The sequence below is a fragment of the Pinus tabuliformis genome, chromosome Q, assembly GCF_031772625.1.
Source record: "Pinus tabuliformis cultivar Carrire ecotype Pingquan chromosome Q, CPIR1, whole genome shotgun sequence".
NCBI classification, from domain to species: Eukaryota; Viridiplantae; Streptophyta; class Pinopsida; order Pinales; family Pinaceae; genus Pinus; species Pinus tabuliformis.
Genome location: NC_142296.1, coordinates 303,679,789 through 303,751,877, shown reverse-complemented (window position 1 = coordinate 303,751,877; position 72,089 = coordinate 303,679,789).

The window sequence follows — 72,089 nt, the reverse complement described above, 5'->3', positions numbered from 1 at the left end:
TAAGTTTTCCATCGAAATGGTTCCCTTAATAAAAGCGGCTTTGAATTATTATGTGATGGATTGGGAAACCATTCTATCAGATAAAATGGATGTCCAAATACTCGATTATAGGAAGAATAGGTTGTTACTACTCGAGTGGTTCCCCGATTTTATATGAGCGAATATATAGTTGACATCGTTTGTTTTAAATTTGATTTTCCCATCATGGGATGGAAATAGACTATGCAAGACCCAACCCTTATCCATATTTACCATAAAGACCTATGGCAAAAGCAATATAAGAAACATTTTTACAAAATTTTCCATGGCTTCATCCTACCTATTCATTAGGCCATCTTTAATAGACCAACCCCTTGGCTGTCTAAGGAAGCCAACGTCGATCTAACTTCAATTGGCAGTTGGTTTGGGGAAGAATTGTTTACATACATTAGGGTTTATGATAGTATCACTGATCCGCATGTCCTTCCTCTATATGTCCCAAATAAACTACTGGCTAGGGAAATAACTTGTTAGACGACTGAAAAGGGCCTTACAAAAAATATCAAAGACGCCAAGAAATAGTTATGGCCTGCCTTTCCGATCCGATGCGGTATCTATTCGTTGCATGACTACAAACATGCATAAGCTGAAGCTAAGAAAATAAGGGGTCTGAACCTAGCTGTTATTCCCAGAAGACAATATGACCCAAATAAAGTGGCTTATAATTTTACTACTCAAGTAAAGGTTAAGCAATTCATCCATGAAAAAGATGAATTTGATGACTTCTTCAGATCAGCAGAGACATTTGCGCAAGTGAGCCATCTCGCAAAGATCAAGCTGGAACCGAGAAAAATGGACCAATTCATTCAGTACAGGGTACAAAGACTTCAGTCAGTACCACTAGACTTATTGAACACTACACCGGTCATACATCAAACAGAGAAAATCACAGAGCAGGACAAAGAGAAAACTTCTGGTGAAGCCGAGACAAGCAAGAAAGCCAATGAACAGTTGGACATAGATGTTCATATTTATCCAATGTTGATCAAGGAATGGGAACGGTTTGACCTTCAGATTAAGGGTCAAAGCGATACTCAAACTGTTATCACATTGCAATCTCCCTTAAGACAACAACCCATAGTTCATGATCCTGTGGTTGAAAAGGCATCCAACAAGGATTCAATTGTGAGGGAAGTCGAGATAATCCCTGAGAATCCTTCATCAGAGATTATATTGAGTATTGAGGAGATCCCATTGTTGGATGTATTTTATATCCCTAAACACAAGGTTGTAGTCAAAAGGCAGAGGTAGAAGACAAAAGTAGACCAAGTATTGACAACCATCTCTTAAGATGAATACACGAATGTTATTTGGAAAGATTCAGAAGCTGATCCCTCCGAAGACTTGACTAAATTATCTCAATTTGCAGGTGCATACACAACTGCCATGATTGATAAAACAAATGGAGTTAATCTATTGATCAATGAAAAAGATAAAAATATTAAACAACTTGAAGATCAGCTAAAGGTCAAGAAACAGAGGATTGATAAACAGGAAATTAAAAGACAACAAAAGATATCCCAAGAATATGAACAGCTAAAACTGGCACATCATGAAGAGATTAAAGCTAAGGATGAAAAAATAATGCAGCTTCAACTCTCATTAGAGAAATTCAAAGAAAATCCTAAAGTTGGAGAATTTATAAAAGAAGCCTTAGCAATAAATAACTTCTTATCTCAACAACTAACCCAACTCTGCCAAAAGATATCCCTCATTCATCCATTATGCATCAAAACCAACATACTAGTAGATCAAGTGGTCAATTCCAGATTGGAATTTGAGGACGCGGATGACAAAATTACAGATTATATATCTTGGCAAAGCACAGAAAAGGGAAGGTCTACCAAATTGCCAGTGATTGAAGAATCTCATAAAGAGATATTATTCTCAGAATGGGAGACACAGATGATTAAAGCAAAAAGGGCAACTTCAAGGGCTAGGGCAATAAGGAATAATATCATTGAATTGATAAATGATATTTTACACAGCACTAACTTCATTTTTGAGTGTACTCCTGAAAATCTTCCTAAGGAAAAAATATTGGAAAAACAATGGAAGCAGGATTCAACCACCAGAGAAGAAAAACTCAAAAAATTGAAGAGCCTCAATTGGGATACACATTGGATCTTTTTGGTTAAACCGCATAGCCAACAAATGACGGTCAAATGTCTCATAGATGCAGTCCACCACAGGGTGCCCGAATTATCTGATGCGGTGTACACAAGTCAACTGCATGCCAGGATGAGTCATCCATTGGAAGTCCAAACTATGCTCGAGATTTGTCAACTAAAGCCACAGGAGGAATGATAGATGTAATGCATCTTTTGAAGTTATTTGCAATTCTATTTTTGTCATGAAATCCCATATTTTGAGAGGATGTTCCAACCACTCCAAGCATCTTTTACGAACAATTTGTTTTTATTTGTCCTATAAAGACCATTTTAGGTCATTTTGGAAAGGGTCCTGAATTTGTATTGAAATTAGATTGAATAAGAGAGCATTTTTGCACTTCTTAGTTGATTTTTATAGAAAGCAAGGATCAACGTTCTACTTTTTGTTAGCAGATTTCAAAAGGACTCGCATTTTTGTATCTTTTTTTGGAGTTTTTGACAATAAGAAGAACGAACTAGGTTGTTACTTCAATAGCACGTTTTAGATACATATGTTACTTATATCTATGTCATTTTGGTTCATGTTAGGCAATTTAACAGTCTTTTGATTCAATATTGTTGTATATGTGAATGTCTAATCAATTTTGCATCTATATCACTTTTGAATAAATCTGGAATTGATATCCTAAACATGTATACTAGCAATTAATGTTATTATGATATTCGATTTGTATTCTATTACTTTGTTTGAAGTAATCATCTTTCATGCTTAACTTATGTAATAATTTGTTTAATCTTTAGTAGCATTTGATTATAAGAAGTCATCATAAATCGCATAGATAGTGAGTTACCCAGGTTATATACATACATATATATATATATATATATATATATATATATATATATATATATATATATATATATGTAGATATGTTTGTATATTTTCATAAGTATTACAATCCAAAATATCTATCATCTTGTTACATAATTTAAACACCCACTCATCAAATCACACCTTTACTAGGAAACTGGTCCCATATTATCCAATCAGAGCCACCATATCAAATGGAAAAGGAATTGTATTAAGGGCCGGACTGGGTGGTTATCCCCCAATGTTGTTGCCACGATTTTAGAGGCATCAACATTTTTGGCGCTAGAAGGAGGGCCTAGACTGTGAATGGCAAGTAAATCTAAACCTTTAGTCCATTCTAAGAGTAATTCTCCCTCACCATCACCTCCAACTTCTCGTTCACATTTTGAATCTCCTATTCCTAAGCGAGAAGTTGAAAAGAAAAATGCAAAAACCACTGCTAAAATCCTAAACAAGCCAAATACCTCTTTTCCAAACCCCCTGAAGTACAATCTTTAATCCACAAATCACAGGGGATTTCAATATCTCAAGAGGAGTCTGAGGTATCCCAAGGTAGTATTACTTCTCAATATAGTCCATCGCAACCACTTACTATGGCAAAGAGTGAAAATTTTGGTATTCCACCAGTTGAATTCCATCTACCAAGTCGAGAAAAGATCTAGAAATACACCATCATAATCTAGCAGCGTGTCTCTATCCTCATCATCATCCATTCCATCCATATCATTACAAGGTCATACACTTGTCTCTCAACTCCAGTTCGTAGTTCACACAGGTGCAAGAGGTTCATCCTCCTCGACTCACAACCCAACAATGGCACATAATCAACCACAACCTAGGCCATGGACCAACCCAGGAGTGGTTAGAATGCCTGCGCCTTTAACCCAATTGCCTGATCATCTAGAAAAATGGTTACCAAAATTTAACCCTGACAATTGCCAGTTAGTAGAAGAACATATAAATAATTTCATGATGTCCATTAATTTGAATGGGGTAACAGAGGAAGATGTTGTTGTAAGACTGTTCCCATATACCCTACAAGGAGCAATAGGTTCATGGTACATTTCCTTACCATCAGGCTTGATTAATAGCTAGGATGCTTTTCAAGAGCAGTTTTTGACTAAGTTTGGAGATGATAGGTCCACTGCTACTTTGATAAATGACATCTCCAACTTGAAAGTTGAATCTAAAGAACCCATTAAGGACTTTAACTCACGTTTCAATAAGTTATTGAACAAGATTCCTATGGCATCCAAGCCTAGTGAAGAGGTCCAAAATGAATGATATATTTATGCTTTACCCTCAAATACAACTATCATTGTTGATAGAGCTGCTAAACCTACATTAGCAGAAAACATGAAAGAGGCAATAGCCATTGAGAGACGTATCCTGGCTTTGGAAAATAAAAACACTCTAGAAGAAAGGAAATCCAAGAAAGTTACCTTTAGAGATGATTCAAAGAAGAAAGAAACCAAGGATCGATATGACATGGAAGGCTTACAAAAAGTTCTTAAAACTATGTCTAATGAAATGGTTGAAATAAAAAAGCAAGTAGCTGAAACTTCTACAAAAAGACCATTTAGGAATTTTAAAAGAAATTAGCCAATTGATCCTAAACCACCTAATGCTATATTTAATGTAGAATATGATCTGGATGATGATAAAGAAGAAGATACAGTTTTATTAGCTCAAGAAATAGAAGAAGATGAAATAGTTGAATGTCATGGAATGTGGGACTTTATACTACCCAACTCTAATAATGAAAGTGAACAGGAAGCTCTGCTAGTAAACACCAGAAGTAAGAGTATAGTAGAGCCTAATGAATCAAATCAAAAGAATAAAAACTCAAATCCTATTACTAAAGAGAAAATTCCTGCAAAGAAAGCTCCAGTTGTGTCTCCCCACAATCAACCATCTTTGTCCAACCCTCCCTCATCATCTAAAATGCTAGTAGTTTCATATTCCATGAATTATAACATAGTGGAAGATATGAAGAAGACTCGAGCAAATATTTCTCTGCACAAACTTAGCAAGCTCAAGCATCAACAAAAGTTGTTGCTTAATGAATTAAATGCAGTACCTTCTTCTCCTCTTCTAACTAGTGTATTATCAAAGGCTGATAGAGGATCAGGTAAGCCACTATCTGATAAGGTGGATGCTACCGATGCTATTTTAATTGGGGATACATCAAATTATCATACTCCTCCTTTTGTCTTGACTTATGAGATCTACAATAGAAATTTGCATAACTACTTGATTAATTCACGGGCTTCATCAAACATAATGCCAGCATCAGTTTGCTCCAAGTTAAATATTGGACCCCAAAAGTCTGTAGTTCATATTTTCCAATTAGATCAAACTAAGGTTCAAGTTTTAGGAGAAATAAATTCAGTTACTATCAGATTATCTGCTGATCCTAGGGTTGTCCAAAGAATTGATATATTAATTGCTAACATCCCTGAGTTTTATGGTTTGATTCTTAGCTGAGATTGGTCTGAAAAACTTCATGGTTATATTTCAACTGATTGGTCCCACATGTGGCTTCCCTATAATGGGAAACCAAATCAAATCATAATTGATCGTGAAAAACATTTGACTCACACAGTAACTAAGTTTGAAGAAGAAAATCAACCTGTAGCCTTCAATAATAACATTCTTGGAAACTATTCGGCTGAATCATTTTTTGGGAATTTCAATGCTCAACAATCTCCTTTTTTTGTTAATAATGTTTTATCACAAGTTGAGAATTTTTCCCATACCGATACTTCTAAGTGTGTTAATGTTGTAGATGAACATGTAAATAAACTTGTAAATGAGCCTTTATTTTGGTCTTTGTATTTTGATGGATCTAAATCTAATAACGATGCAGGAGCAAGATGTATTTTAGTCAGTCCTGAAGGAGAAAAAACGATGTTATCATGTAGATTAGAATTTGAGTGTACCAACAATACTGCAGAATATGAAGCATTGAGTCAAGGTCTCTATAAAGCAATAGCCCTGAATATCCAATATCTTAAAGTATTTGGTGATTCCGAAATTGTCATTAAACAAGTGATAAATACTATCCATTGTCTTTCGGGGCATCTAAAACATTATCAATCACTTGTTCAAGATCTCATAACTCATTTTATGGCATTTGACACTTCTCCTATTCCCAGATCACAGAATGCAGCAGCAGATCTCCTGCCTAATGTTGCTTCTAAACTCCTTTCATTTGAAGATTATAGTCCAGATAGATTTTATATTGAATTAATTTTTCGGCCATCTTTCCCAGATAACGTCACCAAATGGCGTGTGTTATTCATGATGAAGATATATTAAATTTTTTGACATCTGATGGATCTTATGATGATCAAATTATCGATGAAAGTGATCATGATCTTCAATTAAAATAGAGACTCAATGAAAATCCTATTCCTAATTCTGTGGTCAAACTGGAAGATATTTATGATATTACGGATAGGTTCAAAAAGGCCACTAATTCCAAACTTCAAGGTTCAACATTAAGGTTTGAATTAGTAAATCTCGGCACTGATGCCAAACCATAAAATGTTAATCTAGGACTTGGACTTTCACCAGATGAAAGATTTTCTTTCATCAATTTATTGAATAAATACAAAAATGTTTTTTCTTGGAATTATGAAGATTTGAAAACTTATGATACCTCTATCTTTCAACACACAATTCCAATGATTTCCGATGAGAAACCTATACAACAAAAACTAAAGAAAATTCACCCAAATCTTGAAAGTCAAATGAGAGCAAAGTTTAATAAACTCCTTAAAGCCAAAATAATCTTTCTGTCAGACATTCTAAATGGGTCTCAAATTTAATACATGTGAGGAAAAAGAATGGTGATATTAGGATTTGCATAGATTTTAGGAATCTCAACATAGCATGTCAAAAACATAATTTCCCATTTCCAACAATGGAGGAGATACTTCAATCAGTAGCTAGCTTAGAGTTAATGTCTTTTCTTGATGGTTTTTCAGGATACATTTAGATCCTGGTACATCCAGATGATAGAATAAAGACTACATTCAGAACCAAATGGGGAACATATGCTTATTAGAAAATGCCTTTTGGTTTGATAAATGTTGGAGCTACTTTCCAACACGCCATGGATATAGCCTTCAAAGGCTTTATCAATAGGATGGTTATTTGCTTAGATGACACAATTGTCTATTCTAAGAAAAAGAGCAACCATTTGCATGATTTAAAACAAATCTTTGAATGCTGCAAAAATATGGGATTTACTTAAATCCCAAGAAATCATTCTTTGCTCTTAATGAAGGTAAACTTTTAGGGTTTATTGTATCCAAAAATGGCACATACATTGATCCTGACAGGATAAAAGAGATTTCTGATATCCCTTTGCCACATAATAAGAAATCTATGCAATCGTTTTTGGGACAGATAAATTTTGTGAAAAGATTTGTTCCTTATTTTTCTCATATTCTTTTACCTTTGCAATCCATGATTAAGAAAAATTCAATCTTCAAATGGGGACATAACGAAAGAGAGGCTTTTGACTTGATCAAACAAGCAATCATTAATGCTCCTCCATTGAATACTCTGAATTTTTCTGGTCATTTTATTTTGTATACTTTGGCCACTAAAACATATTATGTTGTTGTTTTAACACAAATCAACAATCAACATGTAGAAGCACCCATATCTTTCTTTATTTCTAATTTGCAGGGTGTTGAGCTTAACTATTCTGAAGTTGAGAAACAAGCCTTCACCGTGTTTAAGTCTATTAAAAATTTTAGACCTTTCCTCTTAAAGGCACATACAAAAGTGATAGTCCCATTTTCTGGAGTGAGACAATTGCTAATTCAAAGAGAAGTAGGAGATAAAGGAGCTAATTGGGTAACAACTTTACAAGAATATGACATTGATATTAAACCAACGAAAATTGTGAGAGGGCAAGGTTTTTGCAGGTTATTGGCAAGAGCTTCCAATATACCAGATCATGAAGATTCAGGTAGTACAGCACAAGTGAATGAGATAAGTATGATTAATTCTGAATCTCAATATGCTGATTTGATTTTTTACTTGAAAAATGGATATGCTCCTCCTGAATTCAGGTACAAAAACAAACGTGCTCCAAGGTTAAAATCCAAACACTATGAAATTGTTGATGATGTGTTATTCAGAAGAAATTATGATTTTGTTATATTAAGATGCCTGGAGAAATATGAAGCACAAATGATTTTATAGGAATTGCATGATGGCACAGCTGGTGGACACTTTGGAGGAGACACTATAGCACATAAAATATTGCATGTTGGGTATTATTGGCCAAATTTGTTCAAAGATACCCATGACTATGTGAGAAAATGTAAGATATGTCAAACTGTTAGTGGGAGGCAAAGGAAACCAGCCTTTCCTTTACAACTAGTTAATATTGAGCAACCATTTGAGCAGTGGGGGCTTGATATAATAGGAGAAATTGTTCCTCATTCTTCCAAGCAGCACAGATATACCCTTATAGCCACTGACTACTTCACAAAGTGGGTAGAAGCAATTCCACAAAAGGTAGCAAATTCTGATGTGATTATTGAATTTATTGATCATTTCATCATCACCAAGTTTGGTTTACCTAATTCACTTATTTTTTATAATGCAACTTATTTTTCTGGAAATAACATAGTCGAATTTGCTCTTAAGAGAGGTTTTAAGATAAAATACTCTGCAAATTACTATCCACAAGGAAATGGCTTAGCATAGTCAACTAACAAAAATCTCATTAGGATTATTAAAAGCAATGTTGATCAAAACCAAAAGAATTGGCATAAATATTAATATTTTCACTATGGGCAAATCGTATAACCTAAAAGGCCTCAACTAGTACTTCTCCTTTTAATTTAGTGTACGGGAAAGAAGCTGTTATTCCACCAAATCTAGCCCTCCCATCACTAGCCGTAGTATAATTCATTGAAGAAACTCCTCCTTCCTCTATTCAATTAAGGTTTGATCAAATTCTTAAATTAGATAAGGAAAGAGAAAAATCCAAGATTACTCATGCTACACATCAGCAAGTCATTAAATATTCTTTTGATGCAAGTTCAGCCAGCTCAAAAACATTATAGATTGGTGATCTCATTTTGAAATGGGACAAAGCACATGAAGACAAAGGTAAAGATACCAAAATTCAGAAAATGTGGCTTAGGCCATTTCAGATCATCAAAAAGGTAGGCTCATCAATGTTTTTACTGCAAGACTTATCAGGAAAGAGAGATTCTCTTCCTGTGAATGGACTTATCTGAAAGAAATTATTTCCCTAAGGACGTAACCCCTTCTTATTTGTACATATTCTTTTTATGCAAATTTTGATTCCTTTCAATAATGTTGTAAATAGTCTACCATTGTCTTTCTACTATTAAAATCTCTTTGAAAACATATTGTGAATATCCACTTTTAGAAAGTAGAAACTTTTAAGGAAGTGATTATAGTTTTGGGAAATTAGATAAAAATCATAAAACTCTGAGATGTTATTTGAAATTGTGAAATCTTTCAAACCAAGAAAGCATAGTGAATCATTTTAAGTTGAATCAGTTGAGAGAGGTTATTTTGTAAAAAGTAAATACTTTCTATTACTAAGCGTCTACATCTCTACAATTGTCATCCAATAACTCTTAAGGAGTCAAAGATTCACCCCATCCATTATGATTATGGTTTTTCAGAGTGTAATTCTAAAATATATCTGATTTAAAAGATAATAGGTCTCATTACGAGCCTGCTTACCATGATCATAGGGAACATAAGACAAGGGGCCTCATTACGAGCCAACTTGTCCATTTCAATTACAACCAGTGAATGGCATTGTCATCTTCTGGCTCCCAAACCAGGACAATGGCTTTTATCCAGAAAAGAAAAAAGAAAAAGTAAAAAATGAAAAATGAAAAATGAAAAAATATATAGATATATCTTTCTGAATTTATCTTTAAAAGATTATTTTCTTAAATGGATGGGATAATGAGTAATTGATGGTTAAAAGGTAACCCTATCGCGACTATAGACTTTTGCTGGAAGCAGTGGCTCTACCTATGACAAAAGAGTAAATGAAAAATTTAAGTTGTAGAAGCCCCCTACTTTATCTTTAACTACCAATCAAGGCTTGAAGAAACTATAAATTTTTTCATTAATGATAAGGGTTTGTAAAAGAAATTGCAAAATTGATCAATTTTTCTTATTCATAGTAATTTTGTTTTTCTAACACATTTCAAAATAGTTTCCTTCTCCTCAATTGTTTGTACTAAAGAAAGTGTTAGAAATTTCATCTTTTTAATCAGAGATAACTGGTTCTTTCAGTGAATCGCCAATTGTTGTGCTATACAACACCCCCCGGCATTTCAAATTTTTCTTAATTTTATTCTTAGATGCTAAATAAGAAATAGGGCCCCTTTAATTTATAAAAAACAATAAAATTTTTATATATAAATCAATTTCTTTGTTTCTCGTTTTTTAAATAAAAGTGCTTCAAAAAACCCTCTAAAAACAACACACATCACATATGCTTCAGGCCAAAAGCACTCAATCTAAATAATAGTGTAGAAATGCGAAGTTACTGCACAATCCTAAACGTTACATTTCTTAAAACAATTCATCGGTGAACATGCGATTGCGATAAAACTATCGCATACCGCATCTCGCCAATTCTGACAAATAAGCTGTAAAGGGCCATTGAAACTTTACAATGTGATAAGGTTCTCTCATCTCGCATATTGCTAAAAACCATATGAAGCCACACTTGAAAACTTGCAATGCGATATGTATTGATCGCATATCGCAATCCCAACAGAAATAGATAAGACTCACTTCGGGGGAATGTGATGCGATGTTAAAAAATAAATAAAGTGATAATAAAAAGAAAATATTATGCGAGCGGGAAAATAAGGATTTCCCCAACTCTTTGTGCCAAGTCATCATGCATCGCAATCGCATAAATTCTAAAGGCTTTTAGAACATGATGCTTACACCTCCCGATTTTTGATATGCGATGGCTCTCAAAATATTAAAATAATATATATTGAAATCGCTCATCGCAAAATCGACAGATTGATGGCACGCATTCTAATTAGACCTTGGGAAGAATGCGATGTGATCTATTTATTGAAGCATTTAAGTTTAACGTCTTTCAATATGGTGAGGCATTAAGAATAGTAATGACTTCATTCCTTCAAAGATTTCATCCTGTGTGTTAATATCAATTCATAATACGAAATATTTCACACCAAATGCTCCTACCCTGATCTTCGACTGTACTATTATCACCACTATCTGTTCAAGCATTAACCTCTCTAAAGGTTTAATTTTATCGCTCTTTGTTGTTTCATATAATTGCAGTTTGAATAAGGAAGTATGCAGCCAGCCAAAATGACAAAGAAGGCCCGAAAGACGAAAGCTTCCCCTGCAGTAGCCGAAGGAACGGAAAAGGTTGTGTTAATCTCAGATACGACATGCCAGGACTGTGGGAAGATTTCATGGGAAGGAATATATGATATGTTGGAAAAGGAAAACCCAAAGGTAACATAAGGATAGGCAATGACTGACGGACCTGCAGAGTCAGAGAATACACTTATTGATTTAGCCAATTCTTTCCTTCATCAAATACTGGCCCGCGCAAAGATTTTTCCATATAATGACATGGTAAAATGGGTAGCTGAAGGTATCAACATAACAGATAGAACACTCTTCACATCTAATGGGAGAATATTTGGGTCCTTCAAGCCTGAGGATTTGAAGAAAATGTATCATCTGCCAGAGCCTCAGAAGTGCTACAACAAATCATTCCTTGAAGCTTTCGCGAAGGAAAATGAAGTAGAGTCCGACCCCATCAAACAATGGAGGCATTTCCCTAACAAACACAAGCATGAGTCATCCGGTATGTATTATGTGGACTCTCTAGCGTCTCCATATTGTTATGTTGCCGCAATGATGTGTAGATTATTTGGAAGCCCCAATTCTACTAAGTTTTCCATCGAAATGGTTCCCTTAATAGAAGTGGCTTTGAATTATTATGCGATGGATTGGGCAACCATTTTATCAGATAAAATGGTTGTCCAAATACTTGCTTATAGGAAGAACATGTTTGTTATCGCCCGAGTGGTTCCCCGATTTTATATGAGCACATATATAGTTGACACCATTTGTTTTAACTCTGATTTTCCCATCATTGGATGGAAATGGACTGTGCAAGACCCAACTCCTATCCATATTTACCATAAAGACCTATGCAAAAGCAATATAAGAAACATCTTTACAAAATTTGCCATGGTTTCATCCTACCCATTCATTAGGCCATCTTTAATAGACCAACCACTCAGCTACCTGAGGAAGCCAACATCGATCTAACTTCAATTGGAAGTTGGTTTGGGGAAGAATTGTTTACATACGTTAGGGTTTATGACAATATCATTGATCTGCATGTCCTTCCTCTATATGTCCCAGATAAACTACTGGCTAGGGAAATAACCTGTCAGACGGTTGAAAAGGGCCTTACAAAAAATCTCAAAGATGCCAAGAAATAGTTATGGCTTGCCTTTCCGATCCAATGCGATATCTATTTGTTGCATGACTACAAACATGCACAAGCTAAAGCTGAGAAAGTAAGGGGTTTGAACCTAGCTGTTATTCCCAGAAGACAATATGACCGAAATAAAGTGGCTTATAATTTTACTACTTATGTAAAGGTTAAGCAATTCATCCATGAAAAGGATGAATTTAATGACTTCTTCAGATTAGCAGAGACATTTGCACAAATCAGCTATCTCACAAAGATCAAGCTGGAACCGGGGAAAATGGACCAATTCATTCAATATAGGGAATAAAGACTTCATTCAGTACCACTAGACTTATTGAACACTACACCGGTCATACATCAAACAGAGCAAATCATAGAGTAGGACAAAGAGAAAACTTCTAGTGAAGCCAAGACAAGCGAGAAAGCCAGTGAAAAGTTGAATACAGATGTTCATATTGATCCGATGTTGATCAAAGAACGGGAACAATTTGACCTTCAAATTAAGGGTCAAAGCGATACTCAAACTATTATCACACCACAATCTCCCTTAAGAAAATAGCCCATAGTTCATGATCCTGTGGTTGAAAAGGCATCCAGCAAGGATTCAACTGTGAGGGAAGTTGAGATAATCCTTAAGAATCCTTCATCAGAGATTATATTGAGTATTGAGGAGATCCCACCGTTGGATGTATTTTATAGCCCTAAACACATGGATGTAGTCAAAATGCAGAGGAAGAAGAGGAAAATAGACCAAGTATCGGCAACCGTCTCTCAAGATGAATACATGAATGTTATTTGGAAAGATTCAAAAGCTAATCCCTCCGAAGACTTGACTAAATTATCTCAGTTCGTAGGTGCATACACAATAGCCACGATTGATAAAGCAACTAGACTTAATCTATTTATGAAGGAAAAAGATCAAAAGATTAAACAACTTGAAGATCAGCTAAAGGTCGAGAAACAGAGGATTGATCAATAGGCAATTGAAAGACAACAATAGCTATCCCAAGAATTTGAACAGTTGAAACTGGTGCATCATGAAGAGATTAAATCTAAGGATGAACAAATAATGGAGCTTCAACTCTCATTAGAGAAATTCAAAGAAAATCCTAAAGTTGGAGAATTTATAAAAGAAGCCTTAGCAATAAATAACTTCTTATCTCAACAGCTAACCCAACTCTGCCAAAAGATATCCCTTATTCATCCATTATGTGTCAGAACCAACACACTGGTAGATCAAGTGGTCAATTCCAGATTGGAATTCGAGGATGTAGATGACAAAATTACAGATTATATCTCTTGGCAAAGCACAGAAAAGGGAAGGGCTACCAAATTGCCAGTGATTGAAGAATCTCATAAAGAGATATTATTCTCAGAATGGGAGACACAACTAATTGAAGCAGAAAGGGTAACTTCAAGGGCCAGGGCAATAAGGAATAATATCATTGAATTGATAAATGATAATTTACATAGCGCCAACTTAATTTTTGAGTGTACTCCTGAAAATCTTCCTAAGGCAAAAATATTGGAAAAACAATGGAAGTAGGATTTGGCCACCAGAGAAGAAAAACTCAAAAAATTGAAAAGCCTTAATTTAGATACACATTGGATCTTTTTGGCTAAACCGCATAGCCAACAAATGACGGTCAAATGTCTCATAGATGCAGACGATCGCATGGTGCCCGAATTCTCTGATGTGGTGTACACAGGTCAACTGCATGCCAGGATGAGTCATCCATCGAAAATCCAAACTATGCTCGAGATTTGTCAACTAAAGCTACAAGAGGAATGATAGATGCAATGCATTTTTTGAATTTATTTGAAATTCTATATTTTTCATGAAATCCCATATTTTGAGAGGATGTTCCAACCACTCCAAGCATCTTTTACGAACAGTTTGTTTTTATTTGTACTATAAAGACCCTTTTAGGTCATTTTGGAAAGGGTTCTGAATTTGTATTAAATTTGGATTGAAGAAGAGAGCACTTTTTCACTTCTTAGTTGATTTTTATAGAAATCAAGGATCAAGGTTCTACTTTTTGTTAGCACATTTCAAAAGGACTTGCATTTCTGTATCTTTTTTTGGAGTTTTTGAGAATATTAAGAATGAACTAGGATGTTACTTCAATAGCATATTTCAAATACATATGGTACTTATATCTGTGTCATTTTGTTTCATGTTAGGCAATTTAACAGTCTTTTTATTCAATATTGTTGTATACATGAATGTCTAATCAATTCTACATCTATATCACTTCTGAATAAATCTGGAATTTATATCCTAAACATGTATACTAGCAATTAATGTTATTATGATATTCGATCTGTATTCTATTACTTTGTTTGAAGTAATCATCTTTGATGCTTAACTTCTGTAATTATTTGTTTAATCTTTATCAGCGTTTGATTAGCAGAAGTCATCATAAATCGCATAGATAGTGAGTTAACCAGGTTATATACATACATACACACACACACACACACACACACACACACACACACACACACACACACACATATATATATATGTATCTATATATATATGTATATGTATGTATGTTTGTATATTTTCATAAGTATTACAATCCAAACTATCTATCATCTTGTTACATAATTTAAACACCCACTCATCAAATTACACCTCTACTGGGAAACTGGTTCCATATTATCCAACCGGAGCCACCATATCAAACGGAAAAGGAACTGTATTAAGGGCCAGACCGGGTGGTTATCCCCCAATGTTGTTTCCATGATTTTATAGGCATCAACAATTTGATATGAATCTTTTTAAATTAGCACTGCCCCAAGAATCAACTCAACAAATAAGTCAATATCCATTATGGGTGGAAATTTTGGTATCTCTTCTGGAAACACATCATTGAATTGCTCTAAAACAGAGTGATAATTTATTCTAGGCTCATTTATCTCTTCCAAATTGGTCACATGAACCACATACAAGGAACATATAGTTTGGGTTCACTTCTTTACTTGTAGTCCTAAGATATTCTTAACAAAGACAAGCTTCCTCACTCCCTAAAGTATTATTTCATCGCCTACATTGTTGTGACATTTTAGTGACTTACTATAGAAATCCACCTTAGAACGATGGATTTATAGCCAATCTATGGCTATTACCATGTCATATGAACCAATCAATAGAAAATGGAGGGTTGTTATTGTGGGAATGCCACTCAGCTCTAGGTGGCACAACTCTAACCAATTCATCACATTCTTTTTTACTCTAGTATCTAGTTGGACTAGCTATGAATTTAATTTCGGCTTGCTTTGAAAATTGCACATATCTATAATTGTTGGATTCATATAACTAAAATTCGAACCTGGATAAATTAAAATTGAAATAGGTTGGATGGATACAATACCTTTGATTTTAATCATTGAGGCTTGATTATCTACTTTCGCGTCGTCTAATGTTGCATAAATTCAAGGCCCACTTTGATCCACATCAATGATTGTTTCCACCTCTTGGACATTGTATAACTCATTACAATTCTGCTATTTGTGAGGGAAATCCTTCCACATGTGGTTCTCCCCACATCCCCAACATTGTAATGGCCTTCTCATGGGACCCTTGGCCTCTTCTCTAGCTAATTTAGAAAGTTGTTCTCTACTAGAAGTAGTGAAATTCCATTGGAATTCACCCTTGGAAGGAGTATTGAACTTATCAATTTTCCCTCATTTATTATGTTCTAAGAATATTGGTCCTTTTCCTTTAAAATCATTTCCTCCTTTCTTCTTCTAGTCTAATCAGAATTCAACTCTATGATTGGATTGATCATAACAATACTTATATTTTTGGATAGTGTCCTCTAATGTCCTTGGCTCATCAAATTCAATCCTAACTCCGTAGGACAGTGGTAACCCAATGACATATCTCTAGATCTTCACCCCATCATCTCTAACATGTGGCATGTACCTCAATAGCTCCAACAATATGCTATGATAAACATCCAAGGTAAGATGCCCCATCTTATGTTTGTTTTCATAACACTAATCAAACATGTACTTCTCATGGAAATGTTTTTAATTTTTCTCCATGACAGTTCCTTCTGTCTAATTCCTTCTATATTTCTCAAATATTCCCACCATACATAAAAATTTTCTTTCAAACTAAAAATGGATAACTTGGAATTCATGTTTTCAGAGTAGTCATGGACTCTAAAGTATTTATTTAATCCCAATAGCTAGTTTTTTACCACTTCAATATTCTCAATTTACCCATTAAATATCAGGAGCTTTGACTTCTTGAACGACTTTGGCATTGATATCTTCTCACTTCTCTTTTGTTGGTGGTTTGCTTTGGTTGCAACACTAGATAATCAATCATGACTGCTTAACTCCCTTTCTAAATTACTAAGTGGGGTTTCTCCCAATGTGTCTTCACTTAATTGCTTGTTCCTTTTTCTTCACTTGTTTCCTTCTACCCTATTGGTTTCCAAACCTTTCTTCTAGATATTAGATAGGATTTTCTTGGATTTATTCCTTCCTAGATAGCTAGCACCAAGCTCATGTTTATTTTTCCTTTGCACATCTTATAAGCTCTACAAAATCATTGCATTCATCTCTTTTTTCCTTTCTTATGCTCTGGCAATCCTTTAATTTTCTACTATGAAACTTCTCAATTCATCTCACAAACTCAATAGGGTCTCTATCCAATAAGGGGAATTTTTATCTAACCTTTTTCCCACTAAGTCATGCTCCTGATGATGACAAGATTTTGGCATGTTGTACTCTACCATTTTTCTACTCATTCCTTTATTTCTTATTGGAGTTTGTGTTTTCTTATGTGCTATTACACACACATGACTGTTAGGTAAGTCAGACATAAATAAATATATTCACTTATCACCTTGGCATATCTACACTAAGAATGTTGGTTCGAAGTCAGTTGTGAAATCAAATTCCATGTCAGTGTGCACGTTATAAAACAAAATAACATATGATAAATCTATTAGGCTAGAAATAACATCAACTGTAAGTCTAAAATCATTATATATATAGAAATTAAACCATCAGATTAAATTTTATCCCTTGTGTCTGAGCCTCTTTAGGTCCAACATTGAACCTTTTCTCTGATACCATTCTATAACAATCCTTCCAGGCCCCCTTACCCCTTAGGATTTTCTTGGGTTATGGGAGTTGTTATCTAGTTTTTTTTAACCCAGCCTACATGGTTTGTTATGAAGATGGTGTTACCAAAAATCTCACTTTTCTAACTTTGTGATAATTAATTTTGACATCACCATTGCAATCATCTCAACAAGAGCTTCCAAATGACATAAATCTTACCTCATTCTATGTTTGAGACCAAAATTTATGCTCGCTCAAAGCTTTGCTTATAAAAATAGGAATTTCATCACATCACCCCGTGGACTTCCAAGATAGCATTACAACACCTAAACCACATTATGCTAGCATGACGTTTCTTCCACATTCTCTCCCACAACAAATAACAAGTGATAATAAATTGGCAGTGGGTGGCCCCTTAGTGGGCATGGTTCCCACTCCATAAACTCCATCAGATCGACTCCTCAACATCGAGGGTTTCCTTGTCACCTTTCTCTAGATTCAACTGCAAAGTTGTGGTCCAAGGTCTAAGATCTAAGATCCGAGACATAAATTTTTGACATCATAAGACGAAACAAGAAAAACTCACAACTAATCGATGTAGGTCACATTCGACTTGGATACTTCGTGAATAAAATTATTTAAGGGAAGAGGAAAGTTTCAAGATCCGAAAATGAGAAATCTTGCATGAGTTTTCATGCACTATTGTAACAAATATTTAAACCAATCTCGGGCATCAAAGCTTAGGGCACAAATATCTAGTGATTAGATTTATGGCCAAGGTCTGAGGTCTAAAAATTGTTTTTAACACAACCTCCAATGTTTGTTATGAAAATGCTGTTACCAAAAATCTCACTTTTGAAAGTTTGCTTAAATTAAATTTCACATCACCATTACAACAAGTTTGTCAAGGGCTTCCCGATGATATAAATTTATCTTAGTTCAAGTTATGAATAAAAATTTATTCTTCATTTAAGTTCGACATGTTAAAAGAGGCCATGTCGTCACATCGTGCACATGGAAAAGATTGTGCACATGAAAAACTTCCAAGGTAGCATGACATTGACGTGTCATCCCTACAGGGCTCGCAATACTTGAACCACATTGTGTTGACAATACTACTCTTTTGTGTTCTCACCTGCAACACAAAAATGTGACAAGAAATGGGCAGTGGGTGATCCCCTAGTGGGTAGGGTTCCCACACTGGAAGTCGCATCTAATCAAATCCTCAACATCGAGGACTTCCTCCTCACCCCTCTCCATCTTCAACTACAAAGTTGTGGTCCTAGGTCCAAGATTGGAAACCATAGACAAAAAAATTTGACATCAAAAGATGAAACAACAAAAAACTCACAATTATTTGATGGAGGTCATGTTGGGGTTTGAGACTTAACAAGTCCAAGTTATTTAAGGAAGAATCAAGAGTCAAGGTCTAAAGATGGGAAATCTTGCATGAGCTTCTGTGAACTGTTGTAGTAGATATCTCAACCCATTAGAGGAAATTTCAACCTAAAAGTACCCATGGAATTTTCATGTACATAATATGTAAACCAATCAAAACACTTTAAATTTAAAAAGAGATACATGTAAATATTTTGGAGGGAAAAGAATAAAACTACATTTTTTAATTGTATTTTTGGCTTATCTCCTTATAGGTTTTCTAGAATTTCAAGTGTAGACACTCATTGGACGCATAATTAAATTCTGCATCCAATGAGTACTAGTTATGCATACTTACGAGAAGACCCACATTGATAAAAAGTGAAGATACATTAAAAAAGTGTGTTCAATATACATTAGAAAAGCATGTTGAACACATTTTTTTAATGTGTCTTCAATTTTAATTAATATGGGCCTTCTTAGAAGTATGCCTAATGGGTAGTCATTGGATGTGTAATTTAATTCCACATCCAACAAGTGTCTACACTTGAAATTTGAGTAAACCTATAAGGAGATAAGCCAAAAATACAATTAAAAAAAATAAATTTCTTCTTTACCCTCCAAAATTCATAACACTTTTTTTTTTAACTATTATTTTGTTATTTTTCCTTAAGAGGCCACTTTTAGGTTGACATTTCCTCTAATGAATTTTGAGCATTGGATCTCAGGCCAAAAAGATGTAGAGATTATATTTATGGTAGAGGTATAACGTTCAATGACCCAATGGGGCACACAAGTCACATTTCCAATGGGGAAAGGTTCCAACTCATTCCCATTATGTTGGCTTCTCCCATAGACTTGAATGTTTATGTATATGAGGATCACTTGACTTTGTGAGCCCTGATGACCAAATAAGCATCATGCTTCAGCCATACTGCAAAAACAAGGGGACATATTCCTGAATTTCATTATCAATCAATCTAACTCTACCACCTTTTGTAGGTTGGTCAAGCTCATTCAGATAATTATAAATCATCAATTAGCTAAAAACATACATGCTTGCATAAACACGATAGAGGAATTTCAATCCATCTACCAAACTATTCAAATCCTTTGTAAAGGTTTAGCTATACATGCATAATCCATAACCGTCAAATGAGTGAATGTAAAGACACAATTTATGCCATCTATCATGAGCATAAAATTAGACAAAACCATAGAGGAATGCATTAGAATCATGGGCATACAATATATCATTCTAGCCATGAACATAACTATGACTTTAAGATCCCAAGCACTTGTTTACATTCATAAACACATAAGATCTTGTACTAGACATGATCCATAATTCACATACGCAAAGGTAAATTTACATTTATCTACGTATATAATGGATGGTTGGAAACTAAAGGAGGGACTTCAACTCTCAACCCAACCATAGGCCAGCTACACTGAAACCTTTCTTGCAGTTGATGATGCCCAAGCCAGATCCAAATTCTGATGGGATGCTTGCTCAAGGGGAAAATTCACAACAATGGCTTAATATGAACTCAGACATGGAGTTCACTATCCAAGTATTTTATCAACTATTCTTTGATAGTAAGCACCATAATAACTCACTTACTCTCCTGAATCCATTCAGGAGGCTTCACCTAGGGTTTAGATGGGGTATTTCATATTTGAAGAGATTGAATCCACTTATCGTTCTATATTCCATTGTCTATGTGGTTAACACCTCCCTAGCAAGCACCACAATGGATTAGAATGCCATGTCCAGGTGGTTTATCAATTATATAACAAGCACCAAAGTGATTCAATCATCCACGAAGCCTCCCTATGACCACTTAACCATGGAAATACATTCTAATGGCCTCAACACAAAGGAATACATGGAATAACACCCATGGTTTATGAGCACCAACTCAATGAAAACTCTAATAGCTCATTTCTCTTCCACTATGATGCTTCTTAACTCGTTTCTCTGCTTGCGCTCCCTCCACCCTAACAACCCCTATTTCTTCCATGGTTTGTCTACTTTTTTTTAGGCCATCATCTAACCTCAATCTATGATGGAATTAGGTATGGGTCTTGTCTTACACCCACATTGTCCAATTCATCTCATAATTCCTACCAATTTTGGTCATTGGGTTGGTCATCTAGCTATTAAAGAATTCAACGAGGCCAGTTCGGCTTATTCACCACACACAATAGGTTCCTCCCCCTTAGGCTGATTTGGATCCGTGTTTCACTTCATTCACTCAACCGCCAATTTATTTTATATTAATTTCATGTTTTCAAAATCAATCATGTTGTTCATTTGTTGATCCCACACTGGTTCTTATAGAGTTATATATACATATATGAAGTGAAATTAAAAGAGTTGTTAGAACCATCACAATATTATATGTATTAGATACATACAAAGTATTCCTCAAGAAAGGATGGTATTTCCCATTAAGAGGGTCAATTATGGATGATGGAAATTGCATGATGTTGTTTATGAAGAATGGTGGTTTCACTGGTAATCCTCAAGAACCAAATATTTTTTTTCCCTAGAAGGAAGTAGGTCGAAGAATTGGAAAATTATGTTGTACCATGATTATGAAGCTATGTGATTCTCATTAAGGAATGCATCCACATAGAGGAAGCCTCGTAGATGTATCCCTATCTCAAAGGGGTTTGGAAAATTACTTATGATGGAACCTATGTAAATTGAGATTAGGTGGAAGTGTAGTGTGAGAAGCCCCAATACAAGAAGTGTACCATTACACATTTATATTCTAGTTTAGATTTACAAATAATGTGGTGGGATAAAAACCATTAGTGCAAGTAATGTTATTAGCTAAGAGATCAAATTTCTAGGCCTCATTGTGATAGGATATTATTATCTAATTATCAACAAGGTTAGAAAGAAATATGTGACCAAAATGGGGTGCTTAAAGGCATATGACCAATGGGTGTGTGAGTTAAAGAAAAGTTTCAATCAATTTAACATAAGGTTTTCTTTTAGAGATGAAAATTATTAGGATGTCTCTTTATTGTTATCAAATTATTTTTTAATCCTCACATTTACTTACTATATTATTATGATTCCTTCATCATTGATTTTGTTTATCTCCTTTCTATCACAAACAATGAAGGTTCTGGCAAGTTTCCATGATGATGAGAATATCCTCAACCTCTCAATGGTTAAATAATGAGTGGAAGAGGATAGGATAAATAGTTTTAGTCTGAAGCCTTTTGTTGGCATTATGTTTTCTGGTATGACTGTATGTTACAGATGTTGTACTTGATGGCAACTCCAGTGGCAAGGCTCTCAGTTTGTTGAAAATTAAGAAGGACGCAGGAAACCAGTTCAGAAGGTGCGTACCCGCAGGTACACCATGCAGGGTCCGCGTCCAGCGACGCTGGCCAGCCGTTCACGGGGTGCGTCCACCCAGTGCACACATTTCAAGGCAGAGAAAAAGCATGTGGGGGTTTCTTGTGTGGTATCTAGCCGACGGTTTTATGTTTCTATGGTGTCGGCTCGTGGTATTGTTCCATGTTTTGGGGAGGAGCTTGCCTATATAAAGCAAAGGAGTTCATTTGGATTGGGCAATTGTCTTGGGTTGAATATCTTATTTGGTGAGATCTAGTCCAGATCTAAGAGGGCGAATCTTCTAATGGATTGTGATCTCTATGGCGCATGATCAGATCTGTAGATCTGACTGTTTGGGTTTGTCCTGAAGCCTTCATATCATTTATATCTAAAGGGTCGCAGGTTCAGTGAAGGGAAAGTGCGCCGGGACGCAGGTACTGTAAAGGGCAAGTGCGCTGAGACGCAGCACAGTAGAGAGAGACCTGCGTGGGGACGCAGGGCGATCAAGGTTCAGGTGCGTCTCTAAAGCAGAAGGACGCGGCGCGATAGTGTTTTCAGGTGCGTCTCTGTAGCGAAAGACGCGGTGCGATAGTATCTTTGGGTGCGTCCCTGAAGCAACAGAACACAGAGCAGTGAAAGGAACAGTGCGTGGGCACGCAGCGGAGCAGAAGGATATCTGCGTGTGGACGCAGAGTAGCAGAAGGTTAACGGCGTCTGGTCGCAGGCCACAGAAAGAAAAACTGCGTCTCTGTTTTAAGATGTTCTGTTGATTGAATTTCTCTATTGATAAGGTGTTCTGGGTTAGTTCTGTTGTTGCTGATCTGATATCTGTAGTGATCTATTATGTACTTGTTGATTATCTGATGCTTTATGAAAAGAAGTAGGGGGTTGTAGCTCCCTTCCAGGAGTAGACTGGAAAACGAGAGAGAGAGAGAGTTGTAGCTCTCTGCAGGTTGCAGCCTGCGTACTGGTAAAGGACTGCACAAGTACAAAATCATTGTAAAAGAAGTTTCTAAATTGAAAGAAGATAGAGACATATTGCAGCAGGTGGTTTTCACCCACATTGGGTTTCCACCTTACATCTTGTGTTCTTTGGTGTGACTATCTGTTTTTCATGCTCATTATTTTATGGTACTGACATGCTAAAATAATTCAAAGATCAAATAAGGAAGATTTATTAAATTGCTAGATAATACTGATTCACCCCCCCTCTCAGTATTATTTCCAACAATTGGTATCAGAGCAGGTCCTTCAGAGAAGCTTGATCGCTTGAAGGTAGATCGTTCATCATGAGCAACTACGAGAGAGAAGCATCAATCAGGCCACCGATTTTTGATGGGACAAACTTCAATTATTGGAAGGTAAGAGTTACTGCATATCTTCAATCTCTTGGTACAGAAGTTTGGGACATTGTAGAAACAGGCTATGCTTTTCCTTCAGCTACTCCTACAGATCCAGCTGAGAAAAAGAAGTATGAAACAAATGCAAAAGCAGTCAGTACTCTATTAGGAAGTATATCCCAAACAGAATTCATGAAGGTAATGCACTTCAAATCAGCAAAAGAGATATGGGACAAAATGGTCACGAGCTATGAAGGAGATGAACAGGTAAAACAAGCTAAACTTCAAACTCTCAGGATTCAATATGAGACTCTCAAGATGTATAATGATGAAAGTGTTGCTAATTATTTTCTTCGAGTAGATGAGATTGTTAATTGTATGAAAAATTTGGGTGAAGAAATAAAAGAGGCTATAGTAGTTCAAAAGATTCTAAGGTCATTATCCCCCAAGTTTGAATCTAAAGTATCTGCAATAGAAGAAAAGGAAAATCTCTGTGTTCTCACTATGTCTCAGCTACATGGAATTCTAACTGCTTATGAAATGAGAAAGGGAGGTCCATCAGACAGAAGGGAAGCTGCTTTTAAGGCATCAGGCAAAGAAGATTACTATGAAGCAAGCCATGTTCCAGAAGAAGAGGAAGAAGAATCAAATTTTGTCAGAAATCTTCAAAGGGGTTCTGGAAGGTTCAGAGGTAAGCTACCTTTCAAATGCTTTGCTTGTGGAAGAGTAGGTCATTATGCTGCAAAATGTCCTTATAAGGATAAAGGAAAGGAACCTGCTAGATGGAACAAGAAACAAAGTGCAAATAAGAAAAGCTACTACACCCATGAAGATAGTGATGGTTTATCAAACAGTGATGAAGATGAACAAGGTAATAAATATAAGTTGTTAATGGCATTTGAAGATGATGATTATGAGGATGCTGTAGATGTGAATAACCTCTATGATGAAATTACTAGACTCAAGAGATGTATAGAAGAAAAGAATGTGATCATTGATACTCTACAATTTCAAATTGATGAAAAAGAAAAACATCTTGAAAAACTAGAAGGTGAAATTGTTGGTCTCAGAAAAGAAATTGAGAAAACAAAAGCTATTAATCTTAAGTTTGTCAAAGGATCTGAAACTTTGGATAAGATTATCAATGTGCAGCGGTCTCCTCTAAACAAGACAGGTTTGGGTTACAATGGAGAAACCTCTCAAGCATCCACCTCAAAAAGTTATCTTGATGCGGCAAGAAGAAATGAGCAGAAGAACAATGAAGATAATCAGGAAAAGCAGGGACAAAATACAAACAGAAACTATCAGGGGCAATCCATCTTAAGGGTGAACAAAAGCTACAACCAGCCACAGGTAAAATCTTCTCAGTTTGGTTCAAGAATAGATGAAAATAGAAATTACAATCAGTTGGCAGGTAGATTCAATAACCGCAGAAGCTTCTTCAATGGACAATGCTTTTCTTGCCATAATTTTGGTCACAAAGCAGCTCAATGTGTTGCATATAAAACAATCATGACTAGGGAAGCTCAAAAACAAAGAAGTATGATAGGGATGACAAAAAGGACCTATAACAACTTTTCGGTTCTTGAAAATGAAGTCGAATGTTCTATTTGCAATAACTTTGGTCATGAAGAATCTGAATGCAGGAGCAGGTTTCAGCAGAAAAAGGAGCAAGCCTCAAGCACCAAAACATGGAGAATAAAGGAACCTCAAACAGAAAGATGTGGAATAGCATTTTATGCAGAGGGACAGGAAAATCTATGGTACATTGACAGTGGATGTTCGAAGCATATGACAGGTGATAAAGAAAAACTTGAATCTTATTCTGTTCTAGAAAAAGGAAAGAAAGTCTCTTTTGGAAACGATACTCCTGCAACTATAAAAGGAAAAGGCATTGCTCAGTTAAAAGGAAAGGTCAAAGCTGGAAATGTTTTGTATGTTGATGGATTGAAGCATAATCTTCTAAGTGTCAGCCAGATGTGTGATCAAAGAACCGAGGTTATTTTCAGATCGAATGGATGTCTTGTTCGTGATCTTGATACAGGTAAAACAGTACTCAAAGGCAAAAGAACTCCAAATAATCTGTACATATTTGAAGAAGGACAACAACAATGCTATCTGAGCAAGGATGAAGAGCACTGGTTATGGCATCGAAGGTTGGGACATCTAAGCTTCTCACAAATAAGGAAAGCATGCAAATATCAGGCAGTTCGCGATCTTCCAGATATCAAAATTCCTGACAACACCATATGCAGATCATGTCAGTTTGGAAAACAAACCAGGACTAACTTTCCAGAGAAAGAAGGATCAGCTAGCATGCCTCTTGAGCTAGTACATACAGATACATGTGGTCCATTCAGGAAAAGAACACCTAGAGGAGAGGAATACTTGATATTATTTATTGACGATTTCTCCAGGTTTGTCTGGTTAGGACTTATGAAGCAAAAAGATGAAGCTTTCGAAAAATTCAAATCCTTCAAAGCCTTGGTTGAAAATGAATCAGGTCACAAAATTAAGTGCCTCAGATCCGACAGAGGTGGGGAATTTACTTCAAATGAATTTTTCGATTTCTGTGATGAACATGGCATAAGGAGAGAATTCTCTACAGCTAGAACTCCTCAGCAAAATAGAGTTGTTGAAAGAATGAACAGAACAATCCAACAAATGGCTCGTGCTATGCTTGATGAATCAGGAACTCCCGCAACTTTCTGGGGTGAAGCTGCACATGCTGCGGTTATTATTCTCAACAAGACAAATGTCCGGGTGAACAGCACTCAAACTCCTCATGAGCTCTGGAGTGGTAAAACTCCTTCGGTAAAGCACTTCAAAATCTTTGGGAGCAAATGCTATATCAAGAATACTGATGAGCAGCTTGGCAAACTTGAACCTAGAGCAGATGAAGGCATTCTTCTTGGTTACTCTCCACATAGCAAAGCATACAAGTGCTACAATAAAAGACTTGGCAGAATTGTTGACAGCATTGATGTGGTGGTTGATGAGAAGGGATACATTCCTAGGCAAGTACATTGGGAAGATATCGAAGAAGATGAAGGCTACCCTCAAAGACAGAATGATGAAGAAGAAGAACCTCAAGAAGAACCAGAGGAGCAGACAAGAATAGAAGAGAAAACTCCATCCAGATATGTTCAGAAGAATCATCCAGAATCTCAGATTGTGGGGCAGAAAGAAGCAGGTGTACAAACAAGAAGAACAGTTGCAGAAGCCTCAAGCTATTTGGCATTACTATCCTCTACTGAACCACAAAATGTGAAAGAAGCATGCAAAGATGAATGTTGGGTAAAAGCAATGGATGAAGAACTTGAGCAAATCGAAAAGAACAACACTTGGGCGCTGGTTCCTAGACCAAAGGATAAGAATGTTATCGGAACAAAATGGGTCTTCAAAAATAAATTGAATGAAAATGGAGAAGTAATTAGAAACAAAGCCAGACTTGTTTGTAAAGGGTATGCGCAGCAAGAAGGAATAGACTTTGAAGAAACTTTTGCTCCTGTTGCAAGACTTGAGGCCATCCGAATGTTCCTTGCTCTCTCAAGTTTTCAAAACTTCAAAGTATTTCAAATGGACGTGAAATCAGCCTTTCTGAATGGAGACTTGGAAGAAGAAGTGTACGTTGAACAGCCAGATGGGTTCATTCTTGGAAATGATCCAAATCTTGTATGCCGATTGAAAAAGGCTCTCTATGGTCTCAAACAAGCTCCAAGGGCTTGGTACTACCGGTTGGACAAATATCTTCATCAACAAGGTTTTTCAAAAGGTTCAGCAGATAGCAATCTGTATATAAAAGTTGAAAATGACAAATTGCTAATACTCGTTGTGTATGTAGATGACATTATTTTTGGCAGCAATGAAGAAGCTATGAGTCAAAGTTTTGCCTCGGTCATGCAGAAAGAATTTGAAATGTCCTTGCTAGTAGAACTGACATATTTCCTTGGTTTGCAAATCCAACAAAAGGAAGGAGGAATCTTTTTATCTCAAACCAAGTATCTCAAACAGATTTTGAAGAAATATGGCATGGAAGATGCAAAACCAGTATGTACACCCATGGTCACAGGATGTAGTCTCAGTGCAAATGATGAATCTGCAGCAGTACATCAACCAACCTACAGATCTATGATTGGAAGTTTACTATATTTGACAGGTACCCGACCGGACATCATGCATGCAGTTGGAATAGTTGGAAGATTTCAGGCAAATCCGAAGGAGACTCATCTTCATGCAGTAAAGAGAATCTTCAAATATCTTCAAGGGACTCAAAATTATGGCTTATGGTATCCTAGAGATACAGATCTTACTCTTCATGCTTATACAGATGCAGATTGGGCCGGAAGCATGGATGACAGGAAAAGCACAAGTGGTGGTGCGTTCTTTATGGGTTCCAGACTGGTATCTTGGTTCAGCAAGAAACAGAGTTCGATCGCCTTGTCTACAGCTGAAGCGGAATATGTTGCTGCTGCATCTTGTTGCACCCAACTTCTTTGGATGATGCAGACTTTGCAGGATTTTCAAATCACTTGTACACCACCAATCCCCATCTTATGTGATAATACAAGTGCAATCAGCATCTCAAAGAACCCTGTTATGCATTCAAAAACCAAGCACATACCAATCAAGTACCATTTTCTCCGGGAACAAGTGCTTGAACAGAAAGTCAAGTTGGAGTATGTTCCTTCCAAGGAACAAGTTGCTGATATTCTCACCAAACCATTGCCCAGGGACACGTTTGAATACCTCAGGCAAAAGCTGGGGGTTGTTGATGCATCATCTTATTGTTGAACATCTTCTTATTGGTGGTACAGGCTCAGGGGGAGCACATAATGCATTGTTGGCATTATGGAGAAGGAGATCTTGGAAATAGCTGCAATATGTCTCTATCTCTTTCATGGTGGATCTCTGGTTATTTGTTGCAGATCTGGAGGAGCATGAGCTTAGGGGGAGCATACTCTTTGCCCTTGATGTCAAAGGGGGAGAATGAAGCTGAAGTTTGTAAGGATGCCATTAAGTCCAAAGGGGGAGATTGTTGGCATTATGTTTTCTGGTATGACTGTATGTTACAGATGTTGTACTTGATGGCAACTCCAGTGGCAAGGCTCTCAGTTTGTTGAAAATTAAGAAGGACGCAGGAAACCAGTTCAGAAGGTGCGTACCCGTAGGTACACCATGCAGGGTCCGCGTCCAGCGACGCTGGCCAGCCGTTCACGGGGTGCGTCCACCCAGTGCACACATTTCAAGGCAGAGAAAAAGCATGTGGGGGTTTCTTGTGTGGTATCTAGCCGACGGTTTTATGTTTCTATGGTGTCGGCTTGTGGTATTGTTCCATGTTTTGGGGAGGAGCTTGCCTATATAAAGCAAAGGAGTTCATTTGGATTGGGCAATTGTCTTGGGTTGAATATCTTATTTGGTGAGATCTAGTCCAGATCTAAGAGGGCGAATCTTCTAATGGATTGTGATCTCTATGGCGCATGATCAGATCTGTAGATCTGACTGTTTGGGTTTATCCTGAAGCCTTCATATCATTTATATCTAAAGGGTCGCAGGTTCAGTGAAGGGAAAGTGCGCCGGGACGCAGGTACTGTAAAGGGCAAGTGCGCCGAGACGCAGCACAGTAGAGAGAGACCTGCGTGGGGATGCAGGGCGATCAAGGTTCAGGTGCGTCTCTAAAGCAGAAGGACGCGGCGCGATAGTGTTTTCAGGTGCGTCTCTGTAGCGAAAGACGCGGCGCGATAGTATCTTTGGGTGCGTCCCTGAAGCAACAGAACGCAGAGCAGTCAAAGGAACAGTGCGTGGGCACGCAGCAGAGCAGAAGGATATCTGCGTGTGGACGCAGAGTAGCAGAAGGTTAACGGCGTCTGGTCGCAGGCCACAGAAAGAAAAACTGCGTCTCTGTTTTAAGATGTTCTGTTGATTGAATTTCTCTATTGATAAGGTGTTCTGGGTTAGTTCTGTTGTTGCTAATCTGATATCTGTAGTGATCTATTATGTACTTGTTGATTATCTGATGCTTTATGAAAAGAAGTAGGGGGTTGTAGCTCCCTTCCAGGAGTAGACTGGAAAACGAGAGAGAGAGAGAGTTGTAGCTCTCTGCAGGTTGCAGCCTGCGTACTGGTAAAGGACTGCACCAGTACAAAATCATTGTAAAAGAAGTTTCTAAATTGAAAGAAGATAGAGACATATTGCAGCAGGTGGTTTTCACCCACATTGGGTTTCCACCTTACATCTTGTGTTCTTTGGTGTGACTATCTGTTTTTCATGCTCATTATTTTATGGTACTGACATGCTAAAATAATTCAAAGATCAAATAAGGAAGATTTATTAAATTGCTAGATAATACTGATTCACCCCCCCTCTCAGTATTATTTCCAACACCTTTATCAAGGTATACCAAATAGGTTGATTATGTCAATTAGGGAGAATTGAACCTCAAAGGAAATAACCTCATAAGGGATTTTATTATGCTAGAAACATTAATCACCATGGAAGATAATTGCTAATAGGGAAAACTAGGCAAGCATCATCCCTTAGGAAGGTCAACATATGAGGAAGGATAACATTGATACTTCCAAGGATAAAAAATTACTAAATTATAATCATTATTATACCTAAACATTACAATTCATTAATCTTTTATAGAGTTAAAATATGTATTGAGATGGGTATGAACTAATATGAGGGAGTACAACCAAGCCATTATGCAACTAACCATCCCATTGAAATGTGGGAATTATCTATGATACATGATCTAGAAGTAATCATTATTAAATGTTTAATCTATCACAGTGCATTATGAGTAGAAGTTGGGGGAATAAACTTGTAGGGTCGTTTTAATGGTAGGACCTAGTTTGGGGAATTTGGTTTTGAAACTTTTCAAAGCCATTTTCTTGCATCAAACAACATTTTTGGGGTAAAAACTTTCATCATTTGTCCTACAACCTTGGGTTTTTGATATATACCTACAAACATTTCCACTGGTGTGAGAATCATGTCAACTAGATTTTGTATAATGTTATGTCTCTTGTAACTTGACCCACTGTGTTGACCAAATGGTAGAAGAGGATGTCACATCAACACTCATTACTTATGAAAATTAATCTATGAACTTCTATAATTTTCTATAAGGTCCAAAAATTGAAACTTTATTTGAGGGTTGAGGGAGTCAAACCTTAACCCTAGTTGGCTACTAAGCTATGTTAAATACAATGGTGCTAAGAGGAGTATGGCCTCCATTCTATGATATTTTGTTTCGTTCCATATTTTAGTAGAGAAACTAGGAGTGGGAAGTTAGGGTTTAGAATAGAGGAGTTAAATTTATGTAGTAGACTAATAGGTCACATGTCTTGGGTAACTCCATAGAGAGTACCTCTTCCTTTATACTTTCTTACTTCCATACTATAAAAAGAGGGTAGAGCGACCTCACTTTCTAGATGGGTTTTTTATTGTAAGGGTTTCCATGAGTAAAACTTCTACCTATTGTGGATATTGTTTGTTTATTTATATTATTTATTTCTCATATTTTAGTTGTTTCACTAATTTAAGAATAAAAAAAGTAGTTAAATAAATTGTGATCCAAAGGAACTTAAATTTTATAGAAAATATTTCAGTTATTTATTAGACTTATTGTGATGAACTATTCTAATGGGATATCCATGGAAGCTTACATATAATCTTCAAACTTCATAAAATCGTAGGATTATGGATCATAACATTCGTCAAGCTAGAACATATTTTTATTTACTAGTAATAGGAAAGAAAAACAGTGAAATTCAAATCTATGTTGAATTTCAGTACTTGAACCAAGTCTCCCTGTTATAGACATTTTTGGGCACTGCAACCCCAATCATAAATGTCCATAAGCCAAGGGCTCCTAAGTCCATAAAGGTGTTGTTCCAACCACTAAAAGAAAAAAGGTCAACTGATTACAGCATCTCCCAGAAGTTCTCCATGAAAAAGTACTCAGAACTAGTCAAAACTGAACCATTTCACCTGCTCCATGGTCAAAGTGCATTGCATCCCACCTGCCTACACACAGTAGGTGCGATGCATGTTGAAAAGCCCTTCTATGGGGTGCGATGGGCGAGAGTGGACAAATGGCAGGGTCAATCCGCAAGGTGGAGGATCATGGAATCTTCCAGAAACTTCTCCTGTGACACTTGCCTCTCTGCATTTGCCCAGCGATGAGTAAGAGATCATCAATCTCCAAGTGGAATCAAGAACTATCAGAGAGAGGACACTAATCAAATCTCAAAAGCTGACTCACCCCCCTTGCAAACATCTATATATGGATCCCTCATCCCAGAGATCCAGAGGCTGGAATTTTGTATCTTGTAAGGAAGTGCTGTTAGTTTCTTGGTGCAATATCATATTGTTGGGTGATCTAAGCTTTTCATGAGGTGAAGAAGGGCTTTCTTGCTGAGAGGATGATGATGGGTCAGAACAATTGGTTGTAATCCTCTTTGCTCTTTCTTGATTATCAATAAAGCTATTCAAGTTTTCCTCCACATTCTTGTATGATTGATGATCTATGCATTTGTGTGGTCAATATACATCTAGTCCTATATTGTTTATGATAATACATCTATGTTTGTGGATAGTGTTATGCTGCTTTGATTCCACAGGTACTCTTTGAATCTGGGTAGACAAGGAAGCGAGTGGAGAAGACCTACCAGAAGAGAGAGGAATCGAGCAAGGAACCAAGCGCAAGACAGAGGTTGGTCTCCTTATTCTTCTCTTATATATTTCTCATAAAGGAAAACGAAAGTAGTTTTTAGTTTTTTTGTTTCTAAGGTAGCTACCAGCCTTAGTGGGACTAGCAGCTCTGCATAGACACTAGTTTTCCTGGTAAAAAAATGGTGACTCCCATGGGGAGCGAATAGATTGTTTGTTTATCTACATTTGTTTACTTTATAAACTTACAGACAGAGCCTGAAGTCAAGCCAGCTAGCCTTCGAAATGCATTTTCTATGCAAGTGCAAAGTAGATCAATGCTACTTCAGTCAATCTCCGAGTTTTGTTTATGAATTAAACGATTGATTTACAAGCTCTCTAATTGCCCTCGTGGTGGCTCTAGTAACCTCTTTAGATCTACCCCTGTGATTGATTTACTGATTACCACTCACTCGACCTAAATCCCTGAACTAAGCTGCAAACTGTGACACGGAACCCAGCTAAAGTCTCGTCCTTGGTCCATCGCACTGTGTCTTCTCTGAAACCTGAATGCATCGCACTTCCTGAGTGTAGTAGGTGCGTTGAATTTTAGTTTCCCTGTGCTACAGGTGCGCTGATCAGACCTCCTCTACTCTTAGATTTTGGCTTCTGTGTTCATACTTTTAAGCTCTATTCAGGAGTTTTTCTGCCTGTAGTCAGTACACCTCTATTTGAAACCCCTTTCCTTGCTATTATTCCGCCTCCATTGTGCAAAGAACTGTAAATGTTTTTATGTATTTTTGAGTCATTTTCAGTTCTCCTTTACAAAGAAGTAGCATAATTGTACTGTCGTTTCTTGATTTGAAAGTGTCGCAAGTGTCGTTTTCAGTCATAGAAGAGAATCTTATTGTTCTTGATAGTCGATTACACTGTTTCTCTTGTATTTGATTTGAATTAGTAGTTTTCCAAGTGTCGAAAGCAAGTTTTCAATTCCAAATAACAAAGTGTCGTCATTGTCCTCATTTTGTTTTGAATAGAAGCTTGTTAGTAATTGTCGTTTTGAAAAATAATTCAAATTTGTGCTTAGCTTTCTTTTTATCAATCACACATTAAGAAGGCTAAAAACAAATACATGCATGTGCATTTGCATTTAGACTGTTTGTTGGTTTGATTTAGGACAGTGCATATAGTGTGTGCTCTCTGCTCTTTTTTGAAAGAACGCCATCTCTCTTTCCTTAGTAGCTAGGATTTTCATTGCAAAAAGAAGATTAAATGATTGTTTATCATCTTAGATTGAATTTTAGGAATTGTACATCTACATCACGCGGTGAACCTGAAAGGCAAATTTCTTAAGCAAGATCAACTGTAAAATAAATTTAATGAATCTAAAAACGCTTCGGAACCTAACGCACAACATCTAGAAGTCTAGGCTAGAGACGTATTCCGGCGTCATAAAGCCTGTTAACTATTGTTTTCACTGTTGGTTCGGTGATTCCTCCACTTTGAGACGATAAGTGCCAGTACGGACTTGTGCTCCCACGTACCGTCGAGTATATTTTGGGAGACCACAATAGGCTTTATCCTTTATCCATAGGAAGCCGTGTCTGCCGCCCTATCGATCGCAATGCACTGAACACAGCATTCGGGAAGATTGACTGCCATACCGTAAAAAGTATTCTGCAGTTTTGTGATTGGTTTGGTAATCCCTCTGCCTAGATTTCCAGAGAAGTTCCTTTCATTCCTTTTCAGACTCCTTAACGGAAAAGGTCCATCTGAGCAATTGTCACTTCAAGCTCATTAAAAATCGAAGGAGACTAGAGTCATCTTTTTTTTTTTCTCGACTCTTAAAAATTGAAAAAACAAGTTGTGTCAAAGCGTCTAAAAGTCATCTAATTCGGAAACATACTTCCCCTTGATTTTTAGTTGATCGAGTAATCCACAATCGTGGAAGAAAGTCAATTAAAACCCCGTCGTTCGCAGAGGCTTACGAGTCAACCGTATTTGTCTCCATAGTCGAAACTGATATGGACAAAGCGGACTCGTTTAACCGGTTCCATATCCCCTGGTAAAGTTAGAACAAGTGTTCCAACACCATCGGAGACTCTGGTTACTCCAAACATTTCTGGTATCCCTGCCTTTACAGAAGAAGTTCAGCAGCCACCAAAGGACAGTAGAACTGATCCTAGTGTGAAGGTAAACACTTGTGTTACTGAGCCAACTCCATCTACAGTTGATTCGGAAGGTGTTATTCCCAAAACATCTGTCGTTGCAGATTTTATACCTTCTTCGGCACCAGAAATATTCTACGGACCTGACGGTCTACCTCTTCCACCTGGTCTGATTGCTATAGAAGAGATTGTGGAAGATCCTCCATCTAGTACTCCATCGCGATTTGGAGTTGGGATCACTCTATATCCTTCTTTGTTATAAATTAGTCTACCGTCATCGGAAGCTCTTGTAGAATCGCTAGGCAATATTTTGGATAGATTAGAAATGTCTGAACAACCATCAATTGTGTCATCCGACACAGCGACGGCAGAACTTCCTGCTGTCACTCCAATAATGTTCGCCGGCATACCATCTGTCCCAAATAGCTCTCAATTGCTAGAAGGGGCCCACTCAGGGGCTATTTCGACAGTATGGTTTGTTCCTGTTTGTTCATCCAGATTAGTATCCGGGAACTCTTATGTTGAGTCTCAGCAAATTGATCCTTCAGGGTGTCAATTTGGGTAGTCCGGTCCTCAAAGGCAAACAATTCCTTTAAGTACCAGATTACCATCGTATGGGGGGCAGTATACCCTTTCATTGTCTCCTCTGGGAGGACAACCATATGAGAGTTCACAAAAAAATTCAGGTTATGCTGGAATTACATCTAGCGATTGGGTGCCAATACTGCCTCAACAACCAAGAGTTGTATATTCGTTGCAACAATGTTTACCTATGTCAAATATAACAACTACGCCAGCTATTATGACGGTGTCGCAAGTACAAGCGTTGCCTGTTGTATGCCAACCTCAGGTTTCTCAGGTGGTAATGCAACAACCTCTTGTCCCTGCGACTCAACCACAATCGCCAACTATTGGAATGACATAGGCCCAAATAGATACAATTACCCCTCATCTTGGTCAAACAGTTAGTATTGGACAACAACACATGGCTTCACAACCATGGCTGATGCAATACCAACAACCGAAATTCCAACAAGTATACCAAGGATCTGAACAACAAATCTTTGCAAATAGTGGGCAGCTGTATATTCAAAATGGTTAAAATCAACCATTCTACAATGGTTATGCCCATCAACCTTACCAAAGTTACTAGCTTCAAATGCATTATGCTGGTATGCAAAGACCAACTGCTTAGGCAAAACCATCTTATCCTGGGTATGCTTCACCAAAACTGAATCAACAGTTACCCTTCGAGGCAACTTTGGAGTTACCGGATCTAAACAGGTTAACGAATGATCCAATTGCTTATGCCCCTTGGTGGCCAGCGATTCTGCATAAACTTCCGTTAGATATTCCTAAATTTAATGGAAATCCGGGTGAAGACCCGTCGAATCATGTGATGACATTTCATCTGTGGTGTTCATCAAACACCCTAAACGATGATTCGATTAGGCTTCGCCTTTTCCAGAGGACGTTAACTGGTCCGGCAGCAAAATGGTATATCGAGTTACCCAGAGCTTCATTTGACAACTTCAGTACCCTAGCCACAACCTTTTTAACCCATTTTTAGTTACCGATAAGGTACGAAATGGGAACAGAAATTCTTACCAATTTCAAGAAAACAATAGCCACTCACATATCCAATCATATTCATGAGTGGCGACATCGTCGTAGAATGGTAAAAATGTATGTTCCTGATCAAATTTTAGCTGAATGGTTTATTAAGTCATTATTACCTTCCATTACAGAAGATTTGGCAAAAGGAGGAGTCATCATTGAAGAGCAAGTAATTGCTCATGCACAATATTTAGACTTTATTTCTACTCAATCTGGTACGCTCTACGATAAAATCCCTGACGCTCCCAAACCGGAATTTTTCGTCCCTCCTCCTCCTAAATCGAACAATCACTCTCATGCCGGCGATGGCATTATTGGTACGACAGACATGAAATCGACAAAGGCTACATCTAAAAAGGCCCGTAAGATTTCTAGTCAAAATGCAAAAGAAGAACTTCTCGCCTCGAAAGTAAATGCCGTCTCGATTGATAAAGGCAAAGAAACCAAGCAACCAGGAGGCAAGAAGAAAAACAAAGGGAAGAAGAAGAAACAGGAAGAATCATCACCTGAAAATTATTCTGCAAACCCTCCTGAAGATAGGAAACTAAAAAATCCATGCTTAATATGCGATGAGGATCATTGGACAAAAAATTGTCCACATAAAACTGAGCTTAAAAGATTCTTCGAGAATTCAAACACCTCAGCAGTATTGACTGATCCGTTTCGTAATCCAGGAACAAATCTGGTTGCTAGTGAAAATGCTTCCCCGTCCCAGGTACTAATGTTGTCGGTTTCGAAACAGCAAAATGATGCTTTGATATCGACAAGGAATAAAGATTACGGGAATCCACAACTGTCGAACAACAAGGATAAAGATCAACCTAGTAGTTCGACAACAACTTCAACAGAAGTTGCGTCACCCATCATTCCAAAGCTAACAATAAAACTACCAAAGGGAGTAGTACACAAGCTGACATTTAATCCTCGTGCCAGAGTAGCACAGCATTATAATATAGTGGAAGATCTGGCCCAATCACCATCCGCTATGTCGACACTTGAGGTACTGCAAAATTGTCCATCCCAAAAGCAGGCTTTATTATCAGCTATAGGTGGGATAGACCCAAAGGATTCTAATCTTGTGTCCTTTAATCATAAAGGATACGATCCTTAGTTACCAGCTCAACTAGCTTTCCTCATTCAAGTGAAAGCCCTCAACAAAACTGTTCATCGAACAATTATTGATGAGGGGGAATCTACATGTATTATGTCGATAAGTTGCTGGAAAACTTTAGGATCTCCAACCTTGTCACGATCTTCGACAACATTAAAAGAATTTGACGGACAAACGTATACCCCATATAGTATTCTAAGTAACTTGCAAGTTGAACTAGGGGGGAAAACATTAGAAATAGATGTTGAAGTAATTGACAGAAACCTCGATTACAACATCCTACTAGGAATACCATGGATATATGCTATGGCTGCAACTGTATCGACCTACTTTAGGAAGATTGCATTTCCTTTTCAAGGAGGAATTACAATCGTCGACCAACAAACATTTCTCCCTAATAGTTCCCAAGTTACGGGAAGCATTCTGATGATCCATGGAAGCCCCCATATGCTTCAAAATATCGGAGTATGCCTACTAAAAGACCCTATATTAATGGGGACTTTTGCCCTCCTGCCTCCAATCAATCTGGAGGAAGTGGCGACGGTAGGAACCTACAATATGATATCTTCGATTGAAAAGATCTTAGAAAATGATATAAACATGGATCATCCGTCGGTATTACCTCCAAGCCCAACAGAAATATTGTAGCAATCAATGTTTTCGGCATGGGAAGCAGACCCGAATCAACGCTCATCAAGCGTTTGGATAGATAGGTCTAAGGAATATTGCACCTCTTCAGATCCTTGGTCGCATATACATTCTACAGACGAAGGAATCATTCAATCAATGATGATAGGAGAGGCACCATGGGAGGATTACCACCATCGCTCTCATCTTCCAAATTATCACAAAGATTATTCCAGCAACCTTAATCATCCTTCAGTATTTGATTTTCTATCAAATACTGTAAATACGGTGGATTTCGAGGATGGTTCTTATCTCATGTCGACCTCGTCAAAAAATGAAACAAGGAGTCATGAGGATAGTTCTTTTACTGTGTCAACCTCATTAAAAAATGAAACGACTCCCTTTCTAAATCAAGTCTTTGATTACGATCTTGTAAAATCAAAGTCGAGTCTTTCAAAGATCTCGAAGGTAAACCTTCATTCCAACCACCGAGATGAATGCAATGAAGCTTGGGGGGCATGCACCTCGATTTGCGTTATTATGCTGGGGTCATGCAAACTTATCACGAGCAGTGTTACCGCAGGGTTCAAGCTCATTAAAAGATAAACCTGCCACGAGCAGTGTTACCGCAGGTTTAAAGCTCGTTAAAGAATAAACCCGCCTCGAGCAGTTTTAATGCAGAATTCAAGCTCGTTAAAAAATAAACATAAGCAATGAGCAAGTGTTTCCCCCAGCATTTAAGCTCATTAAAAAATGAACCATTTTTCCGGTAAATAACCATCGTGAATGTATTATCATCAGCCTTTGAAGCCTTGGTCGTGTTCTCATCATCACCTCCACTCTGTATTGGCCGATCATTCACCTCCACTTGATTGTTTACCCCTTTTGAGGAACAGCTACGAAGAGTGATCCTATTAGCCATCCTTGTGACACTGCCGTGATTGGAAAATTCCAACCCTTACCTGGAATCAGCTGCTACCCGAATCTATCACTCGTTCCTCAAAGACGAGTCTCCTTTAAGCTCTTTTCAACTGACTCGTAAAATATGAAAAGATTGCCGAGCCATTGGCCTCTCCAGCTTGTTAAAGGGACTAGAAGTGCTATCCCTCCTTTAGATTTTAATCTTTTTGGACCTGAGGGATTATTACACAAAAATATCGAGCGCTTGTTTTGTTCGGCTCGTTAAAATTACCGAAAATTCATCCCTTTTGTATTATTTTATACTTTTTCAGGCTTAAGAGATTAGATGACGAAAAAGGATTTTTGGAGTTTCCTTTACGTCCCTTTTTAGACTCTCTAAAATTGAAAAGGATCGAGTTATCTTTGTCGTTAAACTCATTAAAACTAATAGCGACAAACTTGTCCATAACAGAGAAGAACGAGTTTCACTATTGCTAAGCTCGTTAAAACATAGTGATGGGTTTGCCCGAAGGGAAAATTATAGAACAAACATATGTTATCCTCCTCAAGCTTGACAAAAATAAAGAGGTACTGGTCAGCAATGACTGGGGAAAAATTGGGAAGAAAACTTGAAGAAACTTTGTTGGTAGCAAGTCGCTCTTGACCATGACACTTTCGCTCCGCATCCGAGTCAGGTTGGGTTGTTCCATTCACTGGTCACATCGCCATGGTTCCGTCACACCATCCATATTTGGGGTTAATGCTGCCAATCCATCATGTCAGTGTCGCCGATATGTTCAAGAGAAGTCGCTCAGAGAATTCACCTGTGTCTCATCCGCTGCAATACATTCATGCTCCATTCTTTCATGATCGCCACCCTGAAGCTTATATCACCAGATCATTTTCATCTCCATTAAAATCATTTGCTCCATTCCGTGTCATTGATGTGGGATTCACTAAGGCCCTCCTATGACGGATCGCTTCTTGTCGACATCAGCTCATTATCCAAGAAGTTGATCTAGGAACAACCCTTTCAGTACTTTGAAGCTTGCATGCCTCAATGGCAAGTTTCTCACTTCCAGCGACAGGTTTACATCAATGGCCTTCGACCGAAAGATTTTGCATGGTGTTCGACGCCAAGTCCCTTATTCACACCACGTGAATTGTATTGTAGTACCTTGAGGGTCATCATCATTATCAGTGATTCCTCTCACGCCTGTTAACAGCTTACATCACTGGTTGGTAATCAGGCGATGTCTTTCCATGTTCGACTCCAAAACATCTCTCACATGGATCGACTTGTACTTTGAGTTAAGATCGAATGAGATTGAAGACCCCGGATCTAGTTTCATCCATCCGGGTTGCGATATATATTCAGGAAAATAAAGACATCAAATGTACATCATTGCTGCACAGATAATCATCCAATCTAAGGGATGATGGCTCTACCAGAATCACCAGTCTACACTCAAACGATTGTCTGTCTCATGTACATGAAAATGAATTTATAAAGCTGAGCATGGGAATGCCCGCCTCAGCTAGATCATGAAAATATTATGAAGATAATGTATTGTATTGTATCTTATTACAGGTCGCCTTCCAGCTCGAAAAAACTTCGGATCCTCATGATAAAGCATTTCACCCGACATCAAAAGATTAACGACCTCATGCTTTAGGGGGCAACTATTATAGACATTTTTGGGCACTGCAACCCCAATCATAAATGTCCATAAACCGAGGGCTCCTAAGTCCCTAAAGGTGTTGTTCCAACACCTAAAATAACAAGGTCAACTGATTACAGCATCTCCCAGAAGTTCTCCATGAAAAACTACTCAAAACTGGTCAAAACTGGACCATTTCACCTGCTCCATGGTCAAAGTGCGTTGCATCCCACCTGCCTACACACAGTAGGTGCGATGCATGTTGAAAATCCCTTCTATGGGGTGCAATGGGCAAGAGTGGACAAATGGCAGGGTCAAACTGCAAGGTGGAGGATCATGGAATCTTCCAGAAACTTCTCCTATGACACTTGCCTCTCTGCATTTGCCTAGGGATGAGTAAGAGATCATCAATCTCCAAGTGGAATCAAGAACTATCAGAGAGAGGACACTAATCAAATCTCAAAAGCTGACTCACCCCCCTTGCAAACATCTATATATGGATCCCTCATCCCAGAGATACAGAGGCTGGAATTTTGTATCTTGTAAGGAAGTGCTGTTGGTTTCTTGGTGCAATATCATAGTGTTGGGTGATCTAAGATTTTCATGAGGTGAAGAAGGGCTTTCTTGATGAGAGGATGATGCTAGGTCAGAACAATTGGTTACAATCCTCTTTGCTCTTTCTTGATTATCAATAAATATGTTCAAGGTTTCCTCCACTTTCTTGTATGATTGATGATTTATGCATTTGTGTGGTCAATATACATCTAGTCCTATATTGTTTATGATAATAGATCTATGTTCTTGGATAGTGTTATGCTGCTTTGATTCCACAGGTACTCTTTGAAGCTGGGTAGAAAAGGAAGCGAGTGGCGAAGACCTATCAGAAGGGAGAGGAATCGAGCAAGGAACCAAGCCCAAGACAGAGGTTGGTCTCCTTATTCTTCTCTTATCTATTTCTCATAAAGGAAAACGAAAGTAGTTTTTAGTTTGTTTGTTTCTAAGGTAGCTACCAGCCTTAGTGGGACTAGCAGCTCTGCATAGACACTAGTTTTCCCGGTAACACTCCCTCAATGATAACTACTCACTTCCTAATATGGAAATGTTTCTACAACAAGAGCCAGGCATAGATCTCATGTCCATTTTGGATGGATGTTTAAGATTATAGTAAATTTGTACTGATTGAAGGTTGTAAACAGATAATTGCATATGATACATTATATTATAATTTTTTCTTAGCACATGTAATTGCATATTTTGGGGTGTTGTGCCAATTTCCCTACTAAATTACAAGAAATCTAGAAATTATATCGATATAAGTTGTATGAGGCTAAGGTCTATGCAAGTTGGATAGGCAACATTGAGGTTATCACCATTGACCCTAGAATAATGGTGGAGGAGGAATTCATTTTCAATTCCCTAATTTCTAGAATAAATATGTATAAAGATACATATTTTTACCTAAGGCTAGGAGAATCCCCTATCAATATGTAATCTAAACAATGAAATGATTTGGAGAAGAAATATATCAAATATGTGTTGATCTTTGGTGAATTTTTTAGAACAAATTTAAATGGAATGCTACTAATATGTATAGGGATATTGAAGGCTAATTAATTATAGAATTAAATACAAAATAACATATGTGGGGCTCATTTAACCCCAATGGTCATAGATCCTAAACTAATTAAATATATCTTTTACTCACTGATGCTTTTCATAGATGCATGCAAGATGGCGAGGAGTTTCTTAAATTTTGAAACTATTTTGGTGAAAATGAAGAGATAAATAATCCCTTCAATACCTATTGTAGTGGATATATATTTTTTTAATTGGGAGTTGGATTCCATTGTCTTTATAAACCCAAAATTGAATAAATCCAATGCATGTATCCTAATTGTGATAGATTGCTTTATAAAATTTCTTGAAGTTGTTCCTCTAAAGGTAGTGGAAAGTGATACAATTTTGGGGGCAAAATATTATGTATAGGTTTTGGGTCAGCAAGAAATTAATCACAAACAATAGATTTATAAATTTCTCATCGCATGCTTCATATATTTCTATGGACATGTTATAGTTAGAGAAATTCCTCCACCAAAAAAGGGAAAATCACCCAATGACATGTCCCATTCAGACTTATTCTCATTTGGTGTAGTGATTTCCATAGGTATTTGGGCACAATTCGACCAAATATATTTATCTTCAAAAGGATACTTTCTCATTAAATATCTCCTAAATCCTAAATATAGTCCTACTTAATTATGCAAATACAATCCTATATATAATCCTAATCTAATAGTGATAAAGAGATTGACCATAGGGTTGTAATTCATTATTCGAAAATAAGAAGAAATTCATTATTATTCCAAGATAAATCACATCACATATCCCAATAATATGAATTAGAAGAAATTCCACATACAAATGTTATTAGAATATGTCACGGCAATCAAATTCATAATCAGATTATAATATTTCATCAAGCAATCATATTGATGAAAAAATGTGATAAAGTAATTGACAATAATGCATTATAAGACAAATTGATCATGAATTAGCTTTTACTTGTATTTAATATTTAGAAATAGTTCTTCAAATATAGATCCAATAAAAATCCATCAACATTTAATTTAAAGTTCACTTGTGAATTATAGATTTTACATTCACCGGGTTGTTAATCCTTTTTTAAAGCTTCATAGCAATGTACAAGTTTCAATTTTGGGTTTTTGAACCCATAAATCTTCAATTGATGTTTATAGTCGAAAGTTGTAGTCCTCAGATAGATATTTCTAACAAGGTATTATGCGCATTAAATGAAGATTGTATGCCAAAGTTACGACCTCGGGAAGTTGATGTACGAATTTACCCAAATGGAATTCATAGTTTTGGCGCTTCAGCCCCTAGGGTTAGGTTTTTGGATGACTAGGGTTTTCCATTATTTCTCAATAACAAATAGGCCTTCGAGCCTCATTTTAACACAGTTCAAAGGCATGCAACCACCACATCTCTTCTCATAGATAAGCTACCATCGCCTGAGCTAGTTTATTTCCATTCCGTATGTAAGCATATTTCAGTTCTTTGATATTATTGAAATGAAGTGTTATTTCTGCTCCAACTTTGTATTTATGGTTATATATGTATTTTGTTACATTCTGTTGGGTCCCTATAATACTTGTGATTACCCCATTACTATTGTAGTTATAGCCCTTATTAATATTGTTGTGCCCCTATTGCCCCCATATTGTTATTACTGTGCCCCATAGAATCCCTCTATTGTTATTTTTGTGGCTTTATATTATTATTGTTAGGTCGGCTAGATTATATTGTGACTCCTTAGACTCCTATATATAGAAAGGAGGTTTTGTCATTTGAATCATCCAAGAATTGTTCATTTATGTAATGTAAAGGAGGTTGCCCCCTCGAAGAGACTGAATTCTAAAGCGCTGATCTATCTTTTCTATCTTTTCTTGAGTTGGTTTCATAACATTTGGTATTGCTTTTGAAAGTCATCCAATCAAGGGAAATTTTTTAAGCAAAGCTATTTATGAGAAGTAAATGTTGGCAATACCCCATGCACTTAAGAAATGGCGACCCTACCTAATGGGTAGACACTTCAAGGTAAAAACGGATCATGATAGCCTTAAATACTTTTTACAACAAAGATTATCCTCTGAAGAGCAGCAAAAGTGGGTCACAAAGATGTTGGGTTATGACTTTGAAATCATCTACAAAAAAGGGAAGCAAAATGTGGTGGCAGATGCACTCTCAAGAAAGGATGAGGATGTGGAAGCATTGTTGTGCGCCATTTCTATTATCCAACCAGCTTGGATAAACGAAGCAAGGGAGGAATGGAAGAATGACAAAGAAGTGTGGGCACTTATTCGAAAGTTACAACAAGATTCCAGTACGTCTGGTACATTTAGCTGGAAAAATGATTCATTATGTTACAAAGATCGCTTATACCTCTGTAAGAATTCCCAGCTAAAACAAAAGATTCTTATGGAATTGCACACTTCTCCCTTACGAGGGCACTCAGGATTTTTAAAAACTTACCACAGGGTTAAGAAGGAATTTTTTTGGGATGGCCTTAAATTAGATATTCAAAAGTTTGTGGCTGAATGTTTGGTTTTCCAACAAAATAAAGTTGAAACAATTAAGACACCCGGTCTATTACAACCTTTATCCATTCCAAGCCAATGTTGGGAGGAGGTTTCAATGGATTTTATCACTGGTTTACCCAAGTCTAAGGGAAAGAGTGTCATCATGGTGGTAGTTGACAGACTTACCAAGTATGCACACTTTTGTACATTATCACATCCATTTAAGCTAGTACAGTTTCTACTGCATTTATGGAAACAATTCAAAAGCTACATGGAAACCCAAAGATTATTGTAAGTGACAGAGATCCCATTTTCACTGGAAATTTTTGGACCAAATTATTTTCTTGTCTTGGTACTCAGTTAGCTCATAGCTCATCTTATCATCCTCAATCTGATGGGAAAACTGAGATAGTAAACAAACATTTGGAATGATATCTTCGTTGCTTTGTATCTGATAAACAGACACAATGGGTCAAATGGTTGCCTCTGGCTGAATGGTGGTATAACACTTCCTTCCATACAGCAACAAAAATGACCCCATTTATGGCACTTTATGGGTATCAACCACCATCCATCACATTATATTTAAGAGAAAATTCTAAGGTTCAGGCAGTGGAACATCACATCGAACATCAACAACAAGTCCTCCAACTCTTAAAGGATAACCTCGTGTTGGCATAGAATAGAATGAAACAACAGGCAGATCAACATCGTAGTGAAAGAAGTTTTGATGTAGGTGATTGGGTATTCCTACGGCTACAACCATATAAGCAAATGTCCCTCAAGCAAGCTATGAAGGATAATAAATTATCACCAAAGTATTATGGTCCGTACAAGGTGTTGCAAAAGATTGGTACTATGGCATACAAATTGGAGCTTCCTGCAGCTTCTCGATTGCACCCAGTTTTCCATGTTTCATGTTTAAAGAAGGTTATAGGTGACAAGCTCCTAGTTCAAACAATATTGCCAGAACTTGACGAGGAAGGAAAAATTATATTGGAACCAGAAGCAGTCACAGAAACACGAAATCGACAGCTATGAAATCGTTCAATTTCAGAGTATCTTATCAAGTGGAAGAACTTATCCGCTAAAGATTCCACATGGGAGGATGAGAATTTTATGCAGAAGTATCCAGAACTACTCAAGCGTTGAGGACAACACTTTTTTGAAGGAGAGGGGCATGTTGGGTCCCTATAATACTAGTGATTACCCCATTACTATTGTAGTTATACCCCTTATTAATATTTTTGTGCCCCTATTGCCCCCATATTGTTATTACTGTGCCCCATAGAATCCCTCTATTGTTATTTTTGTGGCTTTATATTATTATTGTTAGGTCGGCTGGATTATATTGTGACTCCTTAGAATCCTATATATAGAAAGGAGGTTTTGTCATTTGAATCATCCAAGAATTGTTCATTTATGTAATGTAAAGGAGGTTGCCCCCTCGAAGAGGCTGAATTCTAAGGCGTTGATCTATCTTTTCTATCTTTTCTTGAGCTGGTTTCATAACACATTCTTATTTAACTTTGGATCAACTAACGAGAAGGAATATTTTGAAGTAGCATCGGGGCATCACTTATCTTTGGATAGGGCACTTAGAGTAGTGAAAGCCCTCCCGGTGGTTACACAAAGAAAAAATTATCCTTAAATTGTTGGGGTTTGACTAGCCTACCCAAAAAAATCACTTTAAAAAGTCCTTTTATGATTGAACATCTGGATGTCATTTTTCTTCAGGAGACCTTAGGGCCTAGACTAGATGTGGTTAACCCATTAGAAGTAATTCTTCCCTCTTGGATTTTTGTTGCTTATGATGCTCGTTGAATTTGGGGGGTCTTGCCTTAGGGTTGGGTGGTCGGAAAATCTGCTCCCAAAATGTGTGGAGTTTTCATTCAGGTTTGGGGATGGAGGTGTTTTCTATGTAATTAAACTATTCCTTTACCTTTATTAATGTATATGGGCCAAATGAGAATCAAGTCCCTTTTTGGGACTTGTTATTTGGGGGTTCCCTTCATTCTTCAAAACATCTTCTGCTAGGAGGTGGTTTAAATTTCTCAATGGGTGACTCAAAATCTTAGGGTGCCCATGCGAGGAAGGATGGTATTTTGGATTATTTTTCTCACAAACTATTTTCATTGGACACGGTGGATTTGGTCCCTATCAAATTGAAGACAACTTGGTCCAATCAATGGGTGGGTTTGGACTATGTTGCAAAATTTATTGATAGTTTCCTAATACCTGATCTATCCATTCATGTTTCCCCCCTCATTCGTCAATGGATTGGCTTAGGGGCTTTATTGGATCATTGCCTGATCTTTTTGGAGTTTAAAGGGGTAGGCACAAAACCTACTAATCCTTTCAATATGAATTCTTGTTGGTTAGATAATACTTCTTTTTAGGATTTGGTTGGAAACAATTGTCAACCTTATGGGAGAAATTTGGGCATATCTGCTATAGCTCACTTTGCACAAAATCTAAAGCAATTAAAGAAACTCATTAAGGATTGGGCTAGGATCAAAGGACTCAAGGAGTCTAAGGATTAATTGGTGGTTGAGAAGGAAACTGAGGCCTTCTCCATTTTCAAACAAGAAGGTTTTTACACATAGGATCATCAGGTTCATTTTCAATCCCTCATTTCTAGACGTAAGGAGCTTCTAGGTCTTCAGGTGGAGCATTGGAGACTCAAAAGTAGGGCCATTTGGTTGAACAACATGGAAGAAAAAATAATTGTTTTTCATGCATATGAAAAACATAGAAGAGAACATAACACTATTTGGGAGATGCAATGGGAGAAAGGCAGGGCAATATCGTCTTTTGAAGGTCTAGTTGCTTTGGGCGTTCAACATTTTCAGAGCATTTCAAAGAAGGCTCTTGGGATTCATATTCCGAGATAGTTAGGGTGGCTAAGCTCTTTCGCCCTTTTGTAATGAAGGAAGAAAACTATTTTTTGATGATGGAGGTCACTTAATCTAAATTAAAATCAATTCTCACATTTTTTCAAAGATTCATTACCTAGGCCCTGATGGGTGGGTTGTGGATTTTTTCATGGATTTTATGATTTCATGGGCCCAAGTCTACTTATGGTGGTCAATGAAGAGAAGAAGGAAGGATCAATTTTACCATCATTTAACTATACATTCATAGCGTCGATTCCCAAGGTGGATCAACCTCTTTCTTTTAAGGACTTTCGACCAATCTCCTTATGAAAATGTGGATATAAAGTGATTTCAAAGGTAGTGATAAGTTGCTTAAAGGACATATTATATAGGGTGGTATCTCAATAGAAATTTGGTTTCTTGGAAGGTTGACAAATACATGAGGCCATTGGCATTGCTTAAGAGGGCCTTCATAGTATTAAACTTAAGAATCTTAAGGGGGGATTTTCAAAATTGATCTTTCAAAAGATTATGACAGAGTGGACTGGTCCTTTATTCATTTGCTTCTTACACATGTAGGCTTTGATTTCCATTTTATTAATTGGACCATGGGGTATATAACATTGGTATCTTTCTCTATTATGATAAATGATGCGGCCTCCCATTTTTTTCATGCTTAGTGGGGATTGCATCAAGGTTGTCCCTTATCCCCACTTCTGTTCATACTTGTTGCTGAGAGCTTAATTTTACTGATCAAAGATGTTGTACATAGAAATTTTCATGGTATTGAGATCTCCCAAGTTTTGGCCATTACTCATGTTCTATTTTTGGATGGCATTTTATTTTTATGTAATGATTCAAGGGGGACATTGATAAATTGAGGGAGCTTTTGGTGCCTTTTGGCACTTTGACAGGTATGGAGGTAAATGTTTGAAAATATACTATATGGTTATTCATAATATGGGGGAAGCCGAAATTTATCATATTCAAGTGGTTTTCCCATATGAGATCTCAACTTTGGAAGCTGGACTTAAATACTTGGGGTTTCTTTTAAAGTTGAATAAATATTTAAAATAAGAATGGCATTGGCTTATGGGCAAATTGGAAAAGGGGATAAAGGTTTGGAGTTTTCGTTGGCTCTCTAGAGTTGGATGTTTGGTTTTAATTAAGTTGGTGTTGGAGGCTATTCAAGTTTACTAGATGTCTTTGGCGTGGATTTCTCGTGATACATTACAGGAAGATGTGGCGGCTATGTTTCCAGTTCTTATGGGTTGGAACAAAGGAACAATATGTACTTCCATTAGTTAGCTGGTACATATTAGTGATCCCAAATCTTCTTGGGGGATGGGGACTAAAGAACATTTTGCTTCTTTCAAAGGCCCTCATGGAAAAAAGTTCCTAGAGGTTAATATCATCTCAAAATCTATAGACTCAGGTGTTTATTTGTAAATATTGTTGGCATTATGATACAAGTGTTGTCCTTGATGGAAACTCACTGACAAGTCAATTTAGTTTTGGTAAAAGGAAACTCATAGTACAACACGTATATTCAGAGGTAACAGGGCAATGGTATAGAAGAACAGGAAGATGGAACGAAGGTCTACTGATCAGAATAAAGAAGGTAAAGGAAAAGGATGATGAAAATAAATTTAAAGAAGTATACACAAGTCCACTTAGTCAAAACAACATATACATGCTGGTCCACAAAAAAAAAAGTGTATAGGTATACACACACTCCCACAGGAAGAAAAGTGCATACATGTTGGAAAAACAAGGTTTTGGTCTGAGGTATTTGGTCCGAGGTATTGACCCTAGGTATTTGGTTTGTGGTATTGACCCTAGGTATTTGGTCCAAGGTATTGATAAAGGATCTAAGTATATAAGGAGGTGAATATCAAAGGGCTAAATATATAAACCATGAATACCTTTTGAAGTAAAAGAAAATGTGCAAGTGTATGGATTTCTAAGGAATACTTCTATCTGAATTATATTTTATGTTGTAGGGGCTATGTTTGTGATTTGATCTGAAATAATTTGTGCACCTTGAATTCAATATTGGATCGGGATAATGAGACCGAAAATGACTTATTATTGAATGATCTGATATTGGGCTAGATCTGATTATGTACACCTGTTTTATTCTTTAAATATTATGATATGGGTTTGTCTGAAGCTCAGAAGTGCAGCGAAGTTATGAAGTAAGTATTTGTAGATCTGTATGCCGGTTTGCTTTGGTGAAGTTGCGTATACACACTGGTTCAGCTCTTCCAAGTAGCATATGCAAAATAAAATCTTGATGTTCAAGGATGACTGATCTATCAGATCAGTGCTATTGTTTTGTTGTTGTCTTTCAATGAAGTATTCTTAGATCTAAATGTAAAATTGAATGAGTAAGGAGTTTGATATCTGATTGACTGATTGTATAAGTGAGAAGGGTGATCTCTGCTGCTGCCCGTGTAAAGCTCTGTAAATAGATAGTAGATGGTCAATATATTACTAGTTGGTATAGACCTGATCTAGAAGTTTAATGTTTCAGTAATTTTGAAGGTATATGCAGGTTAGGTTCAGTAAAGTAGCATGTATGTTCTAATGCATGTTTTTTGAGGTTACATCTGGTTCTGACTAATGATATAGGTTTCTAGGTTCAACAAAGTGTTATGGTGTCAGTGATCTGATTGTTCATATTAACTGAATGTTGGTTCATACAGTTTAGGCTTCAAAGTTTCTAATGGGTCTAGTATGAAAATTTGATGAAACGAGGCCTTCATGTGTATTGTTGTGTACTAGGAGCATCGAGTCTGAAAATTCATGAAACATGGTCCTTGGAAGAATAAAGAAGGTCGTAACCTTATGTAGTTCGGCGCCTTCATACTAGTAAACTCATTGGCTAGTACAAGAGTTAGGGGTTTGCACCTCCCTTCCAGTAGAAGCTGGAAAAAGAGAGAAGGTTGTAGCCTTTTCCAGGTGGATGCCTCTGTAGTGGTATGAGTATGCACCAGTACAAGATTGTAAACAAATTTTCTTATTATCAAAAGAAGATATAGACAACAACAAGAGGTGGTTTTCACCCACATTGGGTTTCCACCTTAAATCTTGGTGTTGATGTGTGTTTCTTATGTGTGATGCTTTATTCTGTTTCACTACACTGTTTAATAAGTTACTGATGCACTGGTTAAAGATCAACACATGATAAATTGTCTAAATCACAAGTTCTCTGGGTATGCGCTGGTTTCTATAATCATAGTTGCATGTACATGCTAGTTCACTTAATAGAAGTAGCGTATATAAATCAATTTTGGAAATAAAATTATTTATTTGATAATGCTAATTCACCCACACCCCCCCCCTTCTCTCAGTATTATTTCCAAAAATTGGTATCAGAGCAGGTCCTTCAAAAGAAGCTTGATCACTTGAAGGGAGATCTTTGAAGATGAATAACTAGGAAGGCATGCGATCCATTAGACCACCAATCTTCAATGGGAGAAACTTAGTATATTGGAAAATAATAACCAGAGCCTATCCACAATCGCTTGGAGCAGATGTTTGGGAAATTGTGGAAGGAGGATATCAATTCCCAGCAGCAATTCTTACAAACTCTGTAGGTAAGAAGTTATGTGAAACCAATGCCAAAGCAGTCAACACATTATTGGGAAGTCTGTCAGAATTAGAATTTGTCAAATTCATGCATCTCAAGATATCCAAAGAGATATGGAACAAAATCATTCAGAGCCATGAAGGAGACTCTCAGGTAAAACATGCTAAGCTTCAAACTCTCAGAATTCAGTATGAAACTCTTAAGATGCATAGTGATGAGAGTACTGCTAGTTACTTTTTACACATAGATGAGATTGTTAATTGTATGAAGAATCTAGGTGAAGAGATAAAAGAAGTTACTTTAGTTGAGAAAATTTTGAGATCCTTGTCTTCTAAATTTGAGTCAAAAGTGTCTACCATAGAATAAATAACAGGATCTTCAAACTATCATTGTAACTCAACTTCATGGAACCCTAACTGCCTTTGAAATGAGAAGATTAGGTCCATCAGATATGAGAGAAGCCGCATTTAAAGCATCAACAAAAGGAAAATAAAAGGAAGAACACCATGAATCAGGACAAATTTCAAAAGAAGAAGATGAGGTAAATTTTGTCAAGAACCTTCAACGGGGTTTCAGAAGATTCAAAGGTAAGCTACCTTTCAAATGCTTTGCTTGTGATAGAGTTGGTCACTATGCTGCCAAATGTCCTCATAAAGATAAATATGAAAAAGGGAAGGAATATGCAAAAAGCAATAGAAAAAAGGTTGTGAATACAAGGAGTTACTATATGCATGCAGATAGTGATGGTTTATCTAATAGTGAGGAAGATGAAACTAAGCAAGATTATAGACTTCTCATGGCTTATGACAATGATGACTTTTTGGATGCATTAAAAGAGGAATACTTGCTTGAAGAAATCACTAAACTCAAAATCTGTTTAGAAGAAAAGAATATGATCATAGATACTTTGACACACCCACTTGCTGAAAGAGAAAAACACAATGAAAATCTAGAATGTGAGATTTTGGTTCTAAGAAAATATCTTGAAAAGACAAAATCTCTCAATATTGCTAAAGGATCAGAGACTTTAAATGAAATCATCAAAGTTTAGCATTCTCCTCTGATAAAAGCAGGTCTTGGATATACTGAAGAATCATGTCAATCACAGAAGCCATCAAACTCCACCAGAAGCTATCTTGATGTAGCAAAGACTAGTGAAAAGTATGTCAATCGTCAGCAAAGGCCTAAAACTAATCATCAGTTAAACCATACTCAATTTACTCCAAGGATGAACATCAACAGAAGCCACAACCAACAGGTAAGCAATGTCAAAAGATTCGATGGTCACAGAAACTTCTTTAATGGGCAATGTTTTTCATGTCATAACTTTGGGCACAAGGCTGCTCAATGTGTTACTTACAAAACCATCATGATTAGAGAAGCATGAAATCAAGGGAGTGTAACAGGAAACAAGATAGTTCCTATAATAACTTTTCTCCTCTTGAAAATGAAATAGAACGCTCGATTTGTAACAACATTGGTCATGAAGAATCTGAATGTAGGAACAAATTTCGGCCAACACTTCAAAAGGAGCAAATGCCATTTAATCCCAAGATATGGAGAAGGAAGGAATCTAAATAAAAAAGATGTGGCATAGATTTGTATGCAGAAGGACAAGAAAATCAGTGGCACATCGATAGTGGATGCTCCAAACACATGGCAAGTGATAAAGAGAAACTTCATTCATAAAATGCTTTAGAAAAGGAAAAGAATGTCTCATATGGAAATGACACTCTAGCTGTCATTAAAGGTAAAGGTTATATTTTCTTGAAACAAAAGGTTAAAGTTGTAAATGTCATGTATGTAGATGGTTTAAAGCATAAACTGTTGAGTGTCAGTCAAATGTGTGATCAAGGAAATGAAGTGGTGTTTCGATCAAACAGATGTGTCATTCGTGAGCTTGATACAGGAAGGACCGTGATCAAAGGTACAAGAACCCCAAACAATTTATACATACTCAAAGGAGGACAACAACAATGCTATCTAAGAAAAACAGATGAAAATTGGTTGTGGCATAGAAGATTGGGACATCTAAGCTTTTCTCAAATAAGAAAAGCATGTAGGCTCAAGGCAGTTCATGATCTTCCAGATATCAGCATCCTAGAAAATACCATATGAAAACCATGTAAAATCGATAAGAAAACCAAAACTCACTTCATTGAAAATGAAGGGTCAGCAAGTAAGCCTCTTGAACTCATCCATACTAATTTATGTGGACCAACAAGGAAAAATTCACCTCGTGGAGAAGAATACTTTATTTTGTTTATTGATGATTTTTCCAGAATGTGTTGGATAGGTCTTCTAAAGCATAAATATGAAGCATTTGAAAAGTATAAAGCCTTTAAAGATTTAGTTGAAAATGAATCAGATCGAAAAATCAAATGTCTAATATCTGATTGAGGGGGAGAATTCATATCAAATGAATTCTTTGACTTTTGTGAACAACATGGAATAAAAAGGAAATTCTCCACTGTAATAACTCCTCTACAAAATGGTGTGGTAGAGAGGATGAACAAAACAGTTCAACAAATGGCTCAAGCTATGCTAGATGAATATGGAACTCTTGCTACCTTCTGGGGTGAAGCTGCATTTGCTACTGTGACTATTCTCAAAAAAGAAAATGTTCAGGTAAATAGAAATCAAACTCCACATGAACTCTAGTATGGTAAGCCTCCTACTGTAAAACACTTTATAGTTTTTGAAAGAAAATATTTTATCAAAAGGACTGATGAAAAACTTGGAAAGTTTGAACCTAGAGCAGACAAAGGTATTCTTATTGGTTATTTTTCCAGAAGTAAAGGATACAAATGTTATAATAAAATACTTCAGAAAATGGTTGAAAGCATTGATGTTGTAGTTGATGAAGCATGCAGGAAATCCATAACAGATGAAATCAACAAAGGAACATAACAATGAGGAAGATGAGGAATTCTTTCCCACATCAAATCAAAATGATATTTAAGAAGAAACCAATGAAGAATCAGAAGAAGATACACCATACAAGGAAACGACTCCATCCAGGTATGTTAAGAAGAATCATCCAAAATCTCAAATTTTAGGAGAAAAAGGGTCTAGAGTATAGACAAGAAGAACTCTTATAGGAACCTTAAGTTATCTCACATTACTATCCTCCACAGAACCTTAGAATGTACATGTAGCATGCAAATATGAATGTTGGGTCAAGGCCATGGATGAAGAACTTGAGAAAATTGAAAAGAATGATACTTGGGAATTAGTTCCTAGACCTCATGATAAAAATATTATAGGAACAAAATGGATATTTAAGAACAAGCTTAATGAAAATGGAGAAGTTATTAGAAACAAGGCCAAACTTGTTTGTAAAGGGTATGCTCAACAAGAACGTATAAATTTTGAAGAAAATTTTGTACCTATTGCTAGACGTGAAGCCATAAGGATATTTCTTGCTCTTTCTAGTTTTCGTAAATTCAAAGTATATAAAATGGATGTAAAATCAGCCTTCCTTAACGTATATTTAGAAGAATAAGTTTATATTGAATAGCTAGAAGGATTCATTCTTGGAAATGATGCAAAATTTGTTAGCAAGATCAAAAATGCTCTCTATGGTCTAAAATAGGCTCCAAGGACTTGGTATTACCGCCTTGACAATATCTACAACAACAAGGCTTTACAAAAGGTTATGCATATAGCAATTTATACACAAAGATTGAGAATGATAAATTGCTAATTATTTTTGTTTATGTTGATGATATCATTTTTGGTAGCAATGAAGAATCCATGAGTCAGAATTTTTTTTCAGTAATGCGGCAAGAATTTGAAATGTCCTTACTTGTTGAACTTACTTATTTTCTTGGTCTACAAGTTAAGAAAACAAATTATGTTATCTTTCTTTCACAAACCAAATATCTCAAGCAGATCTTGAAAAGGTATGGAATGGAAGATTCTAAACCAGTATGTACTCCAATGGTAACAGGATGTAGTCTCAACTGTAATGATGAATCACATAAACCAACCAACTTACGGATCTATGGTTGCAAGTCTGCTTTATCTAATAGGTACCACACCTTACATCATGCATGCAGTAGGAATTGTTGGAAGGTTCCAAGTAAATCCAAAGGAATCACATCTCCAGGTAGTCAAAATAATTTTTAAATATCTTCAAGGAACTCAGGACTTTGGACTATGGTATCCTAAAGATATAGACCTTACTCTACATGCATATACACATGCAGATTGGGCAAGAAGTGTTGATGATTGAAAGAGCACTAGTGGTGGTGCATTCTATATGGGTTCCCGGTTAGTGTCTTGGTTCAGCAAGAAACAAAGTTCGACTGCCTTATCTACATCTGAAGCAGAATATGTGGTTGTTGCATCTTGTTGCACACAACTACTTTGGATGATGCAAACTTTGCAATAAATTTAGATCACATGTACTCCACCCATCTCCATTCTATGTGATAATACAAGTGCCATCAATATTTCAAAAAATCCTCTCATGCACTCCAAGACTAAGCACATACCCATCAAGTACCATTTTCTATGAGAACAAGTGCTTAAACAAAAGGTAAAATTGGAGTATGTTCCCTCTACAGAACACGTTGCTGATATATTCACTAAACCACTACCCAGAGAAACATTTGAATATCTCAGACAAAATCTGGGAGTAGTTGTTGCATCATCCTATTGTTAAATCCAGTTTTTCATAGGAAAGTTATTATACGCGGGTGTCATGAAGTATAGTCGTGTATACATGTGGGTTTCTATGGTTGAAGGAGCGTATATGTTTTTCTGATATAAAAACAAAGGCTCAGACTCTGTTATGGGTGCTCTGTCTAATGTTGATGATTATAGTCTGACGATACGCCTTTTTCATTGATTTTTATCTAACTGACAAATATGCCTTGATGAATGACTTGTTGACAATGCACATGTACCACAGGTTCAGGGGGAGAATTAGCTTTCACACACATTCTGCATTGTTGGCATTATGGTTGCTGAGTCCAGCTATGGCTTCAGATATTTATACCATTTGTTTTTTAAGTCATGTAAAGGTCTAGGGTGTGATATGAATTCTCATATATTTGAATGAGTCCTATTGGACAAATGATGTAATTTGTATCCCCACTTTGCATGGGATGGATGATGTAATATTTATTGTATTTCTGTCATGTATAAACAATTGGTATATCCCCACTTGGTTGGGTGGATGATTCAAATGTGGTGTATCCCCACTTGGTTGGGTGATTTATGTATGTATGAGTCATTGGTCATAAGGAGGTCATACTCACTTAGTTTAGTTATAGAGTCATGTTATTCTTTTGAATCATATCTCTATAGACTCGGCATGTACTCAGGGGGAGCCTGAACAACATAATGTATATCCAAGGAGGAAGGTTGCTTCGTCCGCTCTTTTCCCTTGATGTCAAAGGGGGAGAGTATTTTAGTGTTGCATGGTTTCTACAACTTGCAGTAATCAACACCATCATGGCTGCCATCAAGTCCAAAGGGGGAGATTGTTGGCATTATGATACCAGTGTTGTCCTTGATTGCAACTCACTCATAGGTAAATTCAGTTTTGGTAAAAGGAAACTCACAGTACAATAGGTATATTCAGAGGTAATAGGGTAGTGGTATAGAAGAATAGGAATATGGAACTAAGGTCTACTGATCAGAATAAAGAACGTAAAGGAAAAAGCTGATGAAAAGCAATTTAAAGAAGTATACGTAGGCCCACTTAGTCAAAACAACCTATACATGCTGGTCCATAGAACAAAAAGAGTGTATATGTATACATGCACTCCCAGAGGAAGAAAATCACGTACATGTTGGAAAACGAAGGTTTTGGTCTGAGGTATTTGGTCTGAGGTATTTGGTCTGTGGTATTAACACTAGGTATTTGGTCTGACATATTTGGTCTGTGGTATTGACCCTAGTCATTTGGTCCAAGGTATTGGTCCTAAGTGGTTTTGGTCCAGGGTATTGATAAAGGATCTAAGTATATAAGGAGGAGAAGATCAAAGGGCTAAATATATAAGGTATGAATATCTTTTGAAGTAAAAGAAAATGTGAAAGTGTATGGGTTTCTAAGGAATACTTCTATCTGAAGTATATTTTATGTTGCAGGGGCTATGTTTGTGATTTGATCTAAAATACTTTGTGCACCTTGAATTCAATATTGGATCAGGATCATGAGACCTGAAATGACTTATTATTGAATGATCTGATATTGGGCTAGATCTGATTATGTACACCTGTTTTATTCTTTAAATATCGTGACTTGGGTTTTTCTAAAGTCCGGAAGTGCAACGAAGTTATGAAGTAAGTATTTGCAGAACTGTACACTAGTTCGCTTTGGTGAAGGTGTATATACACATTGGTTCGGCTCTTCCAGGTAGCGTATTCAAAAGAAAATCTTGATGTTCAAGGATGACTAATCTATCAAATCAGTGTTATTGTTTTACTAATGTCTGTCAATGAAGTCTTCTTAGATCTGAATGTAAAACTGAATGAATAAGGAGTTTGATATTTGATTGATGGATTGTATAAGTGAGAAGGGTGATCTCTGCTGCTACCTATGTAAAGCTCTGTAAATAGATAGTAGATGTTCAGTATATTTCTGGTTGGTACAGACTTGATTCTGAAGTTTAATGTTTCAGTAATTTTGAAGGTATACGCATGTTTGATTACTAGAAGTAGAGTATACACGCAGGTTGGGTTCAGTAAAGTAGCATGTACATTCTAATGCATGGTTCTTGAGGTTACAATTGGTTTTGACTGATGATGTAGGTTTCTGGGTTCAGCAAAGTGTTCTGGTGTCAGTGATCTGATTGTTTAGATTAACTGAATGTTGGTTGATGCAGTTTAAGTTTAAAATTTTCTGATGGGTCTAGTATGAAAATTTGATGAAATGAGGCCTTCATGTGTATTGTTGTGTACCAAGAGCATCCAGTTTGAAAATTTATGAAACGTGGTCCCTGGAAGAAGAAAGAAGTCTGTAGCCTTCTGTAGGTTGGCATCTGCGTACTAGTAAACTCATTGGCTAGTACAAGAGCTAGGGGGTTGCAGCTCCCTTCCAGTAGAAGCTAGAAAATGAGAGAAGGTTGTAGCCTTCTGCAGGTGGGTGCTTGTGTACTGGTATGAGTCTGCACCAGTACAATATTGTAAACATACTTTGTTATTATTAAAAGAAGACAGAGACGACAACAGTAGGTGGTTTTCACCCACATTGGGTTTCAACCTTAAATCTTGGTATTCATGTGTGTTTCTTATGTGTGAATCTTTATTCTATTTTACTGCATTGTTTAATTAGTTACTGATGCACTGGTTAAAGATCAACACATGATAAATTGTCTAAATCATAAGTTCTCTAGGTATACACTGGTTTCTCTAATCACAGTTGCATGTACATGCTAGTTCACTTCACAGTGGTAGCCTATAAATCAGTTTTGGAAATAAAATTATTGATATGATAATACTGATTCACTCCCCCCCCCACCCCCTCACAGTATTATTTCCAACAATATTAAGCCTCTATCTGTGGAGGATTTGATTTGTCTTCTGGATAAGCCACATTAAAACATCTCAGTGATTTGGAGGGAAATACTTCACTATATTGATTTTGTGACATCTGGTATGGCTTGGTGCATTAGGGATGAGATGCATTTTCGCATTTGGTTTGATCCATGGCTAGAGTGCATCCAGGAGCATGTTCTATCTATCCCTCTTATTACATATCTCCAGGTGATGGGTATTATCTGATTGGCACAATTTACTATTTTAGAGTGGACCAAAATCTGGTGTCAAGTATGGAAAGACTCCCGGGATATTTTCTTTCCTTTCTTCCTTCAAGATGAATGGCATCAATATATTGGGGCATTATTTGCGAAAAATCTCAGGAATTTTGGGCATGAGGATTAGTTAGTGTCATATTTTTCTCCACATTGTAGTTATACGCTGAAATTTGGATATTAATGCCTAGTGCGAACTCCAAGCCACAATACTTGGAATTATGGTGGGGTATTCTATGGAAAACTAGATGCTCCGAAAAAGAAAAGTTGCTATTATGGTCTATTATGGAGTGGAAAGTACCAACATGGGAGGTATTACAATGACAGATTACTCTTGGTCATGAGAGGTGCTCTCTGTGCATGCTTGAAGGTGAAACCTGTGATCACTTTTTTATTTATTGTTCCTTTACATGAAGGGTCTAGGATGCTTACATTATTTCTTTAGGGAAATCTATTCATTGGGATGTGCCTGTCTTTTTAGAGGCCTAGAAAATATGGGTGGAGTTTTGTAACCCAAAAGGTCTACGGGCAATGGTTGTTATTTTCTGCTGGGTTACATGGATTGTCCAGAATAATTCCATCTTCAAGGGAGTTTTGACCCCTTCAGCACGGGTCACTGCTAAGGGGTTGAAAATTCTAAACCATTTTCTGAAATATGTGGTTGTGGCTCCTTCTCATAATGTGTCTGTTGTCCCGGATCATTCATGTCCTTGGGGTTTTTTCGATGGGGTATCTCAATGAGAGGAGCCAATTTGTGGTGGGGGTTATGTATAATTCTTAAATTCTCAACATTACTATTATGTTTAGATGGGTTTGGGTCGGAGCTCAAATAATTGGGCCAAGATACATGCATGTTAGGCTATGGTTTTTTTTGTTGTTGACCAAAGGGTTTCACATTTGCAATGTTTTGGAGATTCTATGCTTGTGGTGAATTGGTTAAAGAGTGAAAGTATATGCAAAAATTTGCTTCTTGATGATATTGTTGCAGAAGCTCTTTGTATAATTTCTCACTTTTCCTCCTTCACTTGCGCACATGTTTATAGGGTCAAAATATTGACTGCTAATTACCTTTCTAAAGAAGGCATCCTCATGGATCAGGGTCTCTAGATGGTGAAGGAAGTAATCGGTTTGGAGCAGTCGTATTATTAGTTATGACCCTATGCTGGGGGGGTGAGTTTATCTTAGCTCCTATTTTATATCTATATTATAATCCTATATGATACTCTAGCAGCCTTTTTTTCTGCAGATATGGTTCTATATTTCCATTTTGTTAGTAATTTACTTTTTACTCATTTTTTTCTATGGTATTGGTACCTGTTGGTATGGGAACTGGATACATCTCATAGTCTCATGGTTTATTTTTGAGTTTTTGTTAGTATATATATGAACATTGACTGAGGGGTTTAAGCCTCAATGTAATGCACATTACTGATTTGTTCCGTATACAAAATGTATTTTCCTTATTTATATAATGAAGATATGGGTACCTTTTCTACGGAGAAAAGAAATAGTTGATATTGAAATAATGTACTTAATTTGCATAATTAAATACACATCTCCACATAATAATAAGTAAGAAATAATTAAAAATTTCAATGAAGGAATTATCTATCTTCTTATATTAAAAAGTAGAAAGCACTTATGAAATAAATTAGACTTTTTTTTAATCAATTATTTTGTCTCTCATTATACCGAAAATCGGATCATGTAAAAATATGTTATTTTTTGTTATTAATATTCATGTTCCTTATTGAAAGATCTTTGTTTTTTATTAACATCTAAAAAAAATTAATGTATATACTATTTTATTTATTATAATGTAGTGTTACAAGATAATAATTCTCCTAGAATGGGTCGTAGAGTGCCTCTTGGTTCAATTAACCATAAGTGTAGTCAAACTAATATATGTTTTGGCTCTTTTACAACCATTTTTCCAATGATTTTTTCCCAAAAGCTAATAGAGGTTTTTTATAATCATAAGTTTGTGTTGTGTAGTCTACAAAATCACTCCGTCGGGGTTTTGTCAGTGCATTGAATCCATTTATTCATTAAAAAACATACTGTAAATAATAAGAAATCAAAATCTTGCCCAAAATTGTGTTGTTGGATTCTAGTGAAAAGGGGCCAAACTATTTATTAGTTAGATTACTCCTTACCTCTATACCAAATATCCTTTTCATCAATTACATGAAGGATTTTTTTGTTTTTTGTTTTTTTTTTTAAATCTATATTTGAATAAACTATATTATTATTATTATAGAGGGACTTTTGCATCTAATAGATGAGATATAATTTTTGGGATTAACAAAATATAGTATGTGATTAATCAGTGACCCATATTCATGAGTATCATAGCATCAAATGATCTTCACGAGGGAAAATAAGTGGGATTGCATTTGTATTAATTAATGATACTATTATTGTTATCATCATCATCATCATCCCTCGTCATAATTATATCTAAGCATTGAGGGGATTTCATAATTTAACATATGATATATCATTTTTGGGATTAATATCATAGATAAAGTCATTAATATATGACCTATGTCCATGAGTATGATTACATCAAGTAATTGTCAGAAGGATGAAGAAGCAGAATTCAAATTGGTGAAATGAATTGCATAGTGTTAGTCATCACCTTTGAGTCATGATCTGAGAATCTAGAACTTCCCAAATAGTCACCCATCTCATGACTCCTTTGGCTCATGCATTCTTAATTCAAGATATTTCCAAACAATCAAGTCCACTTATTTTTCTACCCCAATTGCAAAACTGTAGCAATAATTATGCCTGATGAATTATTGTCTTAGAGTTCCCTTCACTCTTTGTGTTTAAGCATTGAGAGAGTTCCACAATACAACATATGAGATATCATTTTTGGGATTAAATGCATAAAGTAAGTAATTTATATATGATACAGAGACATGAATATTAGTTGCAACTGACCAAACTCTCATGATTTTAACTAGTATTCTTAGCACTAACCACATAAAGTAATGATCATATGGACGAAGAAGTGGGATTGAAACTGAAAAATGAATCATAGAGAATCAACCATCACCTCAGGGGATTGCACTTGGTGACAAAGAGTACCAAGGTGGTTACCCATCAAAAGATTCATTTGGCTAAATTAATATTCTAAACTATGGATTTTTACTCGTAATCAAGTCAATTTATCTTTCTAATCCATTTACAAAATCTTAGCAAATATAGTTCCTTACAAACTATATAGTTAGAGCTCCCTTCACTCCTTTTATTTAAGGATTGAATGGCTTCCATAGTTTAACATATGAGATATCATTTATAGGATTAATCATGCAATAATTATTATGTGACCCATATCCATGAGTATTTGTTGCAACTCACCAATTTCATCTGATTTTAAATAGACCATGTATCTCCTAGTCCATCAAGTGATGTTCATAACGGTGAAGAAGTGGTATTCAAATTATTAATATGAATCACATAGCACTAATCATCACCTCTGGAGCTTGCACATTATAACCAAGGATTCTCAAGTAGTCACCATCCAAATACTCCCCCAGCTAAGACATGTTTAAATGTATTTTCTCTCAATCAAGCTCACTTAACTTTCTAGCCCATTTGCAGAACCTTAGCAATTATTATGCCTCATTAAGCATTTAATTGGAGTTCACTTCACTCATTCTAGTTAAGCATAGAGGGGATTTTATAAGCCAACATATGCTATGTAATTTTTGAGATTCATAATATAAATTCATTAATGTTTTGCAAGTATTGCTCCTTATGAAGTAATACTCATGGATATGGGTCATAGATTAATGACTTACTCTATTCAATTCATCCCAAAATTATATGTCATATATTTCACTATGGAAGACCCCTTTTTTATTGTTACATAAGAGGAGAAAGAATAGTTATAACTAAAAATTTCATAAGACACAATACCTGCTAGGATTTTGCAAATGGGTCAATAAGCTAAGTGAGCTTGATTGCGAAGAAAACTATACAATTAAGCACGTTCGAGAGAAAGGGTACTTTGGGTGGGTGACCTCCTAGGAATTCTTGGTTAGTGTAAGAGTGTCTTATATTACACATTATGAATATAAACATATATCCACTCTACATAATAATGGAAGCGACTAGTGATAACTAAAAATAACTATGACAATGGGGCAAATAAGAAATTCTATGTGAACTTACAACGCATAATAGTTGGCTCATTGAAATTATGTGTATTAGAAAATACCATCACTAGCAACTCCATTTAAGTGAAACGAAGGGAGTAAACTTAAACAAAAATTGGGCCTTGATAGTAAGGACTCAAAGGTACCCAAATACTATCTCTCATATGCACAGAAAATGAGAAAAGATCATAGGAAACAAAATTATTCTCAAAAAGAGAGAAAGATGGAAGTGTTGAAATAAACATAGAATATGAAATTGTATACCCCACATTGATCCAATGAATGGAAAGAACATGATCCTGCTCCAATCATGAAGTACCCAAACTATGAAGATGAGAGCCAAGAAACCTCGGGGATCATGGTTGAAGTTTGTATTTTAAGATATTTTAGAGGCACAAGAATGAAAAACTAACAACCACCTTATAAATTCTTTAGAAAGTAGTCACTGGAAAATAACCATAATAAAGCCTTAAAAAAAAACAACCACCATCAACATGTTGGGTGTGGAGCTTGATTATCTTCCTGATTCAAAGGTATTTGTTTTATTTAGATGTATACCCCAGGAAGACTATACACCACTCCACACAGGAGAGGGGGACTTGTCCCCCTCATGGGAGTCCAAGGGGGGATGGTAAAATTATATGAAAACTTGTCTTGTAAAATATTGTAATTTCATAGTCAGTATGGGTTGTTCATTAGGAAGATGATCTGGTGGTAGAAGTTATGCTAATTTAGGGATTTTTCCCTAGAAGTCAACCCTTAGTTTATATGAGGGAATTGTACTGCAATTGTGTATTATCATTCTTAGCAAGAAAGGAAGAGGGTATTGTGTGAGAGTGAAGAGGTAATTACAACATATCTATTGTAGGTTATATATCTTCATTCTACTGGATAATATAAACGAAAGGACTAGTTGTTTCTCCTTTGACATAGCCCAAGTTGGGTGAACCACATATATTTGTGTCTCTCTTATTTTATGTATTTTCTATGTTTATGTTTCTGCAACATTTTTTGTATTTCATTACTCCATTAATTAATTTCTAACACAACATTGAACCAACTTAATGACGGCTATAGACATAAAAGGTCCAAATAGAAGTATGGAAAACTTGTAAACTTATCTTGGAGGAACAACAAATTTCATAGTACAACCTTACCCCTTTAATATGTTTTCACTACAAATATTATCAAAATGTAGCACCAAAATACTCTTAAATAATTGTAAATATTATCACCATCAACACAATTAATGGAATATTATAGAGGTATTCAACAACGTGACAACAAGATAGAAAGATCTAGTCAATTGATTGGCTAGACAACCAAGTAGCAACACCATGAATTCTCTATCCATGAATATAGTATTTTTCCTCATCGAAATTTCCCTCGTAAACAAAATTGAGGGGGCAACATCAATCAAATCTATTTCAATAAATAGGGCGTAGTTGAAAACTCCAGTCAACTAACATTTCCGATTGATCCTCAATTGATAATCTCCAAAGAAATCAACAACAAACAAGGATAATGTTGTACGATCTCATATCTAGTTCTACACAAAGATATGAAGTCTGCAAACACCTATTCAAATGATTCCATGAACATCGACAATCAATCTTGATGGTCAATACTCATCCACGATTCACCCTTTTATGTTGTTTCTTCAATGATATGAATGCAAATCTACCATCTTTCTAATTCCTAGGTTAACTCCTCTCATTAGTATGAGGGTGTTGTAGTGGCATTAAGGGGATTTTGAGGTCTAAAATGAGTGTCCTAAGAAAAATAATAAGAGATATGAATTTTCAAAGAAAAAGAAAGAAAACTACTATTTTTTATTATATTTTCAGCTTATCTCCTTATAGGTTTACTCAAATGTCAAGCGTAGATAGTCATTGGATGTGTAATTAATTTTTATATCTAATGGGTATCCACTTTTCAAAATTTTGAGTAAACCCACAACAACAAAAATTTGAGAATGCACGAAAAAAGTGTTTATTGAAGAACATCATTTTTCATGTATTTTTTATCTTTTTTGTTTTGGGTGTACTCAAAAGTATGCATAGTGGGAACTCATTGGATGTGAAAAATAGTTCTGCATCCGGTTGTCTACACTTGACATTTGAGTAAACCTATAAGGAGATAAATTAAAAATACAATTTAAAAAAATATTCTTTTCCCTCCAAAAATATTTACTCCCACAGATGACATCGTGAATCTTATTTATTGTTTAATGTTGATTTTTTTAGTACATTGTTTTGTTTTAAGGATTATTTTTTACCTCAAAATTTATCTAATGCTGATATTTATGTTCTATAAACCCAAATCTCGGTGCAACAACATTGTTATCTATAATGAAACTATCAACCATCTCATTAATTTGTTCAACACAATCAGTAGAGGGATACCTTTATAGCAACTCAATCTCAACTCCACCTAAAAAAAATAACACTTTCCGAAATTTAGCAATACCAAGGGTAGGCAATGAGTTTGTATATGTAGCATATCCAAGACCTACTCTAGATGTTTGAATTTTGGGGGTAATAGAAATAACAGTGCCCTATTCATTCTTCTCAATACTTCCTTTGGTATAGTCCATTTTTCTACTGATTAAGACCCAATTGTAACACTTTATGTTTCAAATCTACATGAAACAAAAGCATATATATCAACATGAAGGATACAATCAAGATCATAAAAGGTGTAAGAATAAGTAGGCGATCCTAATAGCTCAACAATATTCTTCTTCTTAATATTTTATATTCAATTGAATAATTTCTAGTTCAAGGTTTAGTTTGCACTCCTGCAAGTGCTAAATAATCCCATTCTTCTAAATCAATTGTTATAACAACCCATTGTAATCTTCTTGCAAGGATAAAACCATCTGAATACCATCCTTAAAAATCTTTTACACGTGTAACTTAGATCTAATGATAATCCACACCCATTACATTTTGAATTAGTACTAGTTAATGCTTTTTAGTTTGTAGTCTCGTTCTGGCACCACTAAGTGGTTGGTACAATGGGATGTTACTTGGTCCACCTGGTTTCAAATCCTAGGTGATATTTTTGGCCCATTGGGATAAGGCTCAAGGAGTAGGCTCTCCCACCTTGGTGGAGTCTCTCCTCTTCAAATCACCAATTCACCATGGTTGAAAAAACTTTTAATGGAATATGTAGTAACTATTCATATATATTATTATTGTCAAACTATTCATAGTTATTATTAAGGCATACATATCCACTTTTGGTTTTGAACCTATGACCTCTTAGGAGAAAACACATGCTCTTAACCATTAGGCCCACTCAAACTATGCTTGATTACAAAACAAAAACAACACATGATTTATTAATAGAATAAATCTTAACTATTCACATTTATATATTAAAAAAAAACATACATAATTTAATACAATAAATGGTCACTATTCACATTAATTAAAAATGTCAAAATGTATTACTAACAAGGCTGCATAGCTAACCTTCCTGGCCACTTATTTTAATGAAATATTTTAATGTCATGATATGTTTATGTACTCCAAACAATAATAAAATTGTAAAATGAGTTATATGAATATTTGTTTAACCTTTTTTTATTAATTTTTTTAATATAATTAAACATTTTTTTGGTAGATAAAGGTTATATATATATAATTGAGATTGAAGAGAATGATAACAAGTTAATAATTATTTATTTTATTTATTTAATATTGAATGATGTCAATTTTTTTATATGATACTCATATTATAGTACACATGTCATGTCATTAGAGTATAGATTGATATAATGAGAATTGTACAAATTGTACACATGTTATTTTTACATTTTTTTTCAAATTTATACTTTTTAAATTAAAAAATAAAATCCATAAAAATTGTCTTTTCAATATTTTACACCAATGAGAAAATGGAATTTTTGAATTTAATTACAAACCATTTGTGTTTATGATATATAGTAATTAATATATAATGTTATTTTTCAAATTATTTATATTTATTGTACATAGTAATTAGTGATATAGTACATAGTAATTAATAATCAAATACCCAAAAGTTAATTATTGTCATCATTACATAACAATGAAAAGAGAAACATTGGAACCAATCATATTTGAGATAAATAATTTTTTTTTTATTTAAACATAATAAATTTAATTTCATAATATTAAACTTTAAATAGATTTTAAATTCTTTTAATGACAGAAAAACTAATAGAATGATAATGCAATTAAATGTTCACTATTCACATTTCTTAAAAACTGTAAAATGTATTACTAATAAATATGAAAGTTTGAAACGCAATGTTATGTTTCTCACACAGCCATCGGAAATATTTGGGAGAACTTCAAGAAATTTTGTCCGATTCATATAAAGATAGAAAGCTTTAGGGCTGAAATATTTGGGAGAACTTCAGGTTCATATAAAGATAGAAAGATTTAGGCCTTATTTGTTGTAAAAATAAAAAATCAAAAAAATGTTTGTGTATGAGAAGTGGGTCTCCATTTTACTATATTATTTTAATCTTAAAGACGAACCACGCTGGTTCAAAACTCATCAAACCAAATAGCCAATGTTGGCAATGTAATTTTTTCAAAAAAATATTCATTAATTAATATCCTAATCCTGTTGTTCCGTGGCTTTGACAGACACAGTTTTTACTCTTCTGACAAACAAGAGACAAAAAGTCAGACGAGATCCTCTAATCTTATCTGCCAATAGTGTTACAGTGCCCGGGATGCCCTGTAACACGGAGATATGAATAAGTTTACATTTCAAAAAATAGTCGCTTAAAAATAAAAATATTGAATTTTGAGTCCCAAGAATCCGAGAGAGAAGATGGAAGACCCTGATCCTTCAACTGGATCTGAACTTGAAGAGGCATAATGAGAAATGTTATTGTATACTTGGGATTTGCCTGGCTTTATCGATCACGATCAAATTCTTGTTCTATTAATACAGCTGATACCCATCAATGGCCGCGTCCTGGGATTGAGGTAAAGCGCAGGCTTTGTTTATTTCTCCTATCGTCTCCATTGCTGTGATGGGCTTTGAGAACGCCGCCGTCCGTTGTTTGAGATTTATGGCGAACTATCTGCATGTGACCGACCCCGGGACTACGCTTGGATGTGGAGAGCCGTTGTTCTGTCACCATCGAATTTACTATTGGACTCGCTCCCAACGGCCTCACTTTTCTCCTCGGCAATAGACGAAATACAGCCTCGGCTATGTCTGATACCAGCGGTCGGTCGGCCATGTTTTTGTTTTGAACAACAGCCGGACTAAGCCGGGATGGAAACTTGTTCTGATTTTCGGCGACATTCTTTTGGGACGAGCCGCTCCATGGGCTTTTATCTTGGCCACAATGCAATACTGCATCATTCTCCAGGCGGGAGCCATCGTCGACCACGGAATTGAGATTGTGATTGAAACTGGATGGATTGTCCGAGGCGATAAATAGATTGTTCTCCAGCACTCTGCCGCTGCAACTACGGCTTGCAAAAAGCAGGAACAAGATGATAGCCATGATAAGGCTCTTCATCTTATAAACAATATGATATCTGATCGATGTTAGCCGATAAACGGTATAGTATCGGATCGAAGCTAATCAATGTGATATCTAACGAAAGAGAATGTTAGTTTAAGAGCGAATGCAAGACTTGGATGGGGAAATAGGTTGTGAAGAGTTAATACTTATAAGCAAAGAATGCTCTGCCCAAAACCCACCATGGCCTTCTCCGTTATGCATGCTGTTTGACATACTTGTACGCAAATCGCTGCTTTTTGACTTCCTTGAACACAGTTTGAATGGTTCACACGAAACAAATACGAGATCGAGATCGAAACCGCAACTATTGACTTCGCCATACCTCGGGTCAGCTGGATACTGAAATTCAAGAGCAAAATTAGGAACCAAATTGCGTTGGTGTAACTTTTCTATTCTTTGGAGGTTGTTTTGGGTCACATATTTTTAGACTCGTTGCTTTAAGTTTAGTAAGAATTTGTTGAAATCAAAAATTTGATAGGTATATTTTGTATGATTTTAATTTTTTTAAAGATGATTTAAGAGCATTAATTTATTTGAAAAAAATTAAAAATTATTTGATTAAATTATAAAATAGTTAGAGAATACTAATAAAATTCACTTTTCAGTGAAATAAGTTTTTTTAATATTTTCCAATTTTGAATCAATTTATAAATTTTAATTTATTTTTTAATTTTGTTTTGAAGTTAGGCACTTTGCATTAGTCAAATGGGGATTATATACACCAAATATTTCTTGTTACTGGTTTGCTCCAAGGGAAACGAAACAAGTAACATAAGTTTGAAGTCTTGATAGTGCTAAGAGCTAGTTTAATTAGGGCATCTTGTAAGTAGGACTAAGACCTCGTCTAACTAGAGCATCTTGTAAGTAGAATCTTATAAAAATAGGCACCTCGTCTAACTAGAGCATCTTGTAAGTAGAAACTTATAAAAATAGGTTGGATGCAAGACCTTGACATACATCTCCATGAGAAGACAAAAAACACTATTAGTGCTGCAAGCAAAAATCCATTGAGTCATAAGAACTATTTGGAAGAACTTTTAAGTCGTGGGGACTACCATCATCCAAGGACAATGAGAAGTTGGCTGATCTCCTGATCTCAAAGGAGGAGAAGACCAAATATTTCTTGTTACTCGGTTTCTCCAAGGGAAACCAAACCAGTAACATAAGTTCAGAGTCTTGAGGTTGCTAAAACTTCATCTAATTAGAGCATCTTGTAAATAGTGCTCAGACTTGGTTGTGCTAGACCTTGACATACATCAACATCACTAGACAAAAAGACTATTAGTGTTGAAAAAAAAATAGTGAGTCATAACAATTATTGGGAAGAACTTGTAAGCATCCTCACTGGTTGGTGACTACCCTCATCCAAGGAGGAGGAGAAGTTGGTTGATCTCCTCACCTAGATGACAAAATTCTCATGCTTAGTCCTCCTATACTTTCCAATCCCACCTACAGTATCCAAATGACCTTTAACCTTGTGTAGGCTTTGAGTGTCCTATACCTTCCAATGCCACCTACAGTGTCCAAATGAGGTTTAATCTTGTGTAGGCTTTGAGTGTCATCCAATACGTTCCAATGCCACATGCAATATCCAAATGACGTTTAATCTTGTGTAGACTTTGAGTGTAAGTAGCTCATGCAACGTATGGTGTGGGAGTGTGGGTTGGCATCATATCAAGGTGGGGGAATACTTGCTCCTGGGCACCCTCTTTGGAGGAACAAATTTCAATTTCTTATTTTTTAAATGAAGTTGTAATTAATTGCACTAGTCTAACTATTGGATGTCTTTCCTTTTCTAATCATTTTTACATCAATTTTCACTCAAATTGGCAGGAATTTTTTGGAGTCTTATGTTTGAGTGAAGTAATTTACCTCAAAAATATTAAGTTCATTTATACATTCAAAAACACATTTTAAACCACTTAAATTTATGATTTTTGCCCGAACCAAATGTATTCCTAAATAAAAAAACAAAAAATGTAATAATTAAACTACTACCTGATTAATCTCCTCACATATTAATGTCCACATTTCTAATTCTTCCCCGATTCCGGTTTGTGTACTGTCAACCATGCAAATTTGGAATTTTGTCAATTTCAGAATATAATTTGAGTAATCACTTTCTCCATCATAAATTTGGAATTTTGTCAATTCAGAATATAATCTGATCTGAGTAATCACTTGCTCCATTATGGACATCTTTGGGTCTTAGTTACGCGATAGATTGGACAGTCAAAACCTGTGAGTCGAAGGTGAAAACTAAAGTGGACACCAGGCGGCAACAGCTGAGTGGAGCGATACTGGACCCGACCCGATCCCACAGACTGGGCATGGCCCGGTCCGTTTTACTTCGCTAAAGTGCGACGGCTGCCAGAGACTAGTTACGGCACCTGTGTTGACCTATCCATTAAGTAGGTTTCAAAAGCCGCCGTCATATTCGACCAAAGGCGTTAGCGCTGAGACTTGCAGCCCAACGGGAATCGAGAGATTGCCAGCCAAATGTTTGAATGCAAATGATAAGAGCAAAAGAAGTGGGTTTACATATAAAAAAATTCCAGGCAACAAGTCGTGGTTCATCTGCTCCAGTCACAATTTTTGTATGGTGGGAGACGCAACTTGGGGTTTCAGTGACAAATCTTACCTTCAAGTCATGATTCTTGCGTTGATATTTGAAATACTTGGATTTCAGTGACAAATCTGGTATGAAGATTATGATTAGTGGGTGGGTATTTGAAATCTCACAAAAGTTGAAAGTCATGGTCAAGCATTTGCTCCTAACTTTTTTGAATTGATTGTTGGTGAATACTGGGAATCGCATTGAAAGCCGCCAAATCTATCACTAAATGTGAGGGTTGTTGGCCGCCTCTCAGACTTGCCTGTTGTGCAGTTTGTTCTTCACCAACTTCTTTGCCACTTTACGTTAGGGTATCTTTTAAGATATATCAAATATATTTCTTTGTTCTGCAGATCTTTTTGCAAGCGTTTTTCATTTTAATTTAAATAATAATAATTAAAATTGATAGTTGTGATTAGAAATATATTACAATTGTGTAAATTAAATAGTTGATATTTATTTATAGCCATTAAAATATTTATGTAAGTTGAGAATTTATAAGTTTTGGATAAAAATAAATATAACAAAAAGAAAAATATCATCGACTTGTCATGACGAATATCTACATTAGTTGGTTCAAAACTCCCGGACAAATAATTGTGATTTATACAGAAATTTTTTTTTCCTAAACTTGATATAAATCACAGAAGCCTCAATTCAACGAAAGAAAAATAATTAAAAAACATTTGATTTCATTCATTAAATTAAATATTTTCAAATTATTAAATCTAAATTATATATAATATTTCTTTTTAAATAAAATTTTTGAAAATCTTATTTTAAATTAACAAAATTATATATAAAATATTAATATTATAGTAAAAGTGAAAATAAATTATATATATATATATATATATATATATATTTTAAATTAAAAAATTAAAAACTCTATTTTAAATTAATAAAATTATATATATTAAATATTAATATTATAGATGGTAAATTCTCAAAATCCTATAATATATTATGATGATG